General features: G+C 36.5%; 2 protein-coding genes across 5 annotated transcripts; both read left to right on the forward strand.

The window, feature by feature from the left end:
• The first annotated feature begins 14,129 nt into the window (after positions 1-14,129).
• Positions 14,130-29,112, forward strand: Birc3 (baculoviral IAP repeat containing 3). 4 transcript variants are annotated; one of them, XM_071616650.1, is made up of 9 exons: positions 14,130-14,234; positions 17,029-20,242; positions 20,348-20,447; positions 21,077-21,155; positions 21,915-21,963; positions 23,625-23,867; positions 27,905-28,159; positions 28,390-28,431; positions 28,547-29,112. In XM_071616650.1, the coding sequence occupies exons 2-9, from the start codon at positions 19,270-19,272 to the stop codon at positions 28,738-28,740; spliced, it is 1,935 nt and encodes a 644-aa protein (XP_071472751.1). In that variant the 5' UTR covers positions 14,130-14,234; positions 17,029-19,269; the 3' UTR covers positions 28,741-29,112. The 4 variants fall into 4 exon arrangements, with proteins under 4 accessions (XP_071472751.1, XP_027786596.2, XP_027786598.1 ...); XM_027930795.3 differs by lacking the exon at positions 14,130-14,234 and having other exon boundaries at positions 19,274-20,242; XM_027930797.3 differs by lacking the exon at positions 14,130-14,234 and having other exon boundaries at positions 19,274-20,242; positions 27,908-28,159.
• An 8,095-nt stretch (positions 29,113-37,207) lies between these two features.
• On the forward strand, positions 37,208-54,923 carry Birc2 (baculoviral IAP repeat containing 2). Its single transcript, XM_027930629.2, has 9 exons — positions 37,208-37,370; positions 38,618-40,689; positions 40,799-40,898; positions 46,590-46,668; positions 47,266-47,311; positions 50,639-50,881; positions 53,550-53,804; positions 54,079-54,120; positions 54,227-54,923. The coding sequence occupies exons 2-9, from the start codon at positions 39,858-39,860 to the stop codon at positions 54,418-54,420; spliced, it is 1,791 nt and encodes a 596-aa protein (XP_027786430.1). The 5' UTR covers positions 37,208-37,370; positions 38,618-39,857; the 3' UTR covers positions 54,421-54,923.
• Positions 54,924-64,391: the final 9,468 nt, after the last annotated feature.

Raw genomic sequence — 64,391 nt, forward strand, 5'->3', positions numbered from 1 at the left:
CCCATCACTTATGATTATTAAAATCTGTTGCCAATTTCATCCCATATTGAGCTGGCAATAAAAGTTTTTCCTAGCTATGCCCAATTGTCCAGGGACAAACTGGATTCACCAGCGTTGCCCAGCGAAACTCACAGGCATTTCAGTGCATACCCAGGAGGCACCTCTGGTGTGTGTGTCCAGTTCAGAATGGTGTTTGTGAGGACACACCTTTGGATGAAAGGACAAAGCAGTTACAGGCACTAGCACAGGTAAATCACATCTATCCAGGAAAATGCATGCCAGCTTTGAATCCCAGGAAAGCACAGTGGCTACCTGTGGTGGCTTCCCTGGGAAGTGATATCACACTTGTACTCATACAGCTTGGTCTTGTATTTCAGCAGGCTCAGTGTGCACCATCATCAGGGAACTCATAATTGGCCAAAGGGAAATAACAAATATGCCCTTTAAAATCTATGTCCCATCTATAGGATCTGGCCAGGTAACATGTATGGGGGTGGGGGACATTCACTAGTTACCCATGGTGTATAAGGAGTTCACACTCCAAACCTTTCCTTCATGGGGCTAAAAGGGCTACCCAATGAAAGGGGGTGGACTCTATTGTTTAGGGCCATGTCCAATTCACAGTTTCCCCCCTATTCAATCCAGTGAGAGCAGGAAAAGAACATTCCTTTGCTTCCCAAACCCAGGTTTAAGTATAACATCTTTTATGGTCACTGGACGTGTATTAGTGCTGCTGTGAGATGCAGCAAAACCTTCACAGGAGCTGGTCTCCCTTGCTGGGGATGCTCATTCAGAGCTCTCATAATTACCCACAGGTGGCTATGCCCACCCCTTCATGGAAGGTGGCTTGACTGCAGTCCTAAGTCCTTGCTTAAGCAGGCCATTATATCTACCATGCCTGCAGCCTGTAGGTAATATGGACATGCAGCTTCCATTGAACCAGTAATTGAGTTGTCCATCACAGCACATCCTTACCTATTAAATGAGTCCCTTTGGTCACTTTTTATTGTAATGGGCCAGCTGTACAAGGCCATCAATATTGTCAGGGTGTGAACTGTAGCATGCTGATTGGCTTGACTATTGGACCAGGCAAAAAACTAAGCCTGTAATCATATCCACAGCTGCTAAGGCAAACATGACCCCTCTGACCTCAGTAAAGGGCCAATGTATTCAACTTGCCATCATGTGAAAGGGATGCGCCCATGCATTACCTGGCCATCCTTGGCTTCAAGGTGTCGGGGGTGTGGATCTTTCTGAGCACAAACCACACATGCCTGGCAAGCCTCCATCAGGGCATCCCATGTTAAAAGCAGACCCCATTGTTTGACTACATTCCACATAGTTTTCATATCTGCAAACTGCAGGAAACAGTGCAACCAAGCCACCAAGCCCGTGGGAAGTGCCAATCTAACCACCACACCCCAACTAGTGCATCTGTTTATCATTCCCTGGGCTAGTCAGGGGGGCATGGCCAGTAACATGCCCTATATTCGTCTGTTCCTAGTGGCTTAGCTCTCAAAACTCTTGCCACAGAACTTGTCCCTGATACACAGCACAACAGCCAGTATATATCACCATGAGGGACACTTTATTTGCTATCATCTTTTAGCTTAGCTCACTGGCTATTTTATCTTGGGCTGACATCAAACAAAACAGTGTCTGTTTCTGACACCACAGCCCCTGCCATTCATACATGCAGTTGTCCATGGCTGGAGTCATCTGTGTACCAAACACTGAACAGTATACCTTACCTCCAAGGTATGGGCTTGTTCTTGTTCACCTACAAAGGTAACAGGCCCTAGCAGCTCCCGAAGTCTGTTGTCTCTGCTGGCTTCTTGCACACTTGGGCTCCTTCTTCACCCCCATTGGTTCTGGCACACCTGGGCTCTCCAGAACCCTGTTGGATCCTGGAGCATTTGGTCTTTCTTGGCTTCTTCCAGCTCCTAGCACATTTGGGTTCTCTCTTGGCCCTTGCCAGCTCCTAGAATCTGTAGAAGTTCATGAGACAAGGGACCAGTAGACAAAGCACTTCCTTGTTCCAAATATTTCCCTCACTTTACTAGAGTAGGTGTCTGGGTTACCCCTGTCCTCGGGCGACTTCTCAATTTTATACCCATCCTGCCACAAGATATGTGGTGCACACCTAAACCTCAGCCAGCACATAATGCCTCCAGGGCTGCATGTGCAGCTGCAAGCTACTTCTCTATGAGGGTGTAATAAGTGTCTGCACCCTTCCACAACTGTGACCAGAGCCTACTGGTTTCTGCAGCCTCTCATGCCACTGCCACAGGTTCCACCCAAAGCCTTCCTGGATTACATGGACATTTGGCTCAAAGAGATGAGTTGGGTCTACCTGTAGGCCCTGAGCTTGCTGAATGGTCATCTTCATGCCCTAAAAGACCTGCTTAGCTGTTTCAGTCCAGTTCCATTGAGCCCCTTTCTTCACCAGGGCATATAGGGGATGATATAATTGGGCAAGGTAGGGAATAAAGGCCTGCCAATATCCCAACAAGCCCACCTAGGTCTGCAATTGTGCAACCATTGTTGGTTGTGGATATGCCTGAATTTCATCAATAACAGTTTTGGCACAATTCTTGTCTTATCCAACCAAAATAACACCCAACAACTTGACTGACAAGCCAGGTCCCTGCACTTTGTCTGTGCTTACTGCCCAGCCATATGTCTCCAAATGAACCACTAAGGCCAGGGATGCAAGGTCTAAATCTGCAAGAGAGTCAGAGGTCCACAATACATCATCAATGGAAGGGAACATAAGTACAGTAGGTGGATGAGTCCACCGGGCCAATGTAGAGAGCCATGAATTGGATCATGATCTCTGACTGCCTCATGGCTATGTTTGCACTGGTAACTTCCTGTGTAAAGGTTCAGGTCCATATTGCCCAGTTGTTATGGTGATCCCTGGCCTGAGGATATTCTGCAAAGACATGGAGTTGTATCAGCCTGGACCTTGAGCTCGGGCACAGGCTCCCAGACATAGAGAATTCTGAGCATAACAAGATAACCCTAATGTCTTGCCAGTGCTGCATCCTTCAGTCTGCCTGCTTTGCAGAAACTTTCCCATAAATAACCTTTTGATGATAAAACTTATGCTGAGCTAGCCCTGGATCATTGTTCCTCTATCAGAGGACAGTGTCCCACCTGGTCCCAGCTTTCTCTCTATATATGTATTCATTTGTCTTTTCTCAATCCTCCATCACCCCTTGCCAGTTTCTGAATTAACAGCTACAGCAAAGCCAGTCTTGGCAGGCCAAGTCACTGGCCACCAAACCATGGTATAGGCTCAGGCTATGCAAATAACCTGTGACAACATTTGAAATGTTTATTGTCAGCCTTCCCATGTGAAGGCAAACTGTTCCTGGCCGTCCAGAGCCAGAGCAACAGAGAAGAAAGCATTAGCCAACTCCAACACATAGTGACATATGCCCAGTTGCGAAGTCAATTGGTCCATGAGATCATGCACTGAGGGAACTGCTGCATGTAGGGAAGGCACCACTTTATTCAGTTCTCGATAATCCACAGTCATTCTCTATGTACCATCAGGCTTCTTCACTGGCTACCCTGAAGAGTTAAAGGTACTATGGGTGGGCCATATTGTGCCTACCTTCTCCAGTCCAAGATGGTAGCTCTAATTTCTGTATGTCTCCCTGGGAGGCTGTACTGCTTCATTATCACCGTCCTCCAGGGTTGTAACAGGACTTGGGGCTGGTATTTTGCATATCCTTTCACAACCATCTTTACAAAATGGAATTCCCCCAATATGGTCTGCAGCTACAGCCCTTGCAGTATATCTATACCCAAGTTGTACTCTGGAATAGGAGACATATGTATTGTATATGTTTGTGGGGGAAAACAATCTATCCCCAGTAGTTAGGACACTGCCTTTACACTAATTGTCTGTTTTCCATATCCATCAATATAAGTATATGGACCTGGGATTTACTCAGGTTTCCAAACACCAAGTTGCACTCAGCTCTGGTATCCACCAAGGCCAAAACCGTCCTCACATTGTTGGGGGATCAGTGGATAGCAAGTTCCTCATGTGGCCTTTGGTCCCCACCTGTCCCTGCAGCATGAGCATGTTGGCCAATTTCCTAGTCATACTGGAAGAAAGTCCCTGCATCCTCCTAGAAGAAGCCAAATAGTCTTTCAGTTGCATAGGTCAGGCTTCTTGGGGTGCTTGTTTACCTATGCCCATTCTCAGGTACTGTTGTTCTGGGTATAGCTGCTTTCACAGCTCAAGGAGGACTGCATTAGGCTGATTGTCTATCTTCTGGCCATCTACCCTGCTGCCAGGAGATCAACCCACATCTGTGCAAGAGTGACTCTAACAGGCCCTTTTTTCTTTTTTATCCCATTTTGGGTCCCTCTCACTCTGCATATTTTTTGACTGTGTCTGCTCTTGGTTTCTCCTAGGCTAGCCATTATAATAGTAATGTCATCAATGGGGCACCCAACATATGGGGCTAAGATAGCCATCAACCCAAAAGTGGAGGGTGGAGCATTCTGCACAACCAAGTCTCTCATGCCACTGGTACATCTTTTATCATCTGGCCCTGAGTATTCAGGTTGAGTTTTGCCTGATGCATGCCAAGCTCTTACAGAATCTGCACCAAATCAGCATATGATTGCCATTTACTCACAGTTTCTGGTAGTTCACCAGCATCGACCCACACAATTTGTGCAGCTGCATAAATCCAGTCTATCAGGGAATGATCACCATTTCCATGCCTGCAACTGTTATGCAATCACTGTCTCAAGGAGAGGTGGGTGATCATGGATGCCAGACATTCCATCTTCTCTGGAAAGCAAACAATGCTGTCCACCCCTAGATCCTACAGTCACAACACCAATACCAGCAGGAACTCCCAGGTTGCTGGAGAAACTGCCTAAGTCCACTAACTCTGCCTGGGTATATGGCTGCTATGTAGTATACCCTGTAACATTTGGCTCCCCTAATGCCTGACCTCCAGGGACTTGGGTCTACTCATGTCTCATCTTTTGCTGCACCACAGGGCTGGCTCACAGCTGGGGCCTCTCCTCAGGCTCTTGCTCAGATCCCATCTCCTCATAGGAAATCATGGACCCACCTGTTTCATGCACCTCAGCTTCCAAAGTACCAAAGTGCTGTTCCAAGGCTTCTTGCTTCTCTTGAAGGGCACAGACCTGAGCGATGTCCAACAGAGCCTGGTCTATGTTTGCTTTCAAAGTAGTGAGAAAAATCCACCCTACTTGCCCTGCAGCTTCCCAGGTTACACTATCTTTTAAGTGGGAACTCACAGTCTGCAAAGTGTCCTTTAACTCAAAGGTGACCCATGTACTGTATCCCAACTCTCCTTTAGAGCCTGTATCAATAGGACCATGGCAACCAAGTGCAACAGGCTACTCTGTGGCCAGAGATTGGTGCATCTCTCAAATACACTGGATCCTGCCAACTATGCCACTTGTGGTGCAGGGGCTCTGACCCTGGAAACAAGGTTCAGGGATCTAACACTTGAAAGAAGATGGGAGGTATGGTAGGAATATTAGTTATCCTTTATTTGGAGCCAGCCACAGCCATTAGCCAGTCCCCTTCCCCAGCCATTTTCCTAGGCCTTTTTTAAAAAAATATACAGCTCAAATAAAGGAGGCACACCACTAATAGGTTACGTAAGGGTGGGGAATGCTCGCAAGTTGTTTATGACCTGAGTCTGTACCTGAATCGCAATGTCTCTGGCCTTGACTAACCATAACATAGCTAGTTCCCAGCCCTGGCCACACATTAAAAATATAGCAGAGCCCAATGGAAGTCTCAGTGAGGGAGCCCAACTACAGCCATTTGGGGGCCTACCTACCTCAGCATGGTGTTACTTTGACTTTAGATAAAGTAGACTTCAAGAAAACACTATTATTACAAGCAGAAATGGACCTTTCATAAGGGTAAGAGTCAATTTATCAGGAAGATATTACAGTCCTAGTATATAAGAACCCAATGACATAACTTCATGACACACTGACAAAAATAAAAAACAATAGATAAGTCAATAATCACATTGGATATTTTAACACTCTCCTTTCAATAAATTATAAAAGAAGCAGACAAAAATCCATAAGAATTTAAAAGATAACAACCACTTCTTTAAGCAATTTAGTCAAATTGAAATTTATAAAAACTACACTCAACAACCATAGGATGCACATTGTTTTCAAATTCACATGAGAAATTTACTAAATTAGAAAAATAAGCCATATGTTGGGCTGTGAAGAAAGTGTCAATGACTTAAATCAAATAGAGTATTTTTCTGCTCATAAGAGATTAAATTAGGTCTGAGGTTGTGGCTCAGTGGTAGAACACTTGCCTATCATGTGTGAGGCACTGGGTTTGATTCTCAGCACCACATATACATAAATGAATAAAATAAATGTCCATCAACAACTAGAAAGAGAGAGAGAGAGAGAGAGAGAGAGAGAGAGAGAGATTAAGTTAGAAATCAACAACTAAGATCTCCTCAAATATTTGGAAGTTAAGCTAGGCATGGTGATGGATGCCTATAATCCCAGTGACAAGAGGCTGAGGATCAAATGTTCAAAGCCAGCCTCAGGAACTTAGCAAGACCCTGTCTCAAAGTAAAAATAAAATAGGTCTATGGGTGTAGCTCAGTGGTAGAGTGCTCCTAGGTTAAATCTCTAGCACCGATAAATAAATAAATAATCTGGAAGTTCAATGAACTTTAAAAAACCATACAGGTCAAAACATAATCACAATGGAAATTAGAAAATAATTTGCATTAAATGAAACCGAAACAGATAAAATGTAAAAATTTGTGAAATGAAACTAAAAAATTAATGCTTACATGGAAATTTATAGGTATTCATGCTATACCAGAAAATAAGAGGGTTTAAAATAATGATCTTATCTTTTACCTCAAGAAGGTAGAAAAGAAGCAAAGTAAACCTATTATAAAGTAAGAAAGGAAATAATAAAGATAAAAGTAGAAGTTAATGAAATAGAAAATAGATAAGTAATATAGAAATATTAACCAAGTCAAAAATTGTTTCTTTGAAAATTTTGATATGTCTGAGGAAAATACAAATAAAATATGAACTGCAAGTATCAGGAGGAAAGGAGGAACATCTCTGTAAATAAATATTAAAAAGATGATAAAAGAACATTGGAAAACTTTATTCTAATAAACTCATCAAATGAGGTAAAAAATGGGTTAATTCCATGAATGCATACTTACCAAAACTGCTGCAGAAAAAACTGAGAATCTGAATATATTTATAAATTGAATTTATATTAAAAAACATTCTCACAAAGAAAATTCAGGCCTGGGTGGCTTCATGGTAAATCCTACTGAATATTTAATGAAGAAATAATACCAGTCCTACACAAACTCTTTCAGAAAATAAAGGAAGAAGAAACAATTTATTTTATATAATTTTATGAGACCATTCTGGCACTGATGTTAAACCACACAGAAGGCATTAAAAGACCACTACAAACTAAAGACATAAAAATCCTTAACAAGATACCAGAAAATTAAATTCAGCAATATGTAAATAAAGATATGAAATCATGACTATTTAGGAGTCTATCCTAGGAAAGCAAGGTTAGTTTAGCACTCACAGCTCAATGAACATAGTTCTCCATATTAATAGAGTTATGGAGAAAAGCTGTGTGATGATCTATATAGATACAGCTTTCATTCATGATTTAAAACAAAATCCTTAGCAAACTGGGAAAGAAAAAAAAATTCCTCAGTTTGATAAAGAGTATCTGTGAAAAAATATAATTAATGTCACTTGTCCTCTAAGGTCAGGAATAACATAAGAACGTTAACTCTAATCACATCTATTCAATGTTATAGGTGAGGTCCTACCTAGTGCAATCAAAGGAAAAAAATAAAAGGAATACAAATCAAAAAGGAAGTAATATAATTGCTTTTATCTCTGGATGACAGGATCATTTACCTACAGTATCCAGAAGAATCTAAGAAACAACAATAAGTGAATAGAGCAAGGCAACAGGATATAAGAGCCACATACAAAAATCAATTTTATTTCTACATACTAGTCATTACTCATTGAAAACGCAATTAAAAATACTAACATTTGAAAAGCTTAATTTTAAAAATTAATGTTTATAATAACATCAAAAAAGTGTGAACCGATTAGGAAAAAAAACTTAACAAATGTAAACCTCTCAAGAGTCCCATAGTCTTAATAGTTTCAGCATTACCCAAAAGTTTAAGTCCAAGGTCTTATCTGAGTTTCTAAGAAAACTCTTGGCTGTGAGCCCCTGTAAAGATCAACAACAGTAATCACATATACAATGGCACAGAGTAAACATTTCCATTCCAAAAGGGAGGAGTAGGAACATAGAAAGAAGAAATGGGGAAAAAACAAGACTGAAATCGAGCTGGATAGGTCCTAGAACTCACCAATAGCTCTGTATACAACATCTAGGACACATGGTGGTACAATGTTATTTCCAAAGAGCTTGTTGGACGGTCCCACCCCTTAGACCTTGCCAGTTGAAATGCACAATGGCTCTCTTTTAGCTTGGCTCTCTTTGCCAGAAACTTTTCTTGGCAACTAGTTTATGTTAACTGGCATCCTTGGTCTCCAATCCAGATGTGGCTTCATCTTCACAGATTCATGCATTACCCTTTCAGAAATAGCCTTTAGGAACTCTGATCCACCTATACTTTGCCTGATCTCCCAGGCCTTCCTTTGAAGTCTCAGTGGAAGCTTCCATGACCCCTTCACTTGAGCATCCTGTACACCTGTGGAACTAGCACTATGTGGATGATGGCAAGGTCTTTTGCCAGCTCACTCAATATCTGGGCCCCCTAGAATAATGTCTGCAGTGTTTTTTGAGTGCCTACATGGCTCAGCATGGTGAAGTAACATCCTAGGCCCCCTTGTGCTAGCAGGGCAACCCAGTGATCTCTTTTTAAAGAATTTTTCCCTTCTAGACCCTTGATCCTGCAATGGGTATACAAGGAAATGGGTCTTGCAAATTTCTGAGATGTCCTCAAACCATCTTTCCTATTGTCTGTGAAAAGTACTTAGCACCTCTTATCTCTTCAATAAGCACAACTTCCTTAGCCCTAGCTTTACATGCACATTTTTGGCCAATTGCAAGTTTTTAAAATACTTTATCTCTGCTTTCTGCTCTCAATTCTCATAGTAAACCCAGCTAAAAGTTGCCTGTAACATCCGTGTCACTAACTGAATGCTGTGTTGCTGTGAAATATCATTCACCAGATTAATTCAGCCTCACACAAAATCTCAGGACATGGCAAAATGTAGCCAAGTTCTTTGCCAGAATATAACATGAGTTGCCTCTAGTCCAATTCCCAAGAGAGTCCCTATTTCCCTCTGAAACCTCATGAACACAGTCTGCATTCCTATGGATGTTCTGGACTTCTGAGCTTCCACCAGAATTGACCATTAAGCTCTGCTTACAACATTCTAAAACTTTCCCAGCTTGCATCTCTAAACTTTTCAAAATCACTCCTGCCAATTAGCTCTAAAGGCTTCTGAACCACATGGTCAGGTGAGTCATAGAAATAACTCCACTCTCTGTACCAGTTTCTGTTTTTTGTTTTTGTCAGCTTCTCATTGCTATGGCCAAAATACCTGACAAGAACAACGAAGAGGAGAAAAAGTTGAATTGGTGCCCACGATTTCAGAGGACTCAGTCCACAGATGGCCGGTGTCATTGCTCTGAGCTCAAGGTGAGGCAGCATGTCATGGCAGAAAGGTGTGGCAGAGGAAAGCTGTTCTCCTCATGGCAGCTGAGAAGGAGAGAGAGAGAGAGAGAGAGAGAGAGAGAGAGAGAGAGAGAGAGAGATATGAAGGGCTGCAGGAAGAATAACCCTTTCAGGACATGCCCCCAGTAGTCTACCTCCTCCAGCCACACCCCACTTGCTTCCAGTTATCACCCAGTTAGTCCATTCAAAGTAGGATGAACTAGATTAGTTTTCAACTCTCATAATCCAATCATTTAACCTCAGAATATTTCTGCATTAACAGGAGCTTTTGGGGAATACCTAATATGCAAACAGTAACATGAGATGATAGAAAACAGTTTCTGATATTGTTCCTGGTTGATAGTGACCTGAACATATCCTCTGTCAGAATTCATAGAAATGTATACTTAAGATTTATACACTTGGCATTATGTAAATTATATTTTACTATAATACTGTCAGGATAAATTAAAATAAGCCACAATTTATAAGCGGAAAACTGCATTTTCAGAACAAGTTTGTGGCATAGCATGTCTCTGTAAATTTGATCTTCACTAGCACTTGTTCAAGAATGGTATAATTGTATTTTATTTATGAGGCATCATGAAATTGTCAATAGACTGGGAAATTCCCAGTATCTACAATGACTCTCATACTTTGGAATCAGAACAGAATGTTCTCTGTTACATTGCACTTTCACTTTCAGTTCTGGATTCCTGGGTAGAATCTCTCTCTCTCTCTCTCTCTCTCTCTCTCTCTCTCTCTCTCTCTATATATATATATATATATATATATATATATATATATATATATATATATAATGTACTCTCTCTATATATATGAACTTCCAGTAAAAAAAGAATTAGGCTGGAACTGATGTCTTCAGAGCATTCTTATTACATGAAATTCCCATTTAAAAAAGCATGATTAGTTTCAAGGGAAAAATACTTTTGATTATTTAATAATAGGATATTGAAAATCCTTCACTATTAAAAGGTTATCAGAGTTCTAAGCCAAGAAAGAGGTGAAAACCCCTCTCACTCAGACTTTGCTCACACATGATAGTAATAGAAAGCTGGCAGAAGAAAGCTGGCAGGCTATATGCCAACATTGTCACCTTCCCCACACTTCCTTCATTGTTTCTGTCTCTAAAAGAGTATTTACATGGAAAATATATTTAGGTAAAGGGAGTTCTTATACAAAACATTTGCAATATCAAAGGGTTAGAAGGAAACTTTCTAGCCCTATACTATTAAAAATTTGAATGCTGGTTGAAAATGGAGAAAGCCTTGGTTAATTTTTGTTAGTCAACAATGGTACTATGTGCAAATGCCCTGCTAGAGAAAGAATAAAGCAACGAACAAAATATATTCTGTCCCTGCCCATATGCAAGTTAGAATTTATCCAGGAAAACAATTGTTTTTTTTTTTAAAAAAAAGTCAATAGTCTTGCAAAATTGCAAAGGAGATGTGTTGATCAGATACATCTGATCCTACCTCTCCCTATCAGTTTGAAAAATTCAGAAACCTTAATTATTTCAGGGATTTCCTACGCTGTGGTCTGTAAATGGGGATAAGTGTCCCCTTGGTTGGTAACACTTACCATTAGGTAAGTGGGAACTCAGGTTCACTTCTCACCCACCTTGAGTTTTAAAGCAGTATATTGGCCCTGAGTGTAAAGACTTCCTGAACAACTTAAAATAATTCATGTTAGCATTGAGAAAATTAATTATGTACTCTAATATTTGGGAATAAGATAGCCAGATAAAATACAGGAATTACATTTTTATTTGAATTTCAGCTAATAATTAATAATAATAATTAAAATATTTAACATTGGTATGTTCCAAATAATGCAAGGCACATTCTTTTTTATTTTTTCATTTTTGTACTAGAGATTAATCCAAAAGGTGCTTTACAACTGAGTAGCATCCCGGTTCTTTTTAGTTTTTATTTTGAGACAGTCAGTGTCTTACTGAGTTTCTGAAGCTGGCCTCAAACTTGTGATCCTCTTGCCTCCTGTGTCATAGGGATTACAGGCAGGCTGTGTTTTAATTTGCTAACTCTGGCAGCCCTAATCTAGGTAACAAAAGTTTAGTGTTTTCCGAGTCACTGATTTCAACAAAACTGAGTTGCCCACTGATAACTGAGTAATGTTTTTGATTAGATACCACTAAATGATTTCTGAGATATAAAATAGATATTCAAAATTATGAAGAATTTTGCTATAATTATTTTTCCTGGGCCTCTCTACTTATTTGAAAAGTCTTCTTCAAGACTTATGATCTATAAAAACGCAAAAAAGTAATAGAATCTGTGCTGAATCCTGTTGTATTATAGCAATGGGTAAGATTTATAAATGCACATTTGAAAGATAAGCTGCAACCACTTTAAAATTGCATTTGTAATAAAATTTTAATTTGTCTTTAATAGCTACTGACATTTGCAATATTTTTATATTGTTTTGACCAAATTGTGTACTTATAGTAATGAATATAATGTCAATGACAAAAAATTAAGAAGGAATTTTTTTGTTGGGTGTAGTAGCACACACAGCTTTGGAGGCCAAGGCAGGAGGATTGCAAGTTCAAAGCCAGTCTCAGCAACTCATTGAGATCCTGTCTCAAAATAAAAAATAAAAAGGGCTGGGGATGTGGTTCAGTGTTAAGCATCCCTGGGTTCAATCCCTGGTATAAAAAGAGAAGAAAAAAAAATCTATGTTTACATTTTGTAGATCCTTTGCAAGTACAGCAATTTTTATATTTTAATGTTAAGTTAAAAATGGGCAAGGGAGTTGGGCACCATGTCACACCCCTACTCAGGAGCCTAGGCAGAAAGATCCTTTGAGACCGGGAGTTCAAGGCCAGCCTGGGTAACATAGTGAGACTCCTGTCAACCTCCCACAAGCACAGACACAAAAAGGCCAGGGAAGTTTTTTTTTCAAAATTCTTCTGGTGTAAGGGTCACAAAAATATTTCAATAATCTCAAGAGTGAGCCGGAAATGGTTTAGAAAGTCTTTAAGGCTCGAAAATGGATTGAAATTTCCATGTGACAAATGAAGTTAGTCTTTCTAATAGTTGCATATGGAGCTTTAGCTGTTAAGAACAGTCAAATCCACCTTAACCAGAAGATGTCTCAGTACAGTCCAATTTTGTGCTGAATGTGCTGTATTCCATGCCCATGGGAGGATGAAGTACTGCATAACCTTTATGGTTCTGTCTTTGATTGTCTTTAATCCACCAGAAGACACAAAAATCAGATGAGCTCTCTCAATCCATTTGTTAACCTGGCATGTAATGTTCTTAGATAAAATTGCTTATGTTTACTGCTTAAACAGAGAATGTGGAGGGAAATATGGCAATGCAGTTAGACTCAAAGACTTCAGGTTTCTGTGAGAATGTAAATGTAATGTCCCAGAGACCTCCTTTGTAACACAAGAGGCTAAAAGGAAGATTTTCCTCCCCTAGGTCAAGCCATCTTTTATATCATCTGACAGAAACAACGCACCTATTAAGACAATTCCAACCTTTAAAACAGTGAAAATAAACTATGAAGGAGAGTTGAATGTTATCTTTTACATAATCCTATGCTTCCTTCCCCCCCCCCTTTGGTACTGGTGGGGATTAAACACTTGGCCTCCCACTTGCACAAATGCTTTTGTGTTGAGCTACATTCCCAACCCTCAAAAAACAAAAAAACAAACAAACAAACAAAAAAAAAACAAAACACACACACACCAACAAACAACAACAAAAAACGCTTATTTTGAGACAGGGTCTCCCTAAATTGCCCTGGCTGGACTCCAATTTGAGACCCTCCTGCCTGAGCTTCCTGAGTAGCTGGGATTACAAGCTGCAGCCACCATACTCAGCTCTTAGGCTTCCTTTATGGAGCAAAACAAAAAGTGAAAATAATTAGAAAGATTTTGGAGAGTTTCAGTTTTTTTTTTTTTTAATGTCGAACTTTATGTTTAATAGATTGGAAAAATCTAACATTTTTATCTGTAAAGTACACGGTGGATGGAGGTTGGGAGGCAGAGGCGTTGACTTCTTCCAGTCAGGCTGACCAATGATCTCTATATCGGTTGTCAAGATTTCCTCTGACCCAAGAACAATGAAGCAAAGGTCTTTCAGTAAATGCCACACGGATATGTCACAGTTAAGTCAGGCATGTGGAGGGTCATGGAAATCCCCGAGTGGGTTTGCCAGGCCACTGATTAAGGGGAAGTGCGTGTGGTTATTACCGCTGGAGTTCCCCTAAGTCTTAAAAGGAAAGCACCGGCGCACATGCAAACCACTGGGAGGAGAGCAGGACGAGGGTGTGTGTAGGTGGGAGCGGGGACGCGGGGGAGTCGGGGCGCGGCCTTTAAAGGCCGCACGAGACTCGGGCCCGCCCGAAACAGGCCAGGCGACTGGTGTACTGGGGAAGACTTGGCTGCTCCTCGCCGGTGCGTCGGCCTCGGTGGCGAGGGCTGCTGTGAGTGTGCGCGTGCGCAGTGCATCCCGGCCTCCCGCGGGGGTAGGGGACGGTCTGCGGGGGCCAGGGGTCTCGGGGCTGGGCGCGGAGGACCAGAGTCCGGGGGTGGCGCGGTATCAAACACCGTCTAGAGGTCTGCTGCAGATTGGCTACGGAGCTGTTCGGATCCGATCCCGGACACGCGAAAGAGCCTTTCCAGGGGAGCCCCGGCCTCTTCTCTGGCGCGCCCCAGTGGCTGCGGCGGAGACTTGGCTCTTCCGCCCGCGAGAGGCGCCCGGGGCTGAGGATTCTAGGGGCGTCGGTGGTGGGCGGGAGACCCTTCGGGCTGTCGGGCTGTCTCCGCTGTAGTCACCCACCGTACGGTCTGTGTTGCTGCTAGGTGTTCAATTTCTCTTTCACTTTTGGGGTGAGCCAGTTAAATGCTGAAGCTTTGGCATTTTGATTGGATTGCCAAGAGGTATCACCTGGTCTTTGTGAGAGCCAGATAAGATTCAAGACAGAGAGCCTAAAGCAGAGAGCTAGCACAGTAAGGACTCAATAAAATATTTAATGATCAAATGGAGGAATGTTTCCAAGTGGTGGCAGAAGGAATGCAGATTTTTGATTATTTTCCTGGTGATCAGCATAGAAATCCAATAGTACTCTTAATCTAGTCGGTAAATCATGCAGGTATTTACCTGATGCTAAAATAACAATAATATGAACTTGCTATTTGTCACCAACATTAAATGTTGCTACCTGCTATATGCTAGGTTATCTTCTGAAGACTATATATGTATTTGTCACGTTTAATTATGACAATCTTATGAAGCAGTTATGATAACCATCTCAAATTGAAAATGAAGAAAGTAAGGTCCTGAGGACTTAATTGTTCAAAGTCACACTCCTGGTAAAAGGGTACTAATTTGTTTTGAAAATCCAAGATATCTGATTCCAAAGCCTGATAGTAAATAATCATTAAGCTGACTTTGTAGTCATGGGTGTAAAATTGATGTTTTTAGTACCATGTAAATCTGGGTACTGTGACCATATAGGACTTAGTCAAGTTTGCTAATATTTACTTCTTCAACAAGAATATTTTGGGCAAGGTCTGAGGCTTGGTAGTAGAGTGCTTGCCTCGCATGTGGAAGAACCTGGGGCCAATCCCTAGTACCACAAAAAAAAAAAAAAAAAAAAAAAAAAAAAACAGAACAAAACAAACAAAAAATCCCCAACGACAAGTCAATGTCTGTTCTATGCCAAGTTGTCTGTGGCTGTTGTGGAACCGAGGGCTGGTACAGAAATCAAACATAGTTCCCATTCTGAAGGATGTCATAGTCTAGGGGGAGGCAGAAGGAAAAGGGATATTAACTAGTGTCAGAGAGATGGGATATAACTGGTGTCAGAGAGATGGAAATGTTCAGTGTCTGAGAGGATAGGGATACCCAACAGCCCTGGGATTAGGGAGGTTGCTCATCAGAAATGGTAGAGTAAGAAGAGAGTTGGGGAACCTGAGCATATCTGAGAAGGAACCACTAGAAAGGAAAGAGGAATTTCAAGAGTGGTATCAGGGAAGTCAAGGGAATAGAGCATTTTTAAGAGGAAATGTACCCCAGAGTCAGAGGCAAAACTTTCCATTAGTTTTGGCAAGGAAGTCACTGGTGGTGTTAATATTATTTTTCAGTGATGCTGGTATAAGGAGTAAGTGGGAGGGAGTGAAGTGGAGACATTGATGGTAGATACATGTTCAATTCCTTTGTCCATAAAGAGAGGGAGAGATGAAGGGGAATTGCTAGAGTAAAAAACTGGGGTTGAAAGAAGATTTGTTGTTGTCATTTGTTTCCATTTGAAAGTTGAGATAGACTTCAGTATGACTGTTACAAGGAAGGAAGAGAGCCAGTAGAGAGTGAGAGTTGGAGACTTGAGGGGAGATGGGATTCAGAGCTAGTGAGGCAGTAGGAGAGCATGGAATTCCACAGAGGGACAGGTCTTGCATTGAGGCAGTAAGGAGGTTGTGAGCAAGAAGGTATGGATGTGAGAATGTGAAAGACTCACTGCCCAACAATGCCCTTTTCTTTAAGAAACAGAAGGCAATAAGTGAAAATGAGGAGGGGAGAAATTTGAGGAAGGTCTTGAAGGCTTGGAAGAGTTGCATAGGACCATGGCTAAAATGGGTTCTAAGGGACAAGAATGAGTCTGAGTGATGCTGGTCCTAGATTTTGAAATATTGTGGTCCAAGAAAAAACTTATTTTGAAATGGTGAAATTCATAAAAGGCATGTGGATTAAGAGCATTGTATCAATGTTCATTTTTTTTTATTTCTATAATTGTACTATGGTTATGTAAGATGTTATTTTTGGAAAAGTTGACCACAGAGAATGTGGGAACTCTGTATTATTATTTTTGTCAGTTTATAACTGTAAATTAACTTCAAAATAAGACAATTTAAAAATTAGCAAAATATTATAACCAAATTCTATGCCAGCCAAATGTAACATGTCTACTTGACACCAGCTTGAGAGCTCTGATCATTGTATGGGACTTCTTGGCCTTGGTGATGGCTAGGGAAGCACTTTTATTTTTTATTTGTTTTATTTTGTTTTTGTGGAGCTTGCACATGCTTGGCAAGTACTTGAACACTGAACTATGTCGCCAGTCCCAACTTGTATAGCATCTTGTACATGATAGGCAATTAGTAAATACTACTGTTCTATTTTAGAGAAAATACTTTAAGAAAAAATGATTATGTTACATCTATGAATTATTTGACTTTTAAAGATCTCTCTCTCTCTCTTTCTCTCTCTCTCTTAAACAGGTTTACAAAGGACACAAATTGTTTTACTACTTCTAGCTTTTTTCTAGTTTCTTCTATAAATCAAAACATCTCAAAATGGAGGCCTAAAACCCTTAAAAGGGACCTAGTCTAATCTCGGGAGGTAGTTTTGTGCATGAAATAACAATTAATAGTTAACTGAACTTTTGGTGTAGTATCCAAAGAATGTTAATTTTAAGAAATCTAATTATATGAACTGTAACTATAATGATTTTTGAATTTGATTTGTAGAAGTAAAGAAGTTGGAAGAAATGGTTGAAGCACTCTTTTCAAAGTTGGCTAGGCAATCTCCTACTAATTGATGTTAGAGTAGAAAAAAGTACCTGTGTTTGGTCAAATTTAAAAATGAGTGATAGTTACCAGGAACCAAGAGCTGATATTTCACTATCTGCAAGATTAGAGAAATATGCAAATGAAGTATTTGACATAGACAATGACAAAGAATGTGAAAACCAAAACATTTTAATAAGTTCAACAAATTTAGAGGAAATAGGAAACATAAACATGATAACTGATGAAGAAATTATCACGTAGAAGGCCACTGATATTTTAAAAGTCTAAATGTAAGTTTTTTCAAATAGGCTCTTATCTCTGAGAATGATGAAGAATGATGGCTAAATGGTTACATATTTTTTTCAGAAAGGAAATTTATGTAAAGACAACTTTTTTTTTTTTAATAACAATGTGTAACAATTTTGACCATGGGAAGGCATAGTGAAGTTGGTCACAGTAACTTTTGAGGAAATAATCATTGGTAACAGTCTCTGAAGTTTCTTCTGCTACCTGGAAATCCCGTTCAAAAATAAGCCTTGAAGTCTACATTAGAAAACACCAACATCTGTGGGCTCAAAGAAACCATACCTGCCAACCACTGGTAAAAAAAACAATCATAGAGATTGCTAGTATTATTGACAGAGAACCTATTTATTAACAGCTTGTAAGTCATAATTGAAAACTTCTAATTTTTGAGATTTCTGTGATAATTTTTAGTTTGGTTTTTGTCATGATAAATTCTGGTTCAAGGTACACTGTGAAATAATTTCCGACCCAAGACAAATTTATATGATTTGATGATTCATCTTAGCATATAGATTTGGCATTTTGTAACTTTTGATTGTTTTCAAAATTAAATCCACTATCCGAGAAAATTTGATGTAACCTGAATATAGCAATGAACTTCAATATCATTATTGGTGATTTGTGGCAGTCTCCATTTTCAGCACCTTCTATCTACCATAATTACCAAGGGTTATTGGTTCTAGCCAATTACATCATTAGAACAAAGAAATGGTAACATTGAGTTATCTCAATGGCATGAAACTGGGTCCAAAAGACCAAATAAGCAGATACATTAGTCTCTAATGATTTATTTAAAATAGAATGTTTGATTTTTTAAAAATTTCATAACATCACTAAGCAAAAATGTTCCTGATGATCAATGAGGAAGTAATTATTATATAATAAATATTGAAAACAAGTTTTAGATGGCAGTCAATTCTGTTACTACTTAATCTTCAGAGGGAAACTTCAGATTTTTGTTCTCCTTATTAAAAATGATCATAAACGGAAGAATTACTTAATTTGAGAGAGATTTGGGATAAACCATATTTCACTGAATCTAAGATGCCCTCACGTATGAGTCATACTATTATTTTATGTATCTCTAAGAAATAAAAATGTTGCTAACTAAAATATGCTATTGATTGTAAGCTACCTCTTGATAACAGATATCAAAGCAAGTATCTTTAATTAAATCAATGACCTATGGTAATGTAATCTTCCTGTGAGATATGAGATCGATCTTGTGCTATTTTTTTTTGCTACCAAATTTTACAATTTCTAAACAAAACAAAACAAACATACACTGAATATTTTTGTGTGTGATGCTTATGGAGCATAGCTTTCTACCATGAAAAGAAGCTAGCATTATGAGGCAAACACTCTGCAGGTTGGTGAAGGCCACTGCTGTACCCTGGTGGTCTGCAAAAAGGTGATCTAGGTGTAGAGGTGCTTCCTGATAATCTAAAACACTTTATGCCTCTAGGAAGGATTTTAATTTTGTCACAGGTTACTATGTAACATCTTATTTACATTGTATGTATAAAGGTTATACAAAGATGCTGTTGTAACTGTCCCTTAACATGCATCAGTGTAGAATTTAGACTCTCTCCATGCTGAAACCCTAAATGCATAGAAGAAAGAATGAAAGAATTCTCATTTTAGATGTTCCACCTAGAAGTAAAACTGATAAAAACAAAACAAAACAAAACAAAACAAAAAAACATGCACAAAACTACCTCCCCAGAGAAAGGCTGGTCCCTTTTACTCCTCATTCATTTCGTTATGAATATAGTAGAAAATAGCATCTTCTTATCAAATTTGATGAAGAATGCCAACTCATTTAAAATGAAGTACGACTTTTCATGTGAACTGTACCGGATGTCCACATATTCCACTTTCCCCTCAGGGGTTCCCGTCTCGGAAAGGAGTCTTGCTCGTGCTGGTTTCTATTACACTGGTGTGAAAGACAAGGTCAAATGCTTCTGTTGTGGCCTCATGCTGGATAACTGGAAACAAGGAGACAATCCTATCGAAAAGCATAAAAAATTGTATCCTAGCTGCAGCTTTGTTCAGAATCTAAATTCAGTTAACAATTCGAAAGCTACTTCTCAGCCTTCTTTTTCTTCTTCAGTAACAAATTCCACACATTCATTACTTCCAAGTTTGGAAAACAGTGGATATTTTAGTGGCTCTTATTCAAGCTTTCCATCAAATCCTGTCAACTCCAGAGCAAATCAAGATTTTTCTGCCTTGAGGATAAATCCCTATCATTGTTCAATGAATACTGAAAAGGCCAGATTACTCACTTATCAAATGTGGCCATTGACCTTTCTGTCACCTACAGAACTAGCCAAAGCAGGCTTTTACTACATAGGGCCTGGAGACAGAGTGGCTTGCTTTGCCTGCGGTGGAAAATTGAGCAATTGGGAACCAAAGGACGATGCTATGTCAGAACACCTAAGACATTTTCCCAACTGCCCGTTTGTAGAAAATCAGTTTCAAGATACTTCAAGATACACCGTTTCTAATCTGAGCATGCAGACACATGCAGCCCGCTTTAAAACGTTCTTTAACTGGCCTTCCAGTGTTCTGGTTCATCCTGAGCAACTTGCAAGTGCAGGTTTTTATTATGTGGGTAAGGAACTTAATCTGATAATTTAAAAAGTTCAGCATGTTTTATTTTATACATTTTAGTGGGAAATTATATGTATTCATAAGTTTTGGTCTAAAATAATTTTAGGTCACAGTGATGATGTCAAATGCTTTTGCTGTGATGGTGGACTGAGGTGTTGGGAGTTGGGAGATGATCCATGGGTGGAACATGCCAAGTGGTTTCCAAGGTAATTGTTTTGAAATTCTCTTTGCAAATGCTTGTGATTATCATGAAGTGGGTTTGATGTGTTTGCCCTCTAGTCAGCTGTCATATTATTCTTTGTTCAAAAAATATATTTGTGACTAAGTTTAGAATGGGTTATTTAGAAAAATAATTACTTAAAATGCTTTAATGGGTTTAAGACAAAGAAAAAGTAGGTTTAGGTTGTTTTTTATGTAAAAATTTATATATTATATTAACACAAAAAATCATAAAGCATTTAAATCATATGAAAAAGTACTAGGAGTAAATCAAATTTGTGTTAATTATGGTAGCACCTTAATAAACAAATAATAAATAAAAGATTCACATGCAAAAAATATGAATCCTATTACAGAATATTTATAGGTTAGTTTTACCAAAAAAAAAAAAAAAAAAAAAAAAAAATTCAAGACAAAGAAATACAGTAGAATAGTTCTCACTGGGCTAAGATTTATTTATTCTTCTAAGCTTATAATCAGTGATCTAAAATGACTCTGGATTTGGGATGCTTAGACAGCTTTTTAATAGAATAAACACATAGGGATGATAAATTTATGTTATTAAATTTCCTTTCACTTTTATAAAATTATCCTTCAAACTTTGTTTATATTTGAGGTGTGAGTACTTGATAAGAATTAAAGGACAAGAATTCATCAGTCAAGTTCAAGCCAGTTATCCCCATCTGCTTGAACAGGTAGGTAGGGAAGTTTCTTTTTTCCTTTTAAATCACTGGTTACCAACAGACAGTTTGTTTTTAATAATTATAAAGTATATTTTAGTCAAAAGACAAAAGTTTTTAAAACACATTTTTCTTTTTCATAAAACTTGATATGGTCCTAGAAAGTACTATTTTTTGGAGAAAAGTAGATCCATAATTCATAACCCCCTGAAAAATAAGATTTGTTATCTTTGTTTTTAAGCATTCCTCCAATCAAGTTGAGGGGAAAAAATTGGCTGGAATAGTAGCATTTAATAGGTTTGCTATAAAACTTTTTCTTTAGAAAATTTGAGAAAGAATGTTATTGTTCTTTCTAATCTTTCTGGGAGAGCAAATGACAACTTATATAATAGTTTGGGGGTCAAAAACTGCCTAGCTGTGGTCAACAGACTGATATAGGGTTTACTCTATCCCAAAAGATAACCCAGGAGCATAAGATCTGTTAATGAGAGGCAAACTGATTATCTCATAGATCACTGAAGAGCTTTAGCCCTTTTCCTGCCTTCAGGAAAATAGATTTTATATGTTAGTACAAACACAGAGAAATTCTGTTGGTTTATGGCTGAGAGAATAGCTGGTGGATGTAAATAAAATACATCTTTTGATTAAACAATTTATTTTGTCAGTAAACCAGTCAGCTTGTAATAAATTTTAAAAAGTAGGTCTATTGGCTCGTTTTTATTGTGATGGGCAGTATGAAGTTTATATTTAATTGATATACATTTTTTTCTATAGCTGTTATCCACATCAGATACCCCAGAAGATGAAAATGCAGAGTCACCAAGTATGTATAAACATAATTACTTCATTGAGATAGACACATTTAGCATTATTAAGATTAAAAGGTGATAATAATAATATACGTTTGTATTGATTTATCATTTACAATGCATTTTCAAATATATCATGTTGGTATTTCTCAAACTTCAGTGCATATCAGAATTACCTGGAGAACTTTAAAAACTAGTGCAGATTTCTAGTTTATGCTTCAAACCTACTGAATTGAATCAGAGTATCTAAGGGTAGGACTTGGGTATCAGTAGTTAGTGGATTTGTTTTGTTGGTACTGAGGTTTGAATCCAGGGCCTTGAGGATGCTAAGCATATGCTCTTCCACTGAGCAATATCCACAGCCCTGGGCATCTAATTTTAGCAAAATACATACTTCTAGTCTAACCCTTATTCTTGGACCAGTATGGGAAGAGGTGTACTGTGATATTAGATTGTTCACATATGCTTTCTGTGAAATAAAGGAAAGTAGAAAAAACAGTATTCCCATCCTTTAGTAAAGATCTCAAAGCTCAGAGAAGTTGAATGACTTGACCCTTACCTTAGAACTAAAAGGGGGTAGAGCAAATGTTTGAACAAGTGCTTCTATTTCATTTTCTAGCATTAAATAAAATAAAATAAATATACATGTATTTACTATTCTTAGGGAAGCATAGGAAGCAGGATAAGCATGACTCCTGCTCTCATGAGCTAATGATCTTATGGATAAAAACAATACACAGATAGGAGAAAGGGATTTGGTGGGGAAAATAAAGTGTGATATGAGAGTGCCTGAGAGAACTAGAGGATCAGAAAAGGCTTTCTGGAAGAAATACTCATCTTGTCAGAGAACTCAAGGAAAAAGGAGTCAACCAGGTGACAAAGGGAAGAAAAGGACATTCTAGACATAGGGAACAGCATATAAAAGGCCTGTGTGAGATAGAACAAGCTCATTTGAAGAACTGAACAAAATTCTGTATGGTCAGAAGTAGGAGTTGCAAACAGATGAATGCATGAAGCAGGCTGGCGTAAGGGGTCAGCACTGCAGACAGAATTTGACCCAAGACCTATCAGTTTGTGACTTCTATCCTAGAGAGCAGAATGCAAATAATTGACAAGGGATGAAGCTGAAGAGGTAAACAGGATACAGATTGTATGTGGGCTTATAAGCTACAATGGAATTGTTGATGGAATTTAAGGAGTATAACACAATCAGATTTGTGTGTTTTTTTTTTTTTGTTTGTTTGTTTTAAATCACTTTGGTTGTGGCATTGAGAATGGGCTGGAAGGGAACAATATTGTAGGAAGCCATTGCAGTAACAAAAGTGAGTGATGACAAAGACCCCTTGTGAAAATATGTATTTGATTTAGAAAGCTCATTTGTTAATCCAACACAGGGAAAAGGGAATCTCAATTCTTTGATCTCTGACATTCTGTTTCCTTCTCCTTCTTTTATATGTATATGGTATGACAGATAGCAAATGTTTTGTATCTAAATACAATCTTCTATATTCTTATTTTGGTAACTGAACATATATATCATTTTAAATTTAACGAAGTTTGTATAAAATAGTGCCTCTACATTTTCTAGTGTTTTAAGTTTGTGATATTTTAATAACTTTCAATTTTAAAGCATACAGACTATCCTAATGTGTGTTAAATTCTTTGTTCCACATAGTTGTTCATTTTGGACCTGGAGAAAACCATTCAGAAGATGCTGTCATGATGAATACACCTGTGGTTAAAGCTGCTTTGGAAATGGGCTTCAGTAGAAACCTGGTAAAACAGACAGTTCAGAGTAAAATCCTAACCGCTGGAGAGAATTATAAAACCATCAGTGATCTTGTATTAGATTTGCTTAATGCAGAAGATGAAATAAGGGAAGAGGCAAAAGAAAGAGCAACTGAGGAAAAAGAATCAGGTATGTATTTTTTTAGTATAGTCTCTCTTTCCATAAGAATGTGATATCACTCTATGTATCTTACTGAAAATATACTAATTGATCAGTCAACCCAGTCATATTTTTTGTATGTTTAGTATTCTGAATTCAAATTCTGAAAAAAATTTTTTCACACTAAGATATATAGGAATTGCTGCTTAACTTGAAAATGTGTACATTAAGAGGAAATATTTTTTTCCTTCTTTCCCTTATTTCATATTTTACTCTGAATAGTTAACTTTGAATGCAATTATTCATGGCACATTTTTAATCACTGGCTAGTTGCTCACTCCCCTTTTCTGTAAATCAGGGTGGGATAAGGGGCAATTATTAATTTTAATATTAGCATAACAGTATGTCTCATCCTGTGACTAAAAATGAATACACAAATTGTGATTAAGTGTCCTACATGCCCATACAAGAACTGAGTTCCCTTCCAATGACTGTTATTTAGGCAAGTCCTAGGGTACTGTTTCACATTCATTCAGGCAAGCTACCATGTCCTCCCATGCTAGCTAGCCTGTTAGCTACTCTGTTCTCTATTGCTCTGCCCAGAAACTGTCTCCCTCTGGAGGACACACTCCATCTGGTTGCAACTTCTGTTATCATTCTGACATAAACAAAGAGAAATTCTGATCTCTCTTGCTGCTCTTTCCCAAGCTTGGACCCGACCCTGCCTCTTCAACACAGTTGAAGATAATAGACTGCCACTCTTAACAATCTCTTACTGGAGATTTAGGAACAAGAGGAAGAAATTATATCTCAGATGGCAATTTATAACTGGAAATAGATGTGGCCTCATTCTCATAAATCTCTCTACCTAGTGTCTGGTCCATCAATGTGTAGCTCTAGCCAGTTTACACAAAAAACTAGGAAAATTGCGAACATGGTTTCCTTTATCAAAGATAAGGGCTCCAAATATTCAATACTGAGAGAGAGCAGAAAGCTTGCACTTGTCTTTGTTCACAGCCATTTGAGATCTATTTCTTTCCAGGGTGATTGACAGAGTGTCCACCCCATTTAAGGATGAACCTATTCCACCTATGAAGATAAATATGTCTTTTGCCCAATTCAGACAAATGTATCTGAACATAGTAATACAGCATCACACATTTACCAAGGTGTGAATTACTTAGTCTACACACCACCAGTACAGCAGGAACACAATCCAAGTCAGTATCTGTCCTGCCTAGTCAAGTTCTTCGGTTTTCATTGTGAAGTGGACATTAGGCAAGTGTGTCCTTTCTGTAGTCATCTCAGTTTTTTTGTTTGTTTTTGATACTGGGGATTGAACCCCTGGGGTTCAGACTTCTAAATCACTAGGATTATGGGCTAGTATCACCATGTCCAGCTGTCATCTGAGTCTTAATCACTGGTCATCACTCAACAATTGCCCCAAAATCTTCACATTTGTTGAGAAACCCAATGATGTCTAAATTCATCCACCTGTAGAAATGCTTATATTTCTTCCAAATAAAATTAACAAGGTCTCCAGAGATGACTCCAGATTGACAATGTACCATGATTTACATTGTCAAAAGGAGCTCTTAATGTCACCCTTCTATGTTTACTACTTAGCAGGCTGTCTGCACATAGCCTGTGCTCAAGAAAAAATTTTTTTGAATGAGTTAAGGAAAATACTTGCATTTAGGTTATTGATTATATTATAGTATTCCAAGAACAGTGGCAATTAATTTCTTAACAGATACATAAATAAAGAGGCAATTTAGGAAATTTTTTCTCAGAAAAAATAATATGTTTCAAAGATATATTCAAGTCTTCACTTGTTCCAAATGTATATTCAAGCCATAATACAGTCTATGACTTTGAAATAAGAACTTTTCCCAAATACTAGCAATAAAATTTTAGAAATCTTAGGAATTTCAAAGAGGCTTGGGGTATTTCTCAATGGTAGAATGTTCAGGTAGACTGCTTGCCTAGCATACACAAGGCCATGGATTCAATTATCAGCACCAAGAAAGAAAAAAAGTAGTTCAGAGAGTTTATTAGGGCTAAGCAAAATGTTATTAGAAAAATAAATGTTATTTTGAAAAGTTAATGTACTTCAACACCAAGTATAAATTATATTTTATTTTCTAATATATTACTACTTGTCTAATATAGATAATTTAATGGTATATTTTGTTCTGAATCTTCTATACCTCTATTACTTTTTTAAATTCCTACTCTTTAAATTACTAAGGCTATTTTTAAAATTTCTTCAATAGTTATTTATAAAGTATCTTTGTAAATATACTATTCTAGGTTCTCATCCTTTTCTCATTTATTCTCAAAGCTTCAGTTATATTCAGAATGTATATCTTCAGCCTTGACTTTTTTACTAAGTATCACTTTTTATTCTTTTTGAGATGGTTGTATTTATGTGTCCTATCATAATAGGACAAAGTCAATATGTCTTAAACCTCACAATCATCTGTCCTAAAATAATTATTCTTCAGACACCCAGCTTCTACCATTAGTTATTTTATAAACAGCTTTATAGTAGAAAAATAAATAAATTTTAAAAAGAAATAGCTTTATTGATTATGGTAAAGTATATGATAAGCTTAGGTTCTTAGTTCAAAGAGATGATAAAATCACAGTTTTTTTTTTCAGTACTGGGGATTGATCTAGGGGTGCTCTACCACTGAACTACATCCCCAGCCCTCTTTATTTTTCTTATTTTGATACAAAGTCTTACAAGTAGTTGCCCAGGCTAACCTCGAACTTTTGATCCTCCTGCCTCAGCCTCCAGGGTAGCTGGGATTACAGGTGTGCCTCACGGTACCTGGCAAATTGCAGTTTCAATCTACATAGTTTTTTTTTTTTTTTAACCAATAAATTCAAATTTAGATCTTGAAGGAAAATAAGATGATTATATAAGGTCAATAGAAGGTAGTCATTGACAAAGAGGATTTACTCTTCAAAATGCTGTGAGTTTTTTCCTCATTATACAATATTTAGGTAATGGCCATATGTCTGATTTGAGAAAATAATTAAAATTTCCACTTAAAAATGAAAATTTAAAGAAATTTTATGAAATAATAAACATTTTTAAAAATTGCTTTAATTCATTTGATTTTACATTTCCCCAATTTGGCTAAATTGAATTAAGATTTTAATCTTATTGAGTTAACAGCTTAGCTGGATCACAGAATGACTGAAAGCACAAATCATGATGCCACCCTGTCTCAGTTTGACTTTGCTAGTTATGTGTCCTTTGGCAATTTATTTGCCTCTTCGTGGCTTTGTTTTCTCATCTGTTAAACGAAGGAATTAGTATTTACTTCAAATGGCTATTGCTTTTGCCCTCTCATATCTGCTCCCAGCTGCAGCTGTTAATTAAGGAAATATGGGACAAGAGTGATGAGAATGAGGAATAGACAAATAGACACACATAGAGAGAAAACAGCGGGGCTAGGTGGACAGCCAAACTCTGATGCAGAGTTTGACTAACCCTGAGCTAACTCAGCATGTTTATTGTATAGGTTTCATCAAAAGGTTATTTGTGGGAAAGTTTTAGCAAAACATGCAATCTGAAGGATGCAGGACTGGGGAGACATTAGGGTCATCTTGTTTTGCTCAGAATTCTCTATTCCTGGGAGTTGGTGTCTGAATTCTAGGCCTCTGCTGATAACTCTGACCCTTTAAAGAGTTTCTTCAGGCTGGTATCACCATAGCAACAGAGCCATCTTGACTTGCACTTTTGCACAGGCAGTTCCCAGTGCAACACAGCCACAAGAAAGTTGGAGCATGATTCATATAACTGTTCTCCACAGGCTATTATGAGGATGAAATGGGGTAACATGTGGGGTACCTAATGCAGTGCTCAGTGTCATTTCTCATAATCAGCGTTATCATGAGGCACAAGCAGCAGATACCCCAACCCTAGCAATCAATATCAGAGCCTTACTAATGGTAAATTGAAGATGGTTTTCATTGACTTATATATGTAAGTGTGGAAGAAAGTTTGTGAGCAGAGTTTGAACATCTTTGTGTTTGTTTTCTTTTTTATAAAGAAGACCTATTATTAATTCGGAAGAATAGAATGGCACTTTTCCAACATCTGACTTGTGTAATTCCAATTCTGGATAGTCTACTAATTGCCAGAGTGATTAATGAACAAGAGCATGATGTAATTAAGCAGAAAACACAGACTTCTTTACAAGCAAGAGAACTGATTGACACCATTTTAGTAAAAGGAAATACCGCAGCCACTGTATTCAAAAACTCTCTACAAGAAACTGACCCTATGTTATACAAGCATTTATTTGGTGAGTGCAAGAAAATTATTTTTGGGAAGTTCCTAGGTCAGTTCCAAAATATACTCAAACAATTGGTGATTATTGAAAAGAATTCAACCTAATTTATTAAACTGCACAAAAAGATTAAAGACTTTTGTTGCCTTGACATTATGAGTGTTTGGCCAAAGTGTAAACTACTAGTTTGAAAAATATATTCTTATTTGTCATAATAATATTTTTTCTTTCTTTTATTCCTTTAGTGCAACAGGACATAAGGTGTATTCGCACAGAAGATACTTCAGGTAATAATATTAACACTTTAAGCTGCTAGAAAACATTGTCTTTATTTTCTTGGTTTTTTTAAAAGGAGGAGAAGCAAATTGCCTTTTATTATTATTTTTTTCCCCTTTTTCTCAGATCTACCAATGGAAGAACAATTGCGGAGACTACAAGAAGAAAGAACATGTAAAGTGTGCATGGACAAAGAAGTGTCCATAGTGTTCATTCCTTGTGGTCATCTAGTAGTATGCAAAGATTGTGCCCCTTCTCTAAGAAAATGTCCGATTTGTAGGGGTACCATCAAGGGTACAGTTCGTACATTTCTTTCATGAAGAAGGTCCAAAACTTTTGTCTAAACTCTGGAATTAAGGGATTAAGTATATTATGATTTTAACTTTTACATTCATTTGCTTTCCTTAAATTTATTTATTTATTTGCAACTTGGAAAATTTTGTTTTATATAAGTATGTTTATGTAAATATATATCTAAAATACACAAACAATAATAAGAGAATGATGGGCTTTTGTTCATGGAAACAAAAAATAGGAATAGCACTACAAACATAATAATAAAGTTTCAGCATTATTGAAATTATAAATGAAGTAAGATTTAAGATATATATTTGTCAAATGACTTTTTTTAGGGACATGGCATTTTTGCAAAGAATTTTGTGAGGAACAATTTAATAAAGCAATGAAAATTACTCTTATTCTTGGTATCTTGATTTCTATGATATTGGATAGTTCAGTCACTCCAGATTCTTTCTGTACCTCTTTAAGGCCTTTTGAATGTTGGACTGAGGTCTAGATCCCTTCTGGAAAGATGCTTCTTCATTTATACTTGTAGAGCACAGTATAAATGTGCCTTTTTTTTTCTGTAGGATATTATGGGATGCTTTAGACAAAAGTCAAGCAGTCCCCTCAGTAAGTTTGTTTTTTCACTTGCTTATTGATTCACCTAGGAAGTCATGTGTGCCAGTCCTACCCACTGGGGGAAACCTTTTTTTTTTTTTTTTTTTTTGGCACTGAGGATTGAACCCAGGGCTGCTTAACCACTGAGCCATATCCACAGCCCTTTTTATATATTTTATTTAGAGACAGGATCTCACTGAGTTACGAAGTTCCTCGATAAGTTGCTGAGGCTGGCTTTAAACTCATGATCCTCCTGCTTCAGCCTCCCAAGCTGCTGGGATTACAGGCATGCACCACCGCACCTGGCCCTATGTTTTTATTCATACCACTCAAGTATGAATTCCAGGACTTAGAAAGTGGACTGACTAGCAACCCTTATGACCAACAGCTTGTTCCTGGAAGTAAACTGTTCTGTATTGTCAGTGCAGCAAAATTTCCTTCTCTGTCTTACTTTTTTTGGTACTCAACATGTTCAACTCATAATTCTCTATCCTTTGTTTCCTACAGGGATTTAAAGCCAGAAATAAAACTGTAATAGGGAATAAAAGCCAGGCAAAGGCCAGTCATTTAAACTAGTTCTAGAGATCTGTTAGAAAGATTAAGAACTATGCAAGGGGAAGGAGGGAAGAATCCATCTCTTCATTCTGATGCTGGATGACCATTTCCTTGAGAAAAACCTAACCCTAAACCTAACCCTAATCCTAACCCTAACCCAGGCTCAGCTGGCTAACTACTTTAAAATCAGTGACCTCCTGGTGTACTAGGATTCATTAATTGTAATATTGCTTGGATGAGTTGTTACTTAGCTATAGGATAAATATTTAGACACTAGACCTTTTTTTTTTTTTGTAACCTCTATTTTGGTATGGTTTTTATTTTGCATACTACAGTTAATATTTGAACTTATCTTGCTACATCCATGTAAAACTTTTGTTCATTTCTCATTTTTTATAATAAATAGCAGAAATAACTAACTTATTTATTCAAATGTTATTTCTCTATTAGTTAAAAATATGTTCTGAAAAAAATTATTTTAGATAATAAAAATGGTAACTCCATTTGCTAACCATATGTCAGGCCATATTTTGGGGTGCTTAAGTGTTAATCCCTTTGACTGCTTCCAGCTCCACTCCCCACTCAACCAGTCTTCAGTGGCCATAATTGGGTGGATTACTTAAACAACATACACTGTATAATAAGTATTATAATAAGTATTATATAACTGTATAATAAGTATTATAATTCAGAACTTTGCAGTGGGTTTAGTTTCATAATTAGGAAATATCAGGTAGCTTCTATTTACCCTTTTTATTAATTCCCTTATATTGCTTGATGCAATTGCCTATTAAGATCTTTTGTGGTTACAGGCCATGTAACCATCTCCTTTCCATGAAGGTGTTATCCTTTGGTTTTATGCACATCAGAGTGGACAGTGTAAATATGTACTAAGTACATTGCCGGCAAAGCAAACAGGTGTGATGTTTAAGAAATTTATTATTTCAGCAGCAACACTAATACTCTTGAAACAGAATATCAGTGGATTTGCATTTCTTTCTACCCTCTACACCTCTAATCAAGGAGATTTTGGTGAAGTCTAATTTCCAGAGTTTATACCATACAAATAATTGGTATTTTTTTCAACAAAACTGCTCCCCACCAAATTATCATGACCCTGCAGAATCTTCAGCCTCATTTCCTCCACGTTCCCCACTGCTTACTATTTTCCAGTCACCTTTCTTCAACATGGCAAAGTGCTTTTTGTTTCAGGGTCTTTGTTTAGGGATGGAAAAGGGAGTCATCATTTTCCTGCTCATCCAAAAGGGTCATTACCAACATTCCCTAAAACAATAGGTCAATAAGAAAACCAAGACAAATTTATTTTATCATAATTTTACACAACATAGAGGTCCTCAGGTTGAAGACGCCAAAGACCTAGGGTGAACAGTCTGTTTTTATGCTTAGGTTCTGTGAAGCAGGGACAGCTGTGTAGGAATATGATTGGACAAAAGGGTCTGAGCGAATGGGAAACCCAGCAAGGCCAGTCTATTCAGAATCCTATTGGCCCCTTAGTTGTGGTACTTCTTCCTCCTGGGTATGGGCAGGGCCGCTGTGGAATGAGGGTCCTAATTTCTTTTGACTACATTTAACACAGAAAGGCAAGGGAAGTTTGGAGTAATCATTCTAGTTTTTATGGCTGGATTTGAGGGAAAGGGGTACGTGTTTCTATGACCCACCTTGGGGAAGAGGAATTCTGGTTTCTATGATTCACTTTAAGGGAGAATGAGGGAAACAAGATCAGGAGGTCAGAGGAAAACTTTGCTTCTAAATCCTTAATTTTGCACATAATTTTCTGAGCAACAACAAGTACTCTTCATTTCATTTACTCTTTCCTTGGCAAATTCCTACTCATTTTCCAGCCTCAGCCTAGAAGCATCTTTCTTAGAGGCTTTCTCTCACTTCCCCTTTTTCTAAATTATATCCTTTTGGTTATGTCTCTAATGGACTCTTCTTTTTTTAATAACACGTATCTCAACTTGTATTTATACATTTATTGTTTAGAGCCATGTTCTATTGTCTACATTTCTATAAGGACAAGACCCATGTATTTTGTTTGCCACTGTATATCCAGTACTTAGCACAGAATCTGACAAAACAATCCCTTATTGAATAAATGAATGAAGGAACAACTTCCTGAATGCAGCTGAGATGTGAGGGGGATTTCTTTTTTCTTTTTTTTTTTGTATTGGGAATTGAACCCAGGGGTGCTTTCCACTAAGCCACATCTCAGCCTTTTTATTTTTTTGAGACTGGGTCTCCCTAAGTTGCTGAGGATCTTGCGAAGTTGCTGGGCTGGTCTTGAACTTGTGATGCTTCTGCCTCAGTCTCCAGAGATGCTGATTACAGATGTGGGCCACTACACCTGGGTAGGGGGGTGGATTTCTTCTTCCTTAAATGCAACTGTTGGTAAGTACTAAGGTCTACTCATTGATAGAAAATCATAAGTCAAATTCTGTACTTCTTTTTTTTAAAAATATTTTTATTTTTTAGTTTTAGATGGACACAGTATCTTCATTTTATTTATTTTTTTAAATGTGGTGCTGAGGATCAAACTCAGTGCCTCACACATGCCAGGCGAGGATGCTATCACTTGAGCCACATCCCAAGCCCCCAAATTCTGTACTTCTTTACATATCAAAAGGAATCTTTAGAAGGGAAAGATCAGTGTAGTTAAAAGGATTTGTGTAAGAAGTAGAATTTAGAACATTTTTCTCAATGATGAAACATGGCATTTCAACTCAGGAAAGAGCACAAGAAAAGACAGACACATAGCTGGGTGCAATGGCGAGGCCTGTAATCTCAGGGACTGGAAAGGTGAGGCAGGAGGACTGCAAGTTTGAGGCAAGCCTCAGCAACTTACAGACCCTCTCTCATAATTAGAAAAAAAATAAAAAGGACTGGGGATAAGGAGATATAGATCAGTGGTAAAGGGTTAGGGATGTGGCTCAGTGGTTAAGTGCCCCTGGGTTCAATTCCAGGTATGAATAAAATAAATAAATATACAATAGATGCATAGGAAGAGTTTTGATCTCATTCATGATAGAGCAATAAAATTAAAACTACAGTGAGGGACTGGGGTTATGGTTCAGTGGTACAGCGTTTGCCTCACATGTGCCATCCTCAGCACCATATTAAAAAAAAATAAAGCTATTGTGCCCATCTACAACTAAAAAATATTTTAAGAACAAAACAAAACTACAGTGGACACTATTTCTTATCTAACAGTTGGCAACAATTCAAAAGTTGATAACATCCTTCCCTAATGAAGTTATGGGGAAAACATGCATTCCCATTACATTGCCGGTCCGATTACAAAATGTCAACATTCCCACAGATAAGCATTTAGCTATATCCAGCAAAATTACATATGAACTGACATTTGAATTAGTAATCCAACTTTTGGAAATATATCCTAAAATAAGATACATGTCCATGATCCTTCATTACAACACTATTTGTAATAGCAAGAATGGAAACCATCCAGATGTCCATCAGTAAGAAAGCCGTTGAATATACTATGGTACTAGTTTTGTCTCAGACCAGGGAAAACTTCTTCAAGTTGGCTCCTGGGTCTTTGACATTACCCAAGTAGTCTTAAGATTGCTTTTTGGTGGGAAGGAGAGGTTGAGAGCTCAAGGGACTCTCAGTGGGGTGAATGCCCTCCTCTGGGGTTTCTAGCTACAAAGATTGTGCTGGCTTATGTACAGATTGGTGCAAACTTGTTCTTTCAGACCAGGAGCCTGACACTGAGGGCAGCCAGTGTGAATTCTCATTTATGGTGGTCCACTTGTGAGGAGTAGAAAGTTTGGTGGTCCATTTTCAGAATACTATATTTAGCTTTAATTGGGATATGAGATCCAATTGTAGCTGTTTTAACTATAGTCCTTCCCTTAGCCTGCCTCAATTCTAAAATTAGGTAATCATGAAGATTATACCTCCATTTCCTCCTATCAGGGCAGGGAAAGCTCTGTATAAGGTATAAAAACAGGTGATTGCCTGCCCAGATGCGCTTGCCAGCCAGGTTTGGTAGCTCGCACATGTTTGATCTCCATGGGCACCTAAGTATTTCTAAAACACAGGAGGGAGGAAGCTGCCTGGCCAGAGGTTTGCTTCATGACCACTACAACACCTTTGCTGCCGGCCGCCACTCCACCCTCAGACTTGTGATGAATCAGGGGTGGAAGGAGTGGTGACCCTTCAAGTTATTGGGCTTAGTGCTGTGCGTCTGGTTATTCCTCTTGATTACTGACTGCAGCTGTGTTCTACAGGACAGTCCATGGCAGATGCACAATATGGCTATGTCTTCTTTTCCTGCTGCTGCGACCAAGACAGAAAGAGGCCTTCGACTGCATTTTGAATCAAATTGTTCAAGTTAAACATATTATGGTGCTTCAAACCGATGAAATACTAAGCACAAAGTAGAAATATTTACATCTACTAGTATTGAATGATTTCCAGAATTTGAGAAAGGTAGAGAGAAGTATGCTATTTATTTAAGAAAAAAGGATATGCAAATATACATGTTGTATTTATAAAATAAATACATGAATCATAAAAAGTGTTTTAAGTTATTACTTCCAGGCAGGAAGGGAAGAGAAGGGAAAACAAGGATTTTTTAGAGTAAAGAAAGGGAGTTAGGGATGTATGAAAAGGTTTAGGGACTGGGGGTGTCAATCAGTGTTAGAGGGTGTGCTTATCATGTCTAAGGTCCTGGGATCAGTCCCCAGAACTTAAAAAAAAGGGAGGGGGGCTAAATAAAACCTTGAATTCCTAAATTTGAATTGGAAGTATCAGTATGAATTAATGATGCATTTTGTTAAAAAAAAAAACCAAACCAATATAACCTATCTCTGTCCAAAGACATGTATAGAAACCACAGAACTCCTTAACAGTATGACACAGGTTATGGTCTTTAAGGTTTGCTGCCAAAGGAAACAAAGTAAATGGCTTATGAGGGGAATGAGGTAAGAAATGTATAAAATGAGCCTGGAAAGCAATAAAAAGACTACTAGAGTTGTGTCAAAGACTCAGGAGCCAACCTGAATCAGCCCCTACTGGCCTAACATGAAACAATTTGGGTACCAATAGTAAAAATAAGTGTAATGGATTACATTGGATTCATAATGATAGCTATTCATTTGTAAGAGTTTTTGCCTAGCAGGAATGTTTTAAAAGTAGTATAAGATAATGATCTAATTTTATTTTCCACTAGAATAGCCTACTAGTCATCTTTTTTCACTAATATGTAATACATTGTCATTCTTTACTCTAAAAAATCAGACTACTATGTACATATATATGAGTCTCTCTCTTTTTTTTTTTTGGTTCTTTACCTGCTTCCTTGTATATTTAAAAATATAAGTGCCTTAATTACTATGGCTTTATTATATAACATCTTTTTATTTTTAATTTTTTTTAGTTGTAGATGGATGCAATACCTTTACTTTATTCATTTATTTCTATGTGGTGCTGGAAATTTAACCCAGTACCTCACATATGCTAGGCAAACACTCTACCACTGAGCCACAACCCCAGCCCTATAACTTACCTTGTAGAATGTCTTTTCAATCCTATTTTTCTTCAAAATTGTCTTGAATTCTCTAAATAGTTTTTCTATATAAATATGAAATATGTTAGGATAGCAACCTCAGAAGACATATATAGCCTATTTTTAAAAAATTACCAGCTATGCTACATTGGCAATATGGGAAACAAATTTATTGAATATGTAACTAAATAAATGAAAAACTAGACTCCACGGACATATAAAAGTAATATATATGTAACAGCATATATGTAATACATATAAAAGTAATAGCACAAATAACAGTGATATTTATTTTACCTGAATGATATTACATATTTTTTTGAGGGGATATCTAAGGCTTTTGAGTTTTTGAAATGCAACATCTCCTCTATTATAGTATATTCATTATTTTACTTTTTTGGTCTGACAAAAACTGAAAAAGAGAATTAGTCTCAAATTCAGAATGAACAATTCTTGCTATCTATATTTTCCCACATATGTTACAAATGCACTGTAACTTTCCAAGACAAATAGTGACCTGAACTAAATATTGAATCACTATCAAGACTCATGTACATTTTTTGAAGTTTTTGGTCATTGGGGATCATGGCATTTCTTTTCTCTGAATCACAGACTGTCAGAAATACTTTCCTTTTACTATTAACATCGGAACAGAAGATGTCCTATTCTACGACTGACTGGGGTAGAAATGACACAGACCAGAAATGGGAAATGGTTCAGGGTCCTGGAATTCCCCTGGCTGCCTAATCAAGTGGCTTTTGAAATGTTTGCCCCCTGGGCTTCGCAAGAGAAAAGAAAGCATCTCATTTTATTGACATAGACTGCCTCGCAGAAATTAAAATATTGAAAAAGACGTCCCCTACAATACAACAAACACTGCATGCCATTGGGTTGGCACACTGCTAGAAAAGGTTAAGCCAAGGTTAGTTTTTTTTTTTTTTTTTCACTTACTATTTTCTGTCACTTAACTATTTAAAAGGGGTTTTGATAATGGCTTCTTCTGTGGTTCCACGAGTGTATATACACCATTTTATCCAAATATTCGAAAAATGTTGCGTGTGAGAACTATTTCATGTTGCTAGAGATTAGTTTTGAAAATAAAGACACTTTTCACATAATACAGAAAACCAAAACTTTAAAAGTAAACAAAATGTGATCGATGATAAAATGCACCAAGTCTAAATTAATCTGCTGCTGCTGTCATTTTCAACTTACACAGGCGGCTGCGGCAAGCTGATGCTATGTAGATGCACTGAGCTCAGAAAAACGGTTCGAATAATTTACTTTATTGAAAAAAAAGGGAAAAAATTCACTAAGACGGACTCATCCGTGCACTTGGTCACCTTAGACCAAAGGAGGCTTCACACCGTGGCAGTTTTGCCCGGGGCTGAAAGGATCCACGTACCCAGGCAGCCCGCGGGAAGGTCGTGAAACTTCCGGGACAATAGTATTCCCTCAGAGTTTCTCAAGATTCATACTCAACGCTCCCGGCGCGCACGTTTCTCTCACAATACTGTTAGGACAGAGAAGGGGGAACGTTAAAGATGTATCGCCAGGTTCAAAACCGAAACACTAAGTCGTAGCGGACTGCCGCCTTCCCGCGCCAACCGGCCGTTAAGTCCAGCAGGGTAAACACACAGCACCCCGCCCGCAAACATCCTTCCGGGTTGTTCCTCTTCCGGAAACAGAACGTGGGCTTCACCCAGATTCCTTGCCGTAGACTTCACGTACTTGCGCGGCACGTGATTCACGTCCCACGGCAGGACGTACTGACGTCACCGTGCGTCAGCGTTGGCCCAGCTGGGGTTTGGGTTTTGGGAACCGCAGAACGCCGCGGAGGTAGTCGTTACCCGTCTCTGTTTCGCTTAGACGCAGTTGCTTTCCTGGTGTGAGGAGGTCTTCTAGCAGCCGCCCTGCCTTTGTGCTTTCAGCGCTGGTACTGTGGTGAGTGCACCCCTTTCGGGGCCGGCGAGGACCCACTGCCCCGAAGGTGCGGCCGGGTGGAAAGCTGGGCCTGGGGCCGCTCCCCCAAACGTCGAGGGTCGCTCTTTCTAATCTCGCTGTAGCTTTTTTTTCCGGAAACCTCAGTTGCAAGACTTGCAGTCGAAAGGGATATATTTTTAAATGACTTGTTTTCAAGCTGACTGAGCCCTTGGACTTTGACCAAAGTGTTTTCTGTAAGAATTTTTGCAAGATTTTAAACTTGGCCCTCAGTATTTAATATTTTGAAGACAGTTGTGTGGCGGCGAGATATCATATTTCAGATAGTTGTAACTGTGCTCTGTCACCTAAGTAATCATATTCTGGGTTCTGAGAAATAACTCGGGGGAAATTAATGGGTAAATCCCATAGTTTCTTTTGTTTTCCCTTCCAGTCTATGCCCCGCCCAGCTACATTTTGCATAAAGAGAGCAAAATCAATACGGCTCTGTGTAAATAAAAATCTATAACTTAGAATATAAGAAAGGATCAAGAATGTAGCTCAGGGGTGGAGCGCTTGCCTAGCATGAAGGAGGTCTGGGTTCCATCCCCAGTACCTCAAAAAGGGAAATTTTCATACACACACACACACACACACGACCTGGTGGAATTAAGACAGTTTTATAAGTCGTCATGGCCAAGGCCAGTGTGTTACAGATGATTGTATTTTTTGTTTTTGAGTTGCTTTCTGTGGTTGTTCCTTTGGAATTGCGAGGCAATGTTAGTGTTTCAGGATTTATTAGGTTAATGAGCTCCTCCTGATGCCTTTTACCCTGAGTGGGCTAGGCAGTGACTGGGCATTGAAAAATAATGTCTGACTTTTTTCGGTGCTGTCACTAAACAGGTGTAGTGGTATCTCTTATTTTTCAACACTGTTCCATTTTGTCTCCAACAAAGTGCCAGACATATTATCTTTATGAAAAGGGAGGGAGACCAAGAACAAAATGTTTTTCTGTTAGGAAAATGTGCTTCTGTCTTTAAAATTGTACATTTAAAAAGATGTCTAGTTCATGGTGTGGGGTATATTGCATGTATCTATACAAGAGCTTTTCTAATTGGAAAGTTTTGGTGACAAATTGCTGGAATTCAGATGTATTATATAAAGCATAGATCATTCTTAGACTTTACTGAATAAATTGAAGAGTGTCTAAGTTCTATGTGCCATGCAATTATAGTTTTCTAAAATACCTTTTTTTTTTTTGTTCTTTTCAGATGTACAGCCCTGAAGAGTTCCCCCCTATTCATTTTTTCCCCCTGCAGAAATGAATCTCATTATGGAAAGTGCAAAGCTTTATAAAGGGATAAAGTTTGAATTTTATGGAGTGTAATTTTGTGTATGAATCACATTTTTAATATATAGTTTTCATAAAGAAAGCTAGTAAATTCTGGTACATTCTGTGTAAACATTAATTCTATTAGTAATATAGTGTTAGGCATTTGTGATAACAAAAGAGCTGTCTTGATAAATTGATTCCTCATTTATCATGACTGATACCATATCTGAATGGTCCTTAAATGAAAATCAGTTTATTTAAAATTTTTAATGCAATATAGAAAGTGTGTGTTGTGGAAATTTTATGGCTGATTTTATGGAGAAAATACCGTCAGTTGACCAGGTATAATAAAGAGATATGCAGAGTTAAGAAGAAAGACATTGTGATACTGCAGGAAATAGAAACAAAATAGATAATGTTTAGCAAAGGTAGAGGAGTTAACAGTGAGCTTTAAACAATATTCATTTGACATCTCTTATAACAGGTGTGGGACACAATAAGGCTTTGGGTGTTGACTTCCCCAAAAGTTGTTGGCTGAAGCTAACATAATCCACTTAAGTCAATTCTGTGATAAGTTGTGTGCAGTTAGCTTTTAAATAATGTGACCCTTTGAAAATTTTAATTACTTATTTGCTAGAATAAGATGGGATTATTTTGGATTTCACAGTAAAGTGCTTGTAAAGGGGAAAAAAGCCTAAATTTAACTTTACTTTTGTGGCATAAACAGTAATTGTCCTTATATCTAGACTTTATAGCTTGTAACCAAAAGCAAATTAAAAAACATAATTTATGTATTCTATAGTTACTTAGAATTTTGAGAATATAAACTTCTTTGAAAAATAGTTTTAATACCTTTAGAAGTGTGTAAACTTTTTTCAGGCCTTTAAGTCAGTTATTATACCAAATTGTGAGCAAAAAGCGTGTAGGTTACTTAAAAGTGTTAATAGAATCCCAAAGTATTCATAAGTATCTTGGTAATTTAGGAGAAATATAAATCTAGTAAAAGAAGGTATGGTGGTTCAACTAAATAGAAGTCTTTGATTTCTTTTTGTGGTAAAAAGTGACAAGAAATTGTATGTGAAAGTTTTAGTCATCAAAAAGTACTTCTTTCTACTCATGCACAAAACTACCTCCAAAGAGTTATCCAAGATCCCTTGCATCAAAAAATAAGGAGTATAATGGAAGACAGCACAATCTTGTCAAATTGGACAAATAACAACAAACAAACAATGAAGTATGATTTTTCATGTGAGCTCTACAGAATGTCTACATATTCAACTTTCCCCATCGGTGTTCCTGTTTCAGAAAGGAGTCTTGCTCGTGCTGGTTTTTATTACACTGGTGTGAATGACAAAGTCAGATGTTTCTCTTGTGGCCTGATGCTGGATAATTGGAAACAAGGAGACAGTCCTATTGAAAAGCATAAACAGCTATATCCTAGCTGCAGCTTTATTCAGAATCTGGTTTCAGCTAGTCTGCAAGCCACCTCTAAGAATACCTCTCCCTTGAGAAACCATTTTGCACATTCATTATCTCCTAGTTTGGAACGGAGTGGCTCATTCAGCGATTCTGTTTCCTGCCTTTCACCGAATCCTCTTAATTCTAGAGCTGTGGAAGACTTCTCTCCTTTGAGGACTAACCCCTATAGTTATGCAATGAGTACTGAAGAAGCCAGATTTCTTACTTATAATATGTGGCCCTTAACCTTTTTGTCACCATTGGAATTGGCGAGAGCTGGCTTTTACTATGTAGGACCTGGAGATAGGGTAGCCTGCTTTGCCTGTGGTGGGAAGCTAAGTAACTGGGAACCAAAGGATGATGCTATGTCAGAACACAGGAGACATTTTCCCAACTGTCCGTTTTTGGAAAATTCTCTAGAAACGCTGAGGTTTAGTATTTCAAATCTGAGCATGCAGACACACACAGCTCGAATGAGAACATTTATGTACTGGCCAGCTAGTGTTCCAGTTCAGCCTGAGCAGCTTGCGAGTGCTGGATTTTATTACGTGGGTAAGAAAAAAATAGCTATATGCTTTTCTAATTTTTTTCCCCTAATTTGTTTTTACTTATGTGTTAGAACATGTGTATAGTCGATTTTTGGTCCTTTTTTTCCATTTAGATCGCAATGATGATGTCAAATGCTTTTGTTGTGATGGTGGCTTGAGATGTTGGGAATCTGGAGATGATCCATGGGTAGAACATGCCAAATGGTTTCCAAGGTAATATATATATATATTTTTTTTTTCCTCCCTTTTCATTGCTGGGATACAGGGTCCTTGAACATGCTAGGTTTACACTTTTACCACTGAGCGTTAGCCCAAGTTTCTGTCAATGTGTTTTGAATATGCATTCCTACATAAAACTCGGGGCTTGATTAAGTTTACTTTTATATATAACAAAGCCTCATCATGGGTGATTAGTCTTTCAAAAGACCAAATTAAAATGTTTAATCTTTTTGTGTACTTTTCTTCTTTTGTAAGAAGCCATGCACTCTGGATATAATTTAACTTATTTTTGTGACTCATTTGATAGAGCACGAGCGAGCTACAGTGACATACTTCCTTTAGCTATGCTTACTGTCCATAGTTACTACCCAGGAGTCTATTCAGATTATTAAACAAATGGATTAATCCACTTACGAGGTCAGAACTCTCATAATCCCAGTTTTTTGCCTTTGAACATGCCTAACATGAATTTTGGGGGACCTTTCATCCAAATCACAACAGTACTCCTTATATACTGACACCTCATTATCTCCTACTCCTGCCAGTTACCTGCTGGCAACTTCTTTCTGTCTTTATAAATTTGACTATTCTAGGTACCACCTGTAAGTGGAATCATGTGATATAGATAATGTTTTCACCTGTGAATGCGTTTCACACTAATGAAGAATATCTTGCAACATTTCAGCAAATTATCCTTTTTGTCATTTTTGTCTGATACCTGATGAAAAAGAAGTTGAGGGCTGTACATATAGCTCAGTGGTGGAACTCTTGCCTAGCATGCTCAAGGCCCTGGATAGTCTGCCATGGTACCAAAAAAAGAAAGAAATATCTGATTATGCATCAGTACATTGTTAAAAATTGTACTTTGTATCATCACTATTCATTATATATGATGTAAATTTTGATTTTTTTACTCTGAAAAATGATAGTTAAAATTATAATGTAAGACAAAACACTTTAATTTGAAATTTACTGATATTACAATATCAAAAATTGCTTTCAAATTTCAGTGTTTGAATTGCTACATTTTGTGCTTTGTAAAGCAAAACGAAATTCTTAAATTTGTATATTGTGTTTAGTTTTAAATGGCTAGCAAAGGAGAAGACTTGGGAGTGCTTTTTGGTAAATACTTTCCTGAAAACAACAGGTTTTAATTGTGAATAATCTTTACTCTCAGTAAATGAAAAACCACAATGGATAATTATTATCACTGTAGTTTAGCACAGTTCACTTACTCATTTGTCAAATATTTAGGTACTGTTTAGAACTATTTTAGATGCCAGAGATGTATCAGACAAATTTCTACCTTCATGGAGTTTATTGGAGAAGGGAGAAATATGGGGCAGCAGGGTTTATTATACTTCATGTCTTTAACCATTAGAAATATACAGTAATCAATTCAACAGTAAAAATAAATTAAAGTTATATGAAGGTCAGGCATATAAGACAACTAGCTGTGTCGTCTACGTGATGAACTTGAATCTTTAGTGTGTTTATATGTTCTCTACTAACTTCTAGTGTGTGGCTAATACTTTTCAGAGTATTCTGTTTTAAAGGGGAAGGAAATTTTTGTTTATTTTTAAAAAAGGTTTGTTGAGTTATAATTTACATATAGTTCACTTTATGAGTTTTAATGCACTGAGCCATATAATTAGTACTGCAGTTAGAACATATAGAACATTTCCATCAACCCATAAATTTGCTGAGTAGAACTTCAGTGTTCTCATGAACAGATTTTTGATTATTGACTTAATCTCTTTACTAGTTATAGATGCATTCACATTTCTACTTCATGATTTTAATCATGGTAGGTTATAGTTTCTAGAAATTTGCCCATTTCTTGATTGTCCAGTTTTTTGTTGTATAGCAGTTCATAGCAGTTTCTTATGAGTTTTTATGTTTCTGTGATAGCAGTTGTGATGTCTCCTCTTTCTGATTTTGTTTGGGTCGTCTCTCTTTTTTTCTTAGTTTAGCTAAAGCTTTGTTGATTTTGTTTATCTTCTCAAAACACCCATCTTTTGTTTTCTATTATTTTTAAAATAGTCTGTTTATTTTTATTCTGATCTTTTTTATCTCCTTTCATCTGTTAATTTTGATCTGATTCTTTTTCTAGTTCTTTGAGATATAGGGTTAAGTGTTGTTTTTTTTTTTAATATGGGTATTTATTTTAGAACTGCTTCTTTAATGAATCCTATGAATTTTGGTATGTTATATTTGAATTTTTGTTTTTGTCAAGATTTAAAATTTTTTTCCATTTCTTCTTTGATCCATTGGTTGTTGAGGTACAAAGTGTACTGGCTTTTATGATTATTTCATACTAGTATGATCTGTAAAGATACTTGAAATGATTTTAGTCATCTTGAATTTGTTGTGACTTGTTTTGTAATCTAACTTATGATCTGTCCTGGAGAATTTTCTTAGTGTGGTTGAGAAGAATGTAGATTCTTTTGCTGTTGGGTGAAGCCCTCTGTATGTCTATTTGGTTCTGTTTGGTCTGAAGTGTAGTTCAAGTCCAACATTTGCTTACTGATTTTTCTCTCTGGAGGATCTATCCATTTTTGCGAGTATGGTATTAAAATCTCCTACTGTTGTTATATTGGTATCTATTTCTGTTAAGACCTTTGTCTTATGTTACAGTTTAAATATAACTATCCCTGCTTTCTTTTGATTTTTATTTGCATAGAATTTTTTTTCTACCTTTACTTCCAAATTGTGTGTTCTTACAGGTAAACTGACTCTGTTGTAGATTTTTATCCACTCAGCTACTCTGTGTGTTTCGATTGAAGATTTTAATCCATTTACATTTAAACTAATTGTCAGTATGTAAGGACTTACTATTGCCATTTTGCTAATTGTTCTCTGACTGGTAGTTCTTTTATTTCTCTGTTGCTGTCTTTCTTTGTGATTTGATGATATTCCACGTGTGCTTTGTTTTCTAACTCTGCATCTTTTGTTACCAACTGTAGGTTTTTGCCTTGTGGTTGCTGTGAGACTTATGTAGAACATGTTATAAACATAACAGTCTGTTATAAACCAACAGTTTAATTTCAGTTGCATACAAAAATTCTCCCCTTTTGCTCTACCTCCTCCCCATTACGTTTTATGGTTTTGATAGTATTACATCTTTCTTTACTACATGTCCATTAACAAGCTATTGTAGCTATAGTTATTTATATATACATATATGTTTATTTATATAAATAACTTTGGGCTTTGTGCTTGCTGGGCAAGCACTCTATCACAGCCATACTCCCAGCCCCTTTTTTCTTTTTGACCATTATATATTAAAGTGACTTATATATAGTCATTACACATTTTGAGTATTCAGAATTTTATTGCATTATTTATCTTTTTTTAATATATATATTTTTAGTTGTAGGTGGACACAATATCTTTATTTTATTGATTTATTTTTATGTGGTGCTGAGGCTTGAACTCAGTGCCTCACCCATGTGGGACAAGCACTCTACCACTGAGCTACAACACAGCCCTGCATATTTATCTTTACCAGTAAATTTTAAACTTTCATGTGCTTACACGTTACTAATTAGTATCCTTTTATTTCTGCTTGAACTCTTGGACATTTCTTAAACCATTGGTTTGGTTTTGTTTTGCCTTTTTTTCCTCCCTCTCTATTTTTTGTGGTGCTGGCCATCAAACCCACAGCCTCATGCATGCTAAGTACATTACCTATAATTGAACTATATCCTTAACCCTCTAGTATTCCTTGTAAGGCAGATTTAGTGGTATGAATTCCCTCAGCTTTTTTGTCTGGTAAACTGTATGTCTCTTTCATGTTTTTGAAACAGACATTTGCCAGGTAAAGTCTTGATTTGTAGGTTTTTATTTCCTTGAACTCTTTCTTGACCTTCAGAGTTTCTGCTGAGAAATCTGCTGGTAGCCTTTTGGGGTTCCCTTGTATGAAATGCGTATCTGTTCCCTTGCTGCTTTTAAAATCCTCTCTTGACATGGTGGCATTCCCCTATAGTTCCAGGTGTTGGAGGCTGAGGCAGGAGAATTGCTTGAGTCCAGGAGTTCAAGGCCAGCCTGGGCAACATAGTAAGATCTCACCTCTACCAAAAAAAACAGTTCTCACTTCATTTTTGATTTTTGACAGTTTATTTTAACATGCCCCAGTCCTCTTTGGGTAGAATGTGTATGGGGACTTCTGAACTCCCTGTGCCTGGACATCCATCTGTCTCCCTAGATTTAGGAAGTTTTCAGCTCTTCTCTAATCTTTTTGCCCATTTTGCTTTGAACTTGTGATCCCCCTTCCTCAGCCTCCTGAGCCATTGGTATAACAGGCATGCGCCACTGCACCCATCCTCATTTTTTTTTTTTTAATTATAACTTTTTTTGGTGGGGAGTAGCCTTGCATGTGTCCTGTGTGTTTTTTTGTTTGTTTGTTTTTGTTTTAATTTTTTTTCTTAGTTGGATTGGCCACAATACCTTTATTTTATTTATTTATTTTTATGTGGTGCTGAGGATTGAACCCAGTACCTCACACATGCTAGGCAAGTGCTCTACCGCTGAACCACAACCCCAGCCCTATGTCCTGTGTGTTTATTGGCACAATTAACTCTTGTAGACTTTCTGTACTGATTTTGTTGAGGAAATATCTTTATCTAGGGTGAGTGTGATAGCTTTGACTCTGTAGGATGCCTAGTGGCATAGTCTCTATATGACTCTGTTAGCTGAAGTCATTATGAGTGAGGAGTGCAAGGATCCTGTATCCAAGGAAGCAGCAAGGGTTGTTTGGGTCTTTGGTGGCAAAGTTGCTGGAGACTGGATTTCTTTTTCTCATGGGAAGTATCATGGCCAGTAGCATCTCTCTTGGCACCAATTCTACTCTCTTGGGCAGATTAAAATAATAAAACCTTTTCATTTATTTAACAGTGGCTTTTGAAGAGCAGATGCTTTTAATTTTGTTGGTGTCATTTTTTCAATTTGTTTCTTATGGATTATGTTTTTGATCTTTTATTAATTTTTTTTCTTTTTTTTCATGCTGGGGTTTTTCTGTTTTCTACTAGAAGTTTTATTGTTTTAGGTCTTTCATTTAGAAACTTGATCTATTTTTAGTTTATTTTTGCATATGATATGAGCATCAGTCAAAGTAGGGTTTTTTGGCATATGGATATCCAGTTATTTAACACCATTTGTTTAAAAAAGAAATAGAATGGTAGTAGATGTTAAATGAACTGCTTCCTGGAACAACTTTGAGAAGCTGTAGTAATTTAAAGACAAGTGTTTGAGAAACACAGTGTATGTAGATGAAAATATTTGATTTTATGTTTTCCAGAGGGAATATGGTAGATTGTGCCTCAAATATAATTGAAGAGTAAACGTTATCGAAAGTTTAGCAGTTAATATAATATGAAAGATAAAATTTTAGGAATACTGATTTACAATTTCTGTAATACTGTTAAGCTTGATAAGCAAGTTGTGTTTACAGTTTTTCAGCTTATGCTCCTTTCTAGGTTGATATCTCTGGTGTGTTAATTGAATGATAGAAAATATCAGAATATATCACATATTAAGAATGTGTATGTTTTATGATAATATTGTTTCTTTAAATGTTTTTGCTATGAGTTGTTATCAAATAGGTTTGAAAGCTACTTTTCTAGAATAATCAGATTATGCTTTTGGTATGAAACAATATTTAAACATATTTTTCTTATGTTTTAGGTGTGAGTTCTTGATACGAATGAAAGGGCAAGAGTTTGTTGATGAGATTCAAGCTAGATATCCTCATCTTCTTGAACAGGTAGATATATTTCTAAAATTAATAATATTGAATTCTGCTATGTGATAATTACAGAAATATTATTAGAAGTGATATTTACTTCTATTTGCTTATTAATTCTAGTTACATAGTTTATGTCTGTACTAATAACACCTGGTATTTAATTTTGTTACCAATGTGTTTGTTCAGGGCTCTTTAAAAAATATTGTTTTTAGTTTTTTTTAAAATTTTCATCCTACCACTGAATAAATTTGCAATGGGGTTGAAGAAGGATTTTAGTGGCTTTATTTTTTTCCAGGAAACAAACAGAAAAATAACTTGTTAGAGGTTGAGATCTTTTGATAGTAATCCAGTTCAAACCTTACGGTCCAAATAGAATGAGAAAACATTACTATATCTTCTTACTCCTGAGGTGGGAGAAATACTTGAATTCTAATTTGGAATTGAGTGAAGTTTAAGGAAGGATACATAATTATGGTAAAACAAAGTGAAGTATGTGAATTACCTGGTTTTCAAAAGAGCATATACATTTATTTAAAGTAAACTTATTGTAGTGCTACTGTTCAGATTGTTTTGAGATTACTGATTTTACCTTTTAACTTTTCTCCTGTTTCATAGCTGTTGTCAACTTCAGATACTACTGGAGAAGAAAATGCTGAACCAAGTATGTGTGAAAGCATTTCATATATAGAATGAGAATGTTTATAAGAATGTTAGGAATGAAAATATGTTTTAAAAAGAAAAGAACAAGGGGATGTTTCTGAAGCCGCAGGAAAAAATGCTGGGAAATCAACAAATATTATGTACATACTAAGATTCATGACATATTAAAGGATTATAAGAAGTTTTCCAGTATTTAAAGTACTGATAATTCCAACTGGGAGACAAGACACATGCAAACAACAACAATAAAAAACAGCTCAAAGCAAGGTCAAGTGAGAGGTACAGATATGTCCTCGGAAGAGGAAAAGATTGTTGTGACTACCATGATTTAGAAATGGCCCAGTTTACATTTGAAGTAAGAATCAAGTTAGATGTTAGGTATTAAAGTCAGATATATAATATTTCAGTGCAAGGATATCTTTGAATTAGAACTTAATTTTAGCCATATCTGTTAGTATTTAAATGTATATATGTACATACATTATGTGTCCAAAATTATTAAAATAGTATACCGTTTTATGTACTACTCACATCTGCAAAGGGGTACACTCTGTTCTTTGCACAACATTTCAAGGGGAATTTGCAGATTTGTAACTGAAACAGAGAAAAGTGACCAAGATATGTGAGTACTAGAAACTGACTTAGAAGGACTAGATAAAGGATTAGGTAACATTTGAACAGAAGGAGTATCTTGGTACATGGTAACTGTCTCCTGTAATGGAGCTGGGAGAGATCAGATAAGTCATGGTACTCATTGTTATTTAAAATTTGTAAACACAGCTGTCAAGTGGACTGCCCTGCAATCTTGCTGCAGTTCCCTAATAAAAATCACTTTGCCAGTCTTCAAAATGGCTATCTCACAAACAGAGCCACCAATCTACATTATATATCTATATTTTTCTTTCTGTTCTTCTATAAAACATGAATTGTTCTTGTCCTTAATCTAAGACTGACCCTTTTCCTTATTCTCTGGATTCTTCCCCCTTCCTACCAGTACTGGGGGATTGAACCCAGGGTACTTTTACCACTAAGCTGCATCCCCAGCCCTTTTTATTTTTTATTTTGAGACAGGGCCTCACTAAATTGCTAAGGCTGGCCTTAAACTTGCAATCCTCTTGCCTCGGCTTCTCGTGTCACTGGGGTTACAGACATGCACCACTGTGCTGGCCTCATTCTCTGGATTCTGTTATGATGTTGCTTTGGTAGTGATTTGCCTTTGTCATAATCACAGAGAACTGCTGTTAGCAAGTTATGATCTGTTAGTTAGCTTTTGATGTAGTTGAATGCTTTATCCTATTTTTTTTCTTCCTGTTTTTGTTTTTGCATCCCGCTGCCCCTTGTAACATTCCACATACTCTGCCCACATAGCAGGACCTAAGCCTGTACCCGCCCTGTGCCTGTGCTTTGCCCTCCTTAACATATCCTCTTTCTTAGCTTCCTTGATATTAGACTCTTGGTTTTCTCCTATTTTCTTCATTGATCATGAACAGTTTTCTTTGCTGCTTGCTTTTTCTCATTTCTAAATGACGGAGTACCCTTCCTGTTTAGCCCAAATTTCTTTCTTTTTCCTAGCTCCAGCCTATAATGTTCAACCATCTGTTTAAATTGCAAAAATACTTCCCATCTTATAAGGTGTATAAGAGTTAATATTGCAAAGCAAACATTTCTCCTCATCCTTTATTCCTCAGATTTGCTTCTTTTCTGGTCTTCCCCATCTCAGTTAATTGTACTTAATTAATGGTATTTGCTAAGGTTAAAAGTTCTTAGTTTGTGTATTTAATCTATTAGGAGTCCTTATTTCTGTCTTCACAACATATTCCAAATATGACTGCTTTGTAACCATCTCTGCCACTATCAACCTAATCCATAATATCATCATCTGTCATAATATTTTAATAGTTTTTCCTGTTATTCATTTTACCTTATTTTCCACAAAGCAACCTGAGTCACTTTTTGAAAACAAAACAATTTTATCAATCCTCAGCTTAAAGCCCTCCTAGAATATTCTAACAAACTTAGAAAAAAAACAAAAGCTAAATTTCTTATGGGCCTCTATATCATCTGGGCATTGTCCTCTGTGATCTACCACCTTCCCTTTCTTGACCATGTCAAGCTTTTCCCTTGTTTTAAGGCTTTTGCACTTGATTCTGTTGAGAGACTTCTTTTCAGGTATTCCAGTAGCTCACTCTTTCCTATCATTCAGGTCTTTGGTTTTGTTTTTATGTGCTGGGGGATCAAGTCTTTGTTTTGAAGTTTTTTCTTCAGATAGGGATTCCACATGGATTTGAACAAAGTTGTTCAGAATGCTTTTTTGACAATGTATGTTTTATGTTTATTGGAACAATTTTCCAGCAGATGGCAGTAAAGTTTCTTTAAGAAGTATAGCTGTAATTTCACAAAATGCCATATGAACTAGCATTTACCCTGTTACTAGAAAATGCTTCCCCAACTACCCTCTCTAAATGGCCTCCTGCCTCCTACTTTCTTTTTTAATCACTTATTTTTTTTCCTTCAGAGAATCTGTTTCTATATAAAACCATATTACTTGCTTACTATTTTAACCACATTTTTTATTACTACTTTACATACATTTTTGGGTGAACCAGTCTTCTATTTTATTACACTTTTTCATTTTATATTATTTGGTTCCAGCTATCCACAAGCTGGATAGTTTCTTTTCATTCTTCCTATGAATACTCTTTTTTTTTTGGCGGGGGGATGCTTAGGGTTGAATGCAGGGCCTCATGCATACTTGGCAAGTGCCTGGAGATAATTTTTCACTTTTGTTTTTATAGCATATTGTTTTCCAAAAATGAATATATATGAGAATCATTTGGGTGAATTTTTAAACCGTAAAATTCCTTTCTCAGGTATGGTGGCAGAGGCCTGTAATCCCAGTGACTCAGAAGGCTGAAGCAGGAGGATTGCAAATTTGAGGCCAACCTGAGCAACTTAACCAGACCCTCTCTCAAATAAAAAGGGCTGGGGTTGTGATAAAGTGGTAGAGCACCCCTGGATTCAATCCTCCATACTGGAAGAAAACAAAAAAGAAAAATTCAAATTCTTCAGCCTTTTTTCCTAGAGAGTCCTTCATTAAATAGGTCTAGGTTGTAGTCTGGTAAGTGGTATTTTTAAAAGGTATACCATATTAATTAGCCATTATCGAGTTCAGATTTTTAATAGAGTTATAGGTAAATTGATGCATATAATTCATCTTCCTGACCAGGATGTGAGAATAAAGGTTATGTCATAGTCATTTTTTCCCCATAGTTTATGGAATTTAATACCTTATGTGGAATTAAATATTAGCAAATGTCTTTTCTAATAGTTGTTCATTTGGGACCTGGAGAAAGTTCTTCAGAAGATGCAGTCATGATGAATACACCTGTGGTTAAATCTGCTTTGGAAATGGGCTTTAGTAGAAGTCTGGTAAAACAGACAGTTCAAAGTAAAATCCTAACCACTGGAGAGAATTATAAAACAGTTAATGATATTGTATCAGCACTTCTTGATGCTGAAGATGAAAGAAGAGAAGAGGAGAAGGAAAGACAAGCTGAAGAAATGGCATCAGGTATTTTGGAATGTTAATTATCTACATTATTTTTCAGTGAAGTTACTGTCTCATGTTGCAGGACAGCATCCTTTTCTCGTACCCACTTACTGCTGGTAACAATTCTTAGGCGTTTCTAAACTATATCTTCTCTACTACCTCTCTCAGTTGCTTCTACTTGAGAACCACTGACTATGGCATTTTTCTGTATGATTATTTCCTGTTAAGATTCTCTAAGTTATACTAATCAGAATTTTTAACAAAAGCTCTTTTCTTGAGCAATATTACATTTCTTCTTCATACATAACAAATTTTAATCATTTTTAAAGGCAAGATTTTAAAATTGGCTGCAGATATTACTTCTACTTTTAAAAAAAGTTCCTTCAAATAATATTCTTAATATATTTTTCTCACCAACCCTTGTTTAAGAGATCCTTTTATACACATAAAAGGATCTCCTAAACAAGGGAACTTAGAATGAAATCCTAGGGTTTGATGAGAACCTTCTGCCCAACCCGAGGATTGTATGGAACTGATTTTGGTATTCATCTAGATTGTTTTAAGTCTCAGCCTCAGAACAAGTAATCATATATTCCTTAAACCAGTATTTGTTGCATATAAACATCAGTGCTAATACTGTGCTAATCTTGGTGATTGTTCTCAAGGAGCATGTAGATTAGCTGGGAAGAATCATATGCAAACGACAGGATTAAAGAGCTAACAAAGATAAATGTTGCATAATGTAGTTTAAATTGCAGTATTGGGTTGTAAGAGACTGTTCTTTTTAAGCTTGTAAAGTAGTTAGGAATAATTTAAGTCACCCTTATTGTGTGGCCATGGAGCAAAATGTTTAAGACCCGTGGATTGAAATAGATTTGTGTTTAAATTCTGGCTTTTTTTTCAGTTACTAAGTTAGCAGTTCGTTCAGCTGTAAGTCAGCTTTCTGATCTGTAAAATATGGACAGTAATAGTACCTATCCCGCAGAGGTACTGTAGGAATTAAATGAGATATTTCTAGTAAAATACTTGAGCACAGTGCCTGGCACATAAAATTTCTTTTCTGTTAATTTTTTATTGTTGTTTTGGTGCTAGCAATTGAATCCACAGCTTCATGCATGCCAAACATGCAACACTACCACTGAAGTACACATCCAGCCCACCTTTTAAGTATATTGATTTGGAAAGTACAAGTGGCTGGTAAAAGAAAGGATCTGAGGAAAGTGACAAGATTTAAGGATTATAAAGCAGTTAAGCTCATGTAGAATTACTGTTGTCAGTGTACTTACCTTAATTTTGTGTCTCCAACTTTGTGTATGTTTCAGAATAGTCTTGAATTATAGATATGGGAAGGTTTATATGTGAAAGGTCAAATAAGGAACAAGGTAAAGAGCTAAGTGTGCTAATCAGAGAACATCATTGGAATAACCTAACTGATCTGTAGATTGGAATGGGAAATAAACAAAACCAAGAGCTAGCTCTTGTGCTAGTAGAATTGGGAATGATGTGGGGATTTTGAAAAAATAAAGAACAAATTTGTTAGCAGTGAGGCACAGGTTGTGGTCAGAGAAGGAAATTTCATAGTTTTAAAATGAATAGAGCTGTTCATTTCTAGAAAGTTGTAAATGGGGAAGGAAACTGGACTTCTCTTTTTATAATTTATTTCTAATGAGATTTATACCTTATAGCAGTGTACTTTAAAAAAATGTTTTAAGTCTGAAAATAAGCAGCTTTATAGTGATTGGGGCTCCAAAAGGAAGAATTATGAATAATACCATAGCAACTTATATTCCATAATAGTAAATTACTTATGAAATTTTATGTGATTTGAGATTAAAGGAGAAACATTTGCTTTTTAATAAAATCAAGCTTGATTCATATGTAATTTATTTAAAAATTGCTATAAATGTAGACAGTTTATTTAAAAAAAAAGAACAGCCAACTATGTGCCAGATATTGTACTAAATTCTTTTTGTACATTAATCCTCAAAACTCCAATAGACTGTTATTTGTATTTTACAGATGAGGAAGTTGATTGAGGTATATGGATGGAGATGTTAGAGAACTTGGCCAGTAAGTTGCCAAGCTTGCATGGGAACCTAAGTCTTATCTTGACTTTGTAGCTGAAGCTCTGCAAAATTATAGTTCTGCTTTCTGAGTATAAGATATTTAAAAGAACCACTGGTGTAAGACACCTGGTTTTGCAGCTTATTCTGGACAAGCCACTCATTCTTTTCTGAGTCTTTTTCTCTATCTGAAAATGGAAGGCAGTAATACTTGCCTTGTTTGATTGTTAGGGTATATGTATCAGATGAAACAATTGATATGCAAATGCTTAAAAAAGTAAAGTGATATAATGTAAATAGAAGTATTATTGATTCCATGGTGAGACAAATTCAGAGGTGAGAAACGTTTACTACCTTTATATTTGCTGCTTACTGTCAACAGAATAAAGAAAACGGGGTTCTAATATGTGTTAGTATCTCAACTTTAAAATTATAGAAATAGAGACCGTTATTTTCTCTATTGTTTTATAATCTTCTGGAAGTTTTCCAAATGACAGACTTTAGAATGCAAATAAGTCATTTTGTTCTTTTTCAAGCCCTGTTCAGTAGAGTTAGTTGTTAATGACTATATGATTGTAGTGGAGGAGTTTAATGGATTTTTTTTTTCTTTCTTTTTTTAAATAAAGATGATTTGTCATTAATACGGAAGAATAGAATGGCTCTTTTTCAACAGTTGACATGTGTCCTTCCTATCTTGGATAATCTTTTAAAGGCCAATGTAATTAATAAACAGGAACATGATATTATTAAACAAAAAACACAGATACCTTTACAAGCAAGAGAACTGATTGATACCATTTTAGTTAAAGGAAATGCTGCAGCCAACATCTTCAAAAACTGTCTAAAGGAAATTGACTCTACATTATATGAGAACTTATTTGGTGAGTTTGTTGGGAAAATCATTTTAAGAAATCCTTAGCATTATGTTAATGTTTCTGACAAGCAGAATAAATCCAATTAAAATATTTAACTTCTGCACCAAAGGTGGTGTCTTTTATTGTCCTAGTAATATACCTAAATGTAATAGTTCTTGATAATATATAGCTTTCTGTAATGATATTTGTATCCTTCATTGGATAGTATGTGAAAAAAAATTAAACAGTTTTGTATTTACCTTCATAGAATGATGATTTTTGTATGCTTTTCTTTCCTCAGTGGGAAAGAATATGAAGTATATTCCAACAGAAGATGTTTCAGGTAAAATAGATTTAAGACTTAAAACTTATGTGAAATATTAACCTTTTTTTTTTGTATCAGATGTAAAGTGAAAACTGAATTTCACTAAAGTTCTTTTTGTTATTAGGTCTGTCGCTAGAAGAACAGTTGAGGAGATTACAAGAAGAAAGAACCTGCAAAGTGTGTATGGACAAAGAAGTTTCTATTGTGTTCATTCCTTGTGGTCATCTGGTAGTATGCCAGGAGTGTGCCCCATCTCTAAGAAAATGTCCTATTTGCAGGGGTATAATCAAGGGTACTGTTCGAACATTTCTCTCATAAAAGAATAGGCTATATTTTAGTCTTTACCAAAAAGCCTTTAAGCTGTTGTTGAACATTGCAAGCCATCTAAAATTAAAACAAGGAATGTTTGGTTCTTTATTTAGTAACATTTATGTTCTATTCTATTTAGGTATGAATAATCTTATTTCAAAAAGAGATAGTATTGTATATTTAATCTTAATTCGTTTAGTTGTAAGAGAAGACTTGTTTTTCATGAACTAAATCAGTATGTAAGTGTGAACACAGGAAGAATTAAAGGAGTAGTGTCAGTGTTGTTATGGGTCATTTCAGGAGTTACTGGATTTGGTATTTATGAAAGCTTTGAGTACTACATTACAGTATAGTTGAAAAACTGTAAATTAGTAACACTGGAATTCATCAGAGTTGTTAACAGATTCTTTGGTGCTTTTCACTTGTTTTGTTAAGTAAGGATTTTTCTGTTACTGATAAACAATATTTCCCCTAACCTGTGAGAAACAATAAAATGCTTTATAATTATTGTATCATCAAAATTTATTTTTTTTACCCTATTATAAAAAGTAATTTTCATCTGTGTTTACTCATTTGCTATGAAGTAAAAAATTGAATTCATGAAACAAATTATTGTTTTTTAAATATGATTCATGGGAATTCCTTTAAAAGACAATATAGTTGCTTTGTATAATATAGATAAAATGTTGGATTAAAACTGAATCATTATCAAAAACTCATAGTAAAATTAGATAAATCTACATTTATTTTTTTAAAATAAAAAATAGCTTTGTTGCATAGGTGTTGATAGGGTGAGCAGATAAGAAATGGACAACTGTAGGTACCTCCTTTTTGGCACAAGCCTATTTGACCTTTCTTACATCTAACTCTCTGGCAGACTTTGGAGGCAAGGTAGATAGGAGGTTTAGTGTTTAAAAACTCCATTTTCCTTTCTCCACTAGTCTTTTAGATTTCTTCAAATGGAGAATTTGCTGAGAAGGGTGGGTGAAAATTTCTCCATCCTCCAGTTTCTTCTCTTGCATTTGTTTCCCTCTTAATGTTCTGATACATGTCTGTAAATGCAGATGCATACATCTAGGTTCAAGACCTCATATCCAGTAAGAGAAAGTCTCATTATATAGAAGGAATGTAAAGTGAATTTTTTACGCCTTAAGTTTTATTTATTTATTTATTTTTGAGGTACTGGGGATTGAATTTGGGTCCTCTACCTCTGAGCTACATTCCCATCCCTTTATACTTTTTATTTTGAAACAGTATCTCACTGGGTTTCCTGTCAGATTTTGCAGTCCTCCTGCCTTAGCTTCCTGAGTAGCTAACTAAGGATTTTTCTGTGGTTATCTGTTAGTATGCCAGGAATGTGCTCCTTCTGTAGGAAAATGTCCTATTTGCAGGAGTATAATCAAAGGTACCCTTTTTATAAATTATAAACATGGAAATCAAGACTCAGTGAAATGATGTAGACTGCTGGAGATGATAAGTGGTAGACTGAAATGTGTATGGTCCATGTAGGGGAGCCTCCAGAACATGTATCTTTTTCTTGATATTATACTTCAGTTGTCTACTTTCTTGTGTTTAGAAAGAATGTTTCTTCACCCTTTTAACCTAAATAAGGGGAACTATGTAATCATTTGTTAGACTTTTGTTTTTGTTTTTCACATTCTTTCTGAAAAGAGCTCAATTTCTGGGTCTAGAATTCTAAGAAACTACCTGTTGACTGATACTGAAGCCAGAATTAGGCAGTCAGTATAGATAGGTAAATCGAGTCAGGTTGGATCAAGGAGGACAATTTTGAGTCATTCCGGCAAGTCTATAACGTTAATGAATGTGTCCTGGGCTGCTCTTCCCTCTTCAGCCTACCTTTTCCCACATATTGGCTAGCCCACCAAGCATTTCCTATGAGCATTTCCTAGGCCTAGAGGGTATGTCTAGGAATGAGGCAAGGAGAAGAGAAAGGGCAGGAGAACAAAGGAAGGACATATAAAAAGGGCAGAACACCTTGCTTCTTGGGATACCAGGATACCAGCTATGGCCCTGCCCCCTTCCCGGAAAAGTCTGTTACTCCTTTTTAAATAATCCCTGCTTTATATGCTTGCCTTGGTGTGCTTCTCTAATATTCAGACTTCAACATGTGAGGAAGCAGAACTGGTCACTGATAACCGGCGGTATCACTATTCCATAAGTCAAAGGACACCATCAACTTTAAAGACGGATCTCAAAAATTTTTCTAGAAATGTTAACATTTTAGTGAATTTCCCCTACAATATATAAAATAAATGAGTGCATAATAACACAATTTGTTGATCTCAAAATCCCTTTTACAATTCTAAAAATTAAGGAACCCAAAGAACTTGTGTTTATGCACGTTTAACATTTTGTTACCATGTTAAAAATTAAAACAAAAATTGTAAAACATTAATTCATTTAAAATAATAACTATATATACATACTAAATATATACACTATATACTATATATATATATATACACACATACACACACACATACACACATACTAGTGTAACACCTCTTGAAAAATAATTAAAATTTGGTTAGAAGAGTGTAATGGTTAATTTGAATTGTGAATTTGTATTAAGAGATGTCTAGGATTGATTTATGGGTGTGTCTAGGAATGATTGGCATGTGGGGTAGCCAACTGGAATGGAGACCCTCCCTAAGCGTGGGCAGCACCAACCAATAAGATGATGGCTTGGATGGAATAAAAATTGGAAGAACAAGGAAGTAACAGCAGATGCAAGCTGGGTTCTTGTAGAATGGATTCTGATTGCTGCTGCAATGGTCTGAGAATATTGGACTCTTGCTTCTTCACTCTTCTAAAGTGGACTCCGACAGTGATTCTTCAGAAGCCTTTGACTAGGGTAGCACAGTTGAGCTCTCTTGTTCTGGGGCCTCAGCCTCTTGGATTATGCAGCTCCTGGTTCTAGCTCTCCAGCCTGCAGATGGCCATTATGAACTATCCAGCTTCTTGTCACATAAGCCAACCTAATAAGTCCCCTTTTTATAATTATACTTCCTGTGGATTCTGTTTCTCTAGAAAACCCTAATACCAAGAGTGACATTGTTTTAGCTCAATAGAAGACAGCTGGATTCTCATGTGCTTATATGTCTAATGATACGTTTTTGTGTGTATGATGAAAATTCAGTCTCTCAGAGGTATACATTTGGCAAAGGAAGAATTTTTTAGATAATTGTAGGTATTATTTCTTGATGTAATGCCAAAACTTGACAAGTGGTAGTTTCTTAAAGACATTGGAGAGCTGGGAGCTATGGCACATGCCTGTAATCCCAGCAGCTGGGGAGGCTGAGGCAAGAAGATCATGAGTTCAAAGCCAGCTTCAGCAAATTAATGAGGCACTAAGCAATTCAGTGAGAACCTATCTCTAAATAAAATACAAAAAAGGGTTGGGGATGTGGCTCAGTGATGAAGTGCCCTTGAGTTTGATCCCTGCTACCAGAAAAAAAAATAAAAAAGATATTTTGGAGTATAGATTAAAAAATGTCAGTTATCTTTTTAAAAGGTAAAATTTTTAAGAGCCATGTTAGATTTATTGCAAAATGAGTGGAAATTACAGATAGTTCTCATATACATCTGTGTCTCTACACATGCACATCCTCTTCCACTGATAACATCCCACACAGCGGTGGTTCATTTGTTAATGAACCTACATTGACACATTATCAGTATTTTGTCAGTTATTTTAAAAATGCTGTTCCATGAACAGAGAGCAAATTCAGCTTAACAGTTCAATCACAGAAGTGCCTTTCTTTGAGAAAATCTTTGTACTTTGGTTAAGTAGAAGCTCTTTTTGTGCACTTCCCATTTTGTCACACATTATTCATATTATTAAAGCGATGTTGATGTTTACTCAAGGGTCAGATTTCATTCACATTTTTATGACTTCACTATAGAGATACTCTTACATGAAAGGTCTTTTTTTTTTTTTTTTTTGGTACCGGGGATTAACTCAGGGTCACTCAACAACTGAGCCACATCCCCAGTCCTTGTTTGTATTTTATTTAGAGACAGGGTCTCATGAGTTGCTTAGCAAGCCTGGCTGTTGTTAATCCTCTTGAACTTGCAATCCTCTTGCCTCAGCCTCCTAAATTGCTGGGATTACAGGTGTGCACCAGCACGCTCAACTAAAGAGGCATTTTTTTTTTTTAAACTGAAGATATGTTTTGATGCCACTATCTCAATTCATGTAAAGGTGTCAACAGTTTGACCACCATTGTTTTTTCACCATCAGTGCAAATGTCAGCCCAGTGAAAATGGCAAATAACTTTTTTAGATTTTTTTGTTTTTGTTTTTTAGAAATCCCAAAAGGATTTCCAGGACCTGCAGAGCCTATGAACTACCGTGTAAGAACTATTAGCATGGTAAACATTAATCTTACTTTTTTAAAAAATATTTTTTTTAGTTGTATATGGACACAATACCTTTATTTTATTTGTTTTATTTTTATGTGGTGCTGGGGATCAAACCCAGTGCCTCTTGCATGCGAGGCAAGCACTCTACCACTGAGCCATAACCCCGGTCCCCAATTTTTTTTTTAATAAAAATAAATCCAAGAAGAATTAAGGAAGAACTTTAGTTCACTCAGGCTTCCTTGGTATAGTGGGAGGTCTCTTTGCACCTGCACTTATATTTTTGGTACTTTTGAAAGAGAAACTTGGTAGCACAATGCTGTCTTGCCTTGTCTTTCTCTTTAGTAGCTGGTCAGCCTGCCCACTGAGCATGTACCGTATTCCTCTGTGACTCTGGCATCACAGAGGCCTGCCTTGATTTTTCAGTATTGCCAATGACTGGCAAATAGTTTAAATATTTTGGGATTTGTATTAGGAAATCTACACCTAAGTGTTTTCCTCCAAAGCCTTTTTGGTAATAAAGGTGAGTTTTCATCTCTATGTGATGATTCTTTTTACCCTTTATTGGTTCTTGGGTGGGAGGGATGTAATTTTAAAAAATTATTTTTTAATTATTATTATTTTTTTTTTTTGGTAGTGGGGATTTAACCTACAGGCGTTTTATCACTAAGTTACATCCTCCTTTTTATTTTTTATTTTGAGACCGGGTCTTGCTAAGTTGCTGAGGATGGCCTTAAAATTGTGATCCTCCTACCTCAGTCTCCCGAGTTACTGGCATTACAGGTGTGTGCCACAGACCCAGCAGAAGGGGTGTAACGTGCCCTACAAATCTGTAGCAGACCTATTGATCTTTTGGTGTATGCATGGTTATTCAGGGGAAGAGGGATAGCTTAGTAGAAATGGAAAGACCATTGTAATAGTGCTAGATCCTGTTATCTTTCTGGTATAATGGTGTCTATAGGTAAGTTTTAACTAGAATCCTTGGAGCTTTAAGCCTTAGCGGCTCTGGCAATAAAGGGTTAATAGGTGAGTATGATGGTGTGTACAGACAGGTTTTAACTAGAATCCTTGGAGCTTTAAGCCTTAGCGGCTCTGGCAATAAAGGGTTAATAGGTGAGTATGATATTACATACACAGCTGCATTGCTCAGTATGGTATAGGGAAAAAAGCCCTGCATTTCAAATCTGAAGACTTTGTCTCTCAGTTCTCCCATTTAAAAAGGCCTTTGACAAAGCCTTTATAATTCTCTGATCCTTAGGTTTTCTATGAGCATCTGTATCTGCTCTGTTTATTCCTTACAGGGCTATTATAAGATATAATGTGGGGATTGCACATAAAAAGCTTTGTGTTCTTTATTAGTGGACGATGCTAATGACAGTGTCATGGGTCTGATCTGCAAGTAGCAAGCATCCTGTTCTGTGTTTGACCTGGACAAACTGAGGCATAACATTGTGCTCTACCTAGTGTTTTTTGTTTGTTTTATTTTAACACAAATATCTTGTTGTAACAAATTTAAACAAGTATATAAAAATCAAGTGTTCATGTCCCACTTAATTTTTCCCTACTACTACTATCAATTCCTACCCAGTGGTGATCACCATTAAATTTGATATGCATTTGGTGTGTGGTGTGTATATGTACACATGCATATATATGTGTGGTTTTATGAATGTTCTTTATATTACTTTTTTCACTAGACATCATAATTTCATGGCTGGGGATATAGCCCAGTGTTAGAATACTTCTTGCCTAGCATGTACAAGGCCCCAAGTTTGATCTCCATCCCACAAAAAAGCAAACAAAAACTCAATTATAATTTCAGCTTCAAAGCTATAAGAAAATCAAAGCATTTTTTGTCTATATTTATTTGATATGTAAAATCTTTTTAAAAAAATTTTTAAAAATCTTTTGTAATATTTCTGACAAGTATTTGTACAATCTGTTTCTAACAGCTTTGTCTTCCTCTTGAGGAAGCTTATCCCTTCTGAGAATATTTTGATTGCTGGCATAATTAATAATATAGCATAATTTTGGGATGACTGGGGAATGTATTACACACACAGGTGAAAAATCATGGATATAGATGTGGAGATTAGTGTTAGGTTTGGCACATGTCAAGGTACAAAGGTGCAAAAGAATGAACAGGAAGATGCACTATGAATTAAAGCACATTGCTCCTGTTTCACTGAGGCTCAGAAAAAGATATTTTAATCCAAAGTAGAAAATAAGTGACATAAGAAAAGTTCAGATAAAGTGCTGTTGGTATGATTTTCAAAGAATTTTAGCTTAAGTTGGATGGGTGTGTGTGTGTGTGGCGGGGGGGGGGGGGGTTAGTATGTGTGAGACCCTGTGTTCAATCTCTAGCACCAAAAAAAAAAAAAGCTAGAGTTGCATATCAGTTGTGTACTGAGAAGTAAGATAAGAATATACGAAGTTGGAAAATGGAGAAAGGTCAGGGAGGAACATGAAAACAAAACTGCATGAAGCATATTTGGAAAAAGTGAATCATCAGTGAAAATGAATAATGGAAAAGAAGGTTGGGAACATAGGCTGGAGAACCGTTTTAAGAATATTATGAATTAATGAGCTTTTTGTTGTCTAGACTTCATTCTGTGTAGGTAGAGAGGAGCAAGGAGGAGGAGTTATGGTCAAAATAGTTATTTACAAAGAATAATGTGGCAGAACTGAATTTCTATATTAAAGGGAATTGGGAAGGCAAGCCAATTGGGTTCAAAGCTAACTTCATAAAGCATTATAAGTAATATTGAGAAAATATGATCTGTGTCAGAAAATGGAGGGGATGCAGATTATAAGATAGTTAAGCCTCCCTTAAATAGCCATTGAAGGTAGCAATGTGTAAAATGTTGGGAATGCAGAAGGACTTAAATGGAAATCTCTGCTTAGATTTTCTGTAATTCACTTAATGTTACATTTCCCATCTCTTCTATTCTGGCTTTAATTTCCTACAAAGGTTGGTACTAACCCAAGAAAGGTTTTTGGTTTACCACCCACAAAACATTTTTTTTTCCAATTTTGGTTAAATTCACCTTACATCAAATGAACCATTTTGAAGTGTAAAACCATTTTCAGTAGAATTTAGTATTCTCAATATGTATCCATTACTTTATCAAGTTCCAAAACATTATCATCACCCCAAAAGAAAACAGCATACTCTTTAAGCAATCAGTCTTCATACCTTCTTTCCCACTGTCCCTCACAAACATTTGTTTTTGTCTCTCTGGATTTACCTATTTTGGATATTAAGTCATTTGTTGATGAATTTGGGCTCTTTTCACCTTTTGGCTAATGTGAATAGTGCTGCAATGGATGTTCATATATTTGTATCTTGAGTACCTTTTCAGTTCATTGGGGTAAGTATCTACAAGAGAAATTGATGGATCATATAGTAATTCTGTTTAACTTACCGAGGAACTGCCAAACTGTTTTCCACAGCTGGTGCACCTTTGAGTTTACATTTCCACAAGAAATTCACAAGGATTTTCATTTCTCTACATCTCAACCATACTTTTCTTTTTTCCTGGTACTAATAATTGAACCCGGGATCTCACATGTGACATGCTATGAATGCACCTTTAAACTACATTCACAGATTTTTTTTTTTAACAGACATCCTAGTGGGTGTGAAATGACATTTCATTGTGTTTTTCATTTGCATTTCCCTAATGACTGACAGCAAGCAGCTTTTCATGTGCTTATATCATCTTCAAAGAAATGTCCTTTGTTCATTTTTAAATTGGATGGCTTGTTTTTTGGTTGTTGAGTCCTAAGAGTTTAGATACTATATCGTTATCAATTATATGATTTGAAGATATTTTCTTGCACTCTGTAGGTCTCTTGACTTTTTGATGATGTAGAGTTTATCAAGTTTTTCTTTGGTTGCTTTTGTTCTCATATCTTAAGAATTCATTGTAAAATCCAAGATCATAAAGTTTTAGAGTTTCATTTGTTTAGGCATTAGTCCATTTTAGTTATTTTTTTTTTGTATATGGTATAAAGTAGGGTCCAACTTCGTTCTTTTGCATATGAATATCTAGTTGTTCCAGCACCATGTGTTGAAGAGACTGTTCTTTCCCCATTGAATGGTCCCTGTCAAATATCAATCAGCCATAGATTATGGGCTAACTTCTGGGTTCTCTGTTCAGTTTCGTTGGTCTATATATCTATTCTATGTCAGTACCACACTGTTTTGATTACTGTAGTCTTATAGTAAGTTTTTAAATTGGGAAGTGTGAGTTTTCCAACTTGGATGGTTTTGACTATTTGGGGCTCCTTGCAATCAGATATAAAGTTGAGGATAAATCTGTTGGAATTTTGGTAATATGCATTGAATCTATAGCATGCTTTGGGTAGCATTGCCATCTTAACATCATTAAGTCTTTCAATTCATGAATCTGGCAATGTTTTCCATTTAGTTTTTTTTAATTTTCAGCAATGGTTTGTAGCTTTTCATGTACAAGTCTTTCCTGTTTGGTTATATATCTTCCTAAGTATTTTATTCTCTTGGATATTATTGTAAGTGGACTTATTTTCTTAAAAAGTAATATTCTTTTGGTTCAATAGGAATGATCTCTAAATTCGTATTATCCAAAGATTGCCAGAGAATCTACAGTGGAAGCTTATGGGATTGTCTACAAGCATCCCAGCCCCAGGAGTGTCCATTACTCCTCCAGCATCCAGTGAACTCTTGTTTTATTAGTACAATGTTACCCCACCTGTGGTTACCTTGACTCCCAGGAAAGTGGAAGTACGGAAAACAGGGCTAATTAGAAACCTCATCTAGAAATTCTGAACCTTTCATAGATTCAGTTATCTTCAGTGAAAGCTGTAGTCGTCCTAAGTATCTATCTTCAAAATTTTTGTAATTATGAAAGAACACATACTTATTTTTGTCTCACATTACAGAAAATTTGGAGTAAAGGTAAAAATTAATAAAATTCTACAACTAAGTAAAAAAAATAATATTCTTTTAGGATTCAACACTTTTTGTATATTCACCTTGTACTCTGCAACTTTGCTGAATTTATTCTTGTAGATTTGGGGGGACTTTCTATATTGTAGGGTCATGCTGTCTGTAAATAGTAGTTTTACATCTTTCCCGTTTTCAATACTTTTTCTTATCTAATAAAAAAGTGGAACTTCCACTGCAGTGTTAAATACAAGTGATGACAAAGTGGGCTTATTTGTATTGTAGGTGATGTTAGGAGGAAAGTGACTAGTATTTTATCATTGAACTCACTAGCTTTTTTTTTTTCTTTAAATAAATGCCATTGATCAAGTTTTGAGGAAGTTCTCTTTATTCCTAGTTTTCTGAATATTTTTACCTTGAAAGGATGTTGAATTTTGCCAAATGCGTTTTCTGAGTCAGTTGAAATAGTCACCCACCCCCCATTTTGTTCTATCAGTGTGGTATATTGTATTAGTTTTCCCATGTTGAACTATTCTTGTATTCTTTAAAATCTGTTTAATATATTGTTGGATTTTGTTAGTTTTCCCTTTCAGTTGTTGAGTTTGTTGTTTGTTTTCTTTTCTTCTTTAATACCCCTGTGCCTGAGTTCCCAGAAATTCCCTTCCTGATCC

The sequence above is a fragment of the Marmota flaviventris genome, chromosome 9 (genome assembly GCF_047511675.1).
Source record: "Marmota flaviventris isolate mMarFla1 chromosome 9, mMarFla1.hap1, whole genome shotgun sequence".
NCBI lineage: Eukaryota > Metazoa > Chordata > Mammalia > Rodentia > Sciuridae > Marmota > Marmota flaviventris.

Coding starts and splice junctions, on each gene's coding strand:
- Birc3 (XM_071616650.1), top strand. CDS start 19,270: ATGTTCCACCTAGAAGTAAAACTGATAAAAACAAAACAAAACAAAACA. Junction 21,964..23,624: donor TGAAAATGCAGAGTCACCAA/GTATGTATAAAC, acceptor TGTTCCACATAG/TTGTTCATTTTGGACCTGGA. Junction 28,432..28,546: donor TCGCACAGAAGATACTTCAG/GTAATAATATTA, acceptor CCTTTTTCTCAG/ATCTACCAATGGAAGAACAA.
- Birc2 (XM_027930629.2), top strand. CDS start 39,858: ATGGAAGACAGCACAATCTTGTCAAATTGGACAAATAACAACAAACAA. Junction 50,882..53,549: donor AGCTGAAGAAATGGCATCAG/GTATTTTGGAAT, acceptor TTTTAAATAAAG/ATGATTTGTCATTAATACGG. Junction 53,805..54,078: donor ATTATATGAGAACTTATTTG/GTGAGTTTGTTG, acceptor TTCTTTCCTCAG/TGGGAAAGAATATGAAGTAT.